This window comes from Triturus cristatus, chromosome 5_2 (assembly GCF_964204655.1).
Source record: "Triturus cristatus chromosome 5_2, aTriCri1.1, whole genome shotgun sequence".
NCBI lineage: Eukaryota > Metazoa > Chordata > Amphibia > Caudata > Salamandridae > Triturus > Triturus cristatus.
In genome coordinates this window covers 352,281,119-352,353,207 of record NC_140588.1, presented here as the reverse complement: position 1 = coordinate 352,353,207, position 72,089 = coordinate 352,281,119, and the positions used below count along the sequence as shown (strand labels likewise).

Sequence of the window (72,089 nt, the reverse complement as noted above, 5' to 3'; positions counted from 1 at the left end):
TTTTGTGTCTTGGGTATTGGCATGTTAGCTATTAACTGAATGCGGTCGGGTGTAAGCTGCCTTCCCTCCTTGGACAGCGAGTGTCCAAGGTAAACAACTCGCTGGACACAGAATTGCAGCTTAGAAGGGGACACCTTGTGCCCCTTTCCAGCCAGAAATTGTAAAACTGTCAGAGATGCTTTTTCACATTCAGGTTCGCTTCGGGCGGTGATCAGCAGATCATCGACATATTGAAGCAATGCAGTGTTAACTGGCATGTGTATACTGTCAAGTTCTCGTTTCAGTGCTTGGCTATAGATGCTGGGGCTTTCTGTAAATCCTTGAGGTGCGCGTGTGAATTTAAAACTTCGTCCATTTAAACTAAATCCGAACAGGTATTGGCTCTCCGGGTCTATTGGGACGCTGAAAAAGGCATTTTTGAGATCAATTACAGTAAAGAATGATGCGTGAGAATCAATGGCTGTCAATAATGACGAGATGTCTGGGACCACAGGAAATTGTGGCACAATGAATTTGTTTAATTCGCGTAAATCAATAACCAATCGATATACTGGCGGGGCCTTTGGATCAGTTCGTTTAAGAATCGGGATTATCGGGGAATTACATACATTGGAGTCGGTTTCCACAACCACTCCTTGGGCAATAAGCTCGTCAATGATTTGCAGTAAAGCCACTGCAGCATCTGGCGGTAACTTGTATTGTCGCATTCGTGGTAGCACCACTCCTGCCTTCAGTGTCACTCGATATGGTGTAATGTTCATGCAACCAACATCAGTAGGGCCTTGTGCCCATAAATGTGTGGGTAAAGTCTGCAGTCGGGGATCCATGTCTCGGGATACATAGTGACCTTTGAAATCTCGTAAAAACAACCTTACTCCTTCTGGAGAACAACATATTATCGCTCCTAGAGCTTTCAATGTTTTTATACCTAACAAGTTTTCTGGACATGATTTAGTAAGCAGTAAATCTGTAGTTCGTGTCAAGGGACCAATCGTAAGTGGAAGAGGCTGTGATACTTCATTAACAATAGGTTTTCCTGAAAAACCAAGGGAAACATTTTGTGAGCCTGAGAGGGGTGCCCCTGGAACTTCACTACGTTTTATTGTTGTTCGACTTGCCCCTGTATCAAGTAAAAATTTTCTGTCTTGACCTAATAATTCACTGTGCACATAAGGTCCTTCTTGATCTACAGGGATCTCAATAAGGGGTAAGTCAACTTCCCTCTCTAGGCTTGTTCATGCGTAACGTTGATACTCAGGATATTCATACTGTGCGGTCTGATACATTTGTCGTGTCGTGGTTTGTGTGGCAGCAACGGGCAGCGCTGGTGCAGCTGGCACAAACTGTATAGACTGTTGTGAGGCTGGCATGGACTGCTGCGGAGCTGGCATGGACTGTGCATGCTGCGGAGCTCCCTGTTCATTCTGATCCTGTCTGAGTGGCCGTGGTCTTTCCTTTGCAATACCTACAGCGATATTACGCTTCAGGACTGGACAATCGTGTACATAATGACCTGGCTGTTTACAATAATTGCATGTCCCTTTTACAGGAACTGCTGAATCTCCGGAATGTGTCACACCCTTTTTGTGACCGTCAGTTGGAACTGTCTGAGAGACTAACATTTTCATTTTCGTGTCCTTCATACGTCTTTGTTCGTGTTCTTGTTCATCTCTAATTCTATTGTGATGATACTGTAACATTTGTAACATTTGTGACGGAGTGTTACCTTGCCATGTACTCTCGAATTTCAATACTCTATTCTTCACTTGGGGCAAGGAATTTTCCACTAATTTTGTCACAAACAGATGTGGATATGACTCACTATTTGCTTTTATGCCGCTATTTATACCAAAACATTTTTCAAATCGGGCATAGAAATCACTGGTGTCTTCATCTTGTTTTTGTTTACAGGCTGAGATTGCACCCCAGTCTTCCTTTTTCGTAGTCAATAAACGTGGCAGTACCTGTACCAGTAAACCTGGTAGTGCTTTAACTTTATCCCCGAGCCCTGCTCCTGCAATTCGGTCCTTTTCTTCGGTTTCTAATGCTGTCCAGTCTATCTTTTGGTCTCCCACTTCCCACTCTTTTTCCTTAAGTTTTTCATAAATGCCAGCAGGCATTAATACCTTTAATATTGTCATAATGTCAGGATAGGTGTACTCCCCCATGAGTAACATGTCTTTAATTTCTCGGTGAAAACCCGCTGGGTCTTTGTCATGACTGGGTACCACTTTTTTCATTTCTAACAATTCCATTTTAGATATGGGCGTATATACAAATACTCGTTTAAACTCATTGTTCTCGTCTTTTATTGGGTGCACTTCTCGTAAAGGATTCTGTCTATCCATGTAATACGGCGTTCTTTCCTTGTTGGGCAGTGAGAAAGGGTCTGGGCTTACAAAAAGAATGTACTGCTTTCTGGATACTAGTATTTCTTTAATTAACTTATTACCTGAACCTCTCCATCTATTTGTGAGTAATTCAGTTAATATATCAGGTAAGGGACCAGGATCGGAATGTTGGTTCTTATATAATATAAGAAGTTGCTGAATCATATAAATTCCAGCTAAACGCTGTTCATCTGGGCTGAGGTTCAAAAACGTGTGTGCTACTGTGTCATCACCATATTTTCCGGGACTGTCAATCCAGTGAACGGCTGACCTAGCTAATTCTTGTTCATCCATAGAATCGAGTAGGTGGTAACCTCTTCGTTCTCGGAGTACTTTGTCAACGGCTTGGAACGAATGTTCGGGAGACCTTATATTTATTATAGGTGTTGGATAAGTTCTGTTATTATCTGGACATATCGGATGTATCAATTCAGAAAAACATCTAGTATTATTACAAGATCTTCCTCTACCTACATAGGCTATAGTTTCTGACTTTCTTGCGGGAAATTCTACTTCTCCCTCTTCGTTTTGTTCAAACTCGTCTACCTCCAATCTCTCTTCATGTATTCGTTCTATTTCCTTACGGATCTTTCGGCACATAGCTACTATACATGCTTGTTTATCATGTTTCCCGTCTGATATATTCTGACTCCATCTCGTAAGGGTTTGCATTACTTCCGGGTCCACCCCCGGTTGGTCTTGGTTTCTGATCACACAATTTACGAGGAAACGTAACAATTCCCCCTGTATTTCCACTTTCTGGTATTCCATAGCTCTGTTAATACATTCAGAATCTCGCCCTGTTTGGACAAAATGATAGATATTGTCTAGATGCATAGTCATTCCTGGTAGCTTCCCTAAAAACATCGCAGCTCGTCTGATACGTAATGATGCCAGGACCATTTCGTCCTCTTTGCCGGGCACAGGGTCATATCTACAATCTACTAGAAGTTCCTTAAGCGTGCGAGTATTTATAAGTTTGGGCGTACGTGAATGTGCTGATTCTTGAAAAGTAAGTTTATTTATTCTGGGTGGCGTAGAATACACGCTGGTAGCACCTCCGGCAGCCCCCTCTGGGGTACTGGGCGCGAAAGGATTTGTTGAACGTGATACAGCAACTATGGGTGTGGGCAAAGCTGTGGAAGCAGCTGTAAGAACAGGTGTGGAAACAGATGTGCTTGCCGGAACTTGTGTCGGGGTTTGTTGTTGCACAGGTACAGACACAAGGTCTTGATGTTGAACCCCCCCAGCGGACGGTCCATGCGGTGCGGGGTTAGCATACTCGGGAGCTGCGTCATCTAAATATGAGGAAAGAAAAACATCTTCTGCGGTTCTGGGATGCCCTTTGGGGTGTACCTTTATTGGGAACAAAGGGGGTGGCAAGTCTTTTGGTATCTCCGGAGCAGCCTTAGGTAATCCTTCGGCCAGAAGGGGATACATGCCTTTCATGAGGGCATTTCTTTGTCTATCTATTTGTTCTGATTTCACTCGTGTACCTTCTTCAATTAATAGATTTTCTCGGACTTTATTTTCCTTACTTTTTTCTTCCTGTCTTAGTGCTTTTTCTATACGTCTATGGGATTCTTTACGCCATAACTCAACGGCGTCTTTCTGTGACTGTCTAGCTTTCCTTTTCCATAACTCTTCTTCCACTTTCATGATGCACTCTGCATCCCAGGCCCCAGCTGCGGGCCACCTTTGACTTTCTGGTAATTCTTTGGTGTAGTCCACCCATAAATCAAGAAATAATATGGCGTCTAAGCCATGCTTGTGATACATGAAGTGCCCTGGAGTGTCCCTAGGAGGAATAGGAACAGCTTCTTCGAGTACCCCTTTTCTAGTTGTGATCTGTCTTAATTTCGAAAAGAGCGGCATACTGACAACTGATCTGATACTTAATCTTGAACACACTTAATACAAAAGCACAATAATGAACAGTCATTCATACCACAATATGCAAGACGTATTGACACATTTAACATTTAGCATTTAAATGAACAAAAAAATGACGATGATGATCTAAGAAAAACTAGTCACTAAGCAAAATACTCGGCAATAACTAGATACTTCTGAATACTTGATATACTGCTAAACAGTACAGATACACTGCTGTAACAGTGCAGACCGGATTTGTGTACCCAAACCCGTCTTGACCGGCACAAACTATGTGCACGTCAGAACGCCTCCCCAGCAATGGTACTCACCGGGTAGCTCGGAACGGAAGGCCTCGAAACGGAACTGAACTGAACTTGACTGGACTCGACTCGAAAACTTCGGCACTGCGGCACATCGGACCCTCTGAGCGTCGGGACTTCGGAACTTGGTGGGCCTCTATATACCTCGGATCTTGCTCTCTCAGCTAGGCTCTGGTCGGGATACTTCGCACTTCTCACCGCCTCGTCTGGGTTGATCGCAGCCTCAGTCGCCCCCGCTTGACCGGAGGGAGCTACAGGAAATCCTGTTGGTACGCGTTGTTGTCCGTCCAGCTGTGGCAGGAGACCGGGCCTGCAACGCACCACCGGCGCGTGAGATGAGAAAGTGTCCCTATTCGGGCGCCAATCATGTGGTAAATAATTTAATTACCGGAACTGAATTTGATACAGAATCTTAATAACATAGCTCAGTAAAATAAGAGGCAGAATCCGTGGTATAAGAGGTTCGGAATGGGCTTTATTCCAATGGACAATTCGAATTGTCGACCTCAAGTTCAATCACCACGAAGGTTCAGGAAGTGAAGTACCATACTTTGTTGATAAGTAATCATTTTTATAGAACATACATTACAATGGAATCAATGTAAGAGGCGTAACAATTGATAAGAAAGATGACATTATACATGCGTAATGAAAAGAGGCGTAATGGGGTGTAACAAAGAAACGTCATTGGTTGTGATGTCACATATGGGTGGATCTATGAAATAATTTCGCAATGTCAGCAGAAATACTTGGCAGAGATGCGCGCGCAGCAGCATGACGTGTAATTGACGTGCAACTAGGGGTTGAAGGGGACTTGACATTTAGCTCTACGTGTGGAGACAAGAAGTCTGGGGGGTCAAGTCAACCTAATCCCAAATCATATCTAACATCCTATGTTTAAAGAACTATGCTATCCACAAAGGAAGGACTCTTTGGACAAAATCTATTCTATACTGACTGTGTGTACGTGTACAAGCGTCTAAGTGTCTAGATGAGATGTAAGGGGCAGAATTCTTCCTTAGTGACAGGACTATGAATTACTTGCATGAAGACAGAGAAGCCGGGCCCTTTGCTCGGTAGCTGAAGGAAATGTTTACTTAAACTACTAGACAGGAATGCATCGGCTGAGGAGCGAAGCAGATAACTTGAAGGTGAAATACAGTTTTTGGCAGGCAGGCAGACCGGCCGAGGCAGGCACCGTTAGCCGCACAGGGAGTAGGACAAAGTTCAGGGATACAGATGCGAGCTCAAGCTGAAGCTGTCAGAGGTAGAGAGCATGGAAAGGCTTGATGGCAGAATCAGGGCCTACTCGCCTGAACTGCAAAATGGAGTAACTGAGCTAACTGAGCCATATAAAGTCGTTGGCCTTTCATACTTAGGAATCGAATATCCAGCCCATTCATGGCGGATCTGAAAGAGGACATGTTGACGGTGGACGCACATGTATTTGCGTCTTCATAACTGGAACTGGAGGGAACATACATGTACTTGTAACATGCACATAGAACCGTTGGGGTCCAAGATAGGGGACATAACTTGATCAGAAAAATCCATATTTCCACACCCCGGGTGTCTAGTTTTCAGAAATGTGTGGGTTTGGTAGGTTCCCCTAGGTGGCCGCCGAGCACCGGGCCAAAAACCCAGGTGACCCCCCTTGCAAAACCAGGTCGTTTTGAGGTAGGCAATTTTCTTATCGCCTCAATACGTTTTGGGGCCTTGCCTGTCGCGGGTACTTGGGCCTCCCACATGAGTGAGGCACCGTTTTTATCGGGAGACCCGGGGGAACGCTGGGTGGTAGGAAATTTGTGTCAGCCCGGTGATGCCTCAACTTTCCCACGCAAAAATGTGTGAAAAAGGTGATGTTTTCAGCTAAATTTGAGGTTTGCAGGGCATTCAGGGTAAGGAAACGTTGGGGGATCCACGCAAGCCATACATCCCTGGAATCCCCCGGGTGTCTAGTTTTCAGAAATGTGTGGGTTTGGTAAGTTCCCCTAGGTGGCCGCTGAGCACCGGGCCAAAAACCCAGGTGACCCCCTTGCAAAACCAGGTTGTTTTGAGGTAGGCAATTTTCATGTCGCCTCAATACGTTTTGGGGCCTTGCCTGTCGCGGGTACTTGGGCCTCCCACACGAGTGAGGCACAGTTTTTATCGGGAGACCCGGGGGGAACGCTGGGTGGTAGGAAATTTGTGTCAGCCCGGTGATGCCACAACTTTCCCACACAAAAATGTGTGAAAAAGGTGATTTTTTTCAGCTAAATTTGAGGGTTGCAGGGCATTCTGGGTAAGGAAACGTTGGGGGATCCATGCAAGCCATACCTCCCTGGAATCCCCCGGGTGTCTAGTTTTCAGAAATGTGTGGGTTTGGTAGGTTCCCCTAGGTGGCTGCCGAGCACGGGGCCAAAAACCCAGGTGACCCCCCTTGCAAAACCAGGTCGTTTTGAGGTAGGCAATTTTCATGTCGCCTCAATACGTTTTGGGGCCTTGCCTGTCGCGGGTACTTGGGCCTCCCACACGAGTGAGGCACCGCCTTTATCGGGAGACCCGGGGGAACGCTGGGTGGTAGGAAATTTGTGTCAGCCCGGTGATGCCACAACTTTCCCACACAAAAATGTGTGAAAAAGGTGATTTTTTTCAGCTAAATTTGAGGTTTGCAGGGCATTCTGGGTAAGGAAACGTTGGGGGATCCACGCAAGCCATACCTCCCTGGAATCCCCCGGGTGTCTAGTTTTCAGAAATGTGTGGGTTTGGTAGGTTCCCCAAGGTGGCCGCCGAGCACCGGGCCAAAAACCCAGGTGACCCCCTTGCAAAACCAGGTCGTTTTGAGGTAGGCAATTTTTATGTCGCCTCAATACGTTTTGGGGCCTTGCCTGTCGCGGGTACTTGGGCCTCCCACACGAGTGAGGCACCGTTTTTATCGGGAGACCCGGGGGAACGCTGGGTGGTAAGAAATTTGTGTCAGCCCGGTGATGCCTCAACTTTCCCACACAAAAATGTGTGAAAAAGGTGATGTTTTCAGCTAAATTTGAGGTTTGCAGGGCGTTCTGGGTAAGGAAACGTTGGGGGATCCACTCAAGCCATACCTCCCTGGAATCCCGCAGGTGTCTAGTTTTCAGAAATGTGTGGGTTTGGTAGGTTCCCCTAGGTGGCCGCTGAGCACCGGGCCAAAAACCCAGGTGACCCCCCTTGCAAAACCAGGTTGTTTTGAGGTAGGCAATTTTGATGTCTCCTCAATAGGTTTTGGGCCCTTGCCTGACGCGGGCACTATGCCTACCCACGCAAGTGAGGTACCATTTTTCTCTGAAGACTTTGGGGAACGCAGGTTGGGTGGAATTTTGTGGACCCACGCAGATTCCAGAACTTTCCGACAAAGAAATGTGAGGAAAAAGTGTTATTTTGAACACATTTTTAGGTTTGCAATGGATTCTGGGTAACAGAACCTGGTGAGAGCCAGTGAAGTCACCCCATCCCCTCGGTGTCTATTTTTAAAGAATGTACAGTTTTGCTAGGTTTGCCTACGTGCCAACTGCGCTAGGGCCCAAAATCCACAGGTATGCACATTGCTAAAAAAAATAATCGGAGCCCAGTGGGCTTTCTGCCGCCCTGGGGGGGAATCGGGGAAGGGGGTTTCATCCTGATATGCCCCTAAAGGGGCAGAAAGACTGTGGCTATTTTTTGTGGGGGTGGGGGCATTGGTATGACCATTTTGGGTAGCCCCCACCCCCACGCATAAAAATAGCCTGCATACTCGCTGGCGCCTACTGGGCTTTCTGCCCCCCCAGGGGGCAGATCAGGGGCCACTGCCACAATCTGCCCTCCCGGGGGGGGGGGGCAGAAAGACTGGAATTTCTCTGGGGGTGGGGTGGGGTATTGTCATGCCTATTTTAGGGAGCCCCTACCCCTACACTAATAAAACAAAAAAATCCATGGTTTCTAATCGGCATTCTGCGCCCCCAGGGGGGGCCAGATTGGGGGCTACAGCTCCCATCTGCCTCCTGGGGGGCAGAAAGACTGACATTTTTGTGGGGGGGAGAGTGGGGGGCATTGGCGTGCCCGTTTCGGGCAGCCCACACCCTAAAAACAATTGCGCCAAAAAAATCCCTGGTGGGGGCGTGGCCTGCAGCCAAGCAAGATGGCCGCAGCCTAGTTGGGCTCCGGGGGAACGATCGACTCCCCCCCTCATCCGTAACATATCCGGGCAGCGATCCGATCCCTAAGGTCTGGAATCGTGCAGCGGACACACAGCGTTGCACCCCGGTCCAACTCCGGGGTCCCTCGGACGCCCACGACGGAATCGGCGAGACCTAGACCTCTGCGGCCTGCCTCAGCGTGTGCGACCGGGGCCTCGAGTGACGGGGCGGCCCTCGGCGAGGCGTGCCCGAACAGATCTACACTGCGGCGGTGGCGGAGGCTGGACGCCTGCGGCAAACACTGGCGACGGCGACACCTGAAGTGGCTGATGCGGGAGTGAGGCGAGCGTTGGACGACCCCCATCGGCCCGGGACGAAGGGCCTGCGAGAGGCGCAAGGATCCGCTGTCCATCCGGTGGGCTTGCCCGCGCTCAAGCGAGCTGCTGCCGGCCCCTGGGCCTGCGCTGCACAGGAGACTACGCTCCGGACCTGCATCGGGCCCCGCCGAGACGTGAGGCCCTGCCGACCCGTTGCTCTGCGGGAGTAACATTTAGGAGGTATCGCTAACGCCATGAGCGGGAAAGGAACCAAGGGGCACCACCAAGGCAAGCTTGCTAAGTTCGCCTACACCAGGGACTCCGAAGTGTCGGACCGCGGCGGTCCCACCGGGAAGATGGCGACGACCACCGACTCGCCGAAGGTGACGCTTGAGGACATCATGATGGCCTTAACGCAGGTACAATCCACAGTGGGGTCAATCTCTACGGACGTATCCCTGCTCCGCGCAGACTTCCAGAAGATGTCCGCCAGGGTAGCAGAGGTGGAGCAGGCAACGGAGACTTTGGCGAAGGACTCCAAAGGCCTCCTACAGAGAGTGTCGCAATTGGAGTCGGAGAACAAACGCATGGCGGCCAGGCTGGACGACCAAGAAGGGCGCTCTCGCCGCAACAACGTGCGCATTATTGGGATTCCCGAAAGTGAGGGGCACCCGGCCATGGACCTCTATGTGGAAGAATTGATTAAGTCCAAGTTGCAACCCCGGGGCCTCTCGACATTCTTTTCAGTGGAGCGCGCACATAGGGTACCGGGAGGGCGCCCGAAGGTTGGGGCGCCTCCGAGGCCTGTCCTGGCCCGTCTGTTTAATTTTAGAGACAGGGATGCCATTCTACAGGCGGCGCGGGTGGCACCGCCGATTCGGCTTCAGAACTCCACAGTGTCCTTCTTTCCGGACTATACGGCTGCAGTGGCGGCGCAGCGGCGGAGCTTTGTGGAGGTCAAGAAGAAACTACGGGCTCGCGAACTTCCATATGCAATGCTCTTCCCGGCGCGTCTCCGGGTGGCGGCGGAGGGCAAAACTTTCTTCTTCGACACACCAGAGGAGGCTCATGACTGGTTGGAGGGGTGGCGCCGTGCTGGTGGCGCAGGGCGTTCGAGCCGAGGGACAAGGCGTCCCGGGAATGAGATCGATCCTATTGGACATGAACAGCGCCTTGAGGAGGTTGAGGAGGAACCCACGGGTTGATGCGGCGGCTCGCATCCTGACCGAACTGCAGTTCAAGACTACCCGCTGGGAACTGATGTTGATGTAGTGTCCGCATACTGATTTGGGGACATGAACGATGAGACCTGGGGACGGGGGATGTCCGGGTCCCCCTCGGACTCCACGCTCCCTAACAAGCGCAAGTACTGTTCGGGGTTCAAGGGACTGAGCACTCTGCTAAGTTGGGGTGGCGGGCAGTTCTGAGTCCGTGTGGCAGGGAGGCAGGGAGGGGGGTGGGGGGACGGGGTATGTTTCTTGGTTTTGTTTCGTTGTTTTGGTTTGATAGGACACAGCTCTTTGACTTACATCATACACATGCTCTGCACACAACCTGGGCCACACTATGCTCTACCCGCTTATGGCTTTATCTCCTCTCCCACCCGCCGTGAAGTCAGACTTGGCTACTCCAATAGCCTCTGACACTGACTTGACCCCGGTGCAGCCCCTCTCCTTACTGACCTGGAATGTACGGGGTTTAGGAGACAAAATCAAACGAGGTCTGGTCCTGCATAGTATTAAACGGTGCGCCCCGGCGCTGGTCTTGCTTCAGGAGACCCATCTCACCGGCACGGCTACTAAAGCGCTGGACAGATGGGGATATAAGATGGTGGTCCACTCTGAGTTTACTTCTGGGTCCCGAGGGGTTGGCATCTGGCTGCGCAAACAGTCCCAATTAATAGTGCTTGATGTACACACGGACGGAGCCGGGCGGTTTGCCGCGGCTCACATACAATGGGAAGGGCATCTTTATAATGTAGTGTCGGTCTATATCCCTCCTGGGTTGCATGCCACGGCGTTCCCGGCACTTAGTGAATTTCTCCTTACCCTACCGGAGGGAGAGGTGCTGCTTGGGGGTGACTTTAATGCGGTGATGAACGATCACATTGACCGGTCTCCGCCTCGGGCACAGGGTAGCGGCGCAACGCGACTAGCAGGCTTCGTGGCGGCGCTGGGGTTCACAGATCTTTGGCGCTGGCACCACCCAGAGACACGCTCCTATACATTCCATTCCGGGGTGCACAACAGTCTAACCCGCATTGATCACTTTCTGGGCTCCCCCGGATGCCTCCATAACGTTGAAAGTATTGACATTAGACCCAGAGGCATCTCTGACCATTCCCCGATCCTTCTGCACTACCACAGTTCCCACCTGATGCGCCGCCGCGTTTACCCGATACGCCCCAGCTATCTGCGTCTCCCGAAGATTGGTAAATCCATCACACAGGGGTCGAAACTCTACTTCCACGAGAACGCCGCTTCGGTTAACTCTCCCACAATTCTTTGGGAAGCGTACAAAACGGTGCTGCGAGGCCAGGCGATGGCGGCCATCACAGGACATAAGCGCATGCAAACGTCTGAGTTGCAGACGCTGGAGCTTGAGCTCCGGGCAGCGGAGGCTCGTCAGGCCGAAACCCCCTCCCGTGAAACCTCACATGTCCTACGAGTGGCTCAAGTAAAACACAGGGAGCACCTGGCAGACCGAGTTAAACAGCGACTTGAGGCCTCACGGCATACGGTCTACGATGTCGGCGATAAAACCGGCAGGCTACTGGCGTGGTTGGACAGGCGAGACAGCGGAGCCCGATGGATCGCGCAGTTGGCTACGGCCGAGGGGTCGACAACGTCAGACCCACGAGAAATAGTGCGCACCCTGGCGGGGCATTTTCGTGGTGTGTATTCCTCCAACTCCTCCATGTCGGAGGAGGTGGCGCTGACATACATTAGTGACCTGCAGATGCCTAAGCTCTCCACTGAAGCCAGGGAGTCCCTGGAGGCCGATCTTACGGTCGAGGAGCTGCAGGTGGCTATTGCGGCATTACAACCTGGCAAGGCACTGGGTCCTAATGGTATCCCGATTGAGCTGTATCAAAGGCTGCCCGAGATGCTGACCCCACACTTGCTGAATATGTACAAACATGGCCTGGAGATGGGGGAGCTCCCCGCGGACCAACGGACGGCCACCATCGTGGTACTGCCAAAGCCGGGTAAGCCGGCGGACCAATGTGCCTCCTATCGCCCCATCTCTCTGCTTAATGCAGAGGCCAAGATCCTCGCGAAACTGTTGGCCCTCCGCCTCACGCCACACTTGACTGACATAGTGCACCCGGACCAGTCGGGCTTTATGCCCGGGAGGAGTACCTCCCACAATCTGAGGCGCTTACATAGCGTGCTGGCCCGAGTGGACCGAATTCAAGAACCCGCTGTTATTCTCTCCCTTGATGCCCGTATGGCATTCGATATGGTGGAGTGGCCCTTTCTCTTCGCAGTACTGTCTCATCTGGGGTTTGGGCCGAAATTCTGTGCCTGGATCCGACTCCTGTATACCAAACCACTGGCCCATGTCGCGGCCAACGGGCACATGTCGGAGGATTTCCCCCTGGGGCGAGGTACACGACAGGGCTGCCCGCTCTCGCCGCTGCTTTTCGCCCTAGTACTCGAGCCCCTCGCGACATGGATACGGTGGGAACCTATGATGAGAGGCCTTCGATGGTTGGCGAACTGGGAAGACCGCGTCTCCCTATACGCGGATGACATACTGCTTTACTTGTCATCTCCGAGGCGATCCATCCTTACATTACTTAATATTTGCGAGGTGTTTGGCCGGGCATCCGGCTATACGATCAATTGGTCGAAGTCGGTCCTCATGGTGCTGAGGGGCCCCCCCCCTCGACTGTCGGAGGGCTGCCAGATACAGGAGGCGAAGGGGTCGTTCAAATACCTGGGGATACATGTTGCCTTGGATCAGATGGAATTTTTCAGGTGTAACTTAAGCCCTCAACTGGACCGCCTCAAGCAGGATGTGCGGCACTGGGGAACATTGCCCTTGACCCTGGTGGGGAGGGCGGCGCTCTTTAAAATGGTGGCCCTGCCGAGGTTTCTCTATGTGTTGGAAAATACTCCTTATCCGGTGCCACCGGCTTATTTTCGAGCGGTTGCAGCGCAAGTCTCTAATTTACTCTGGGGCAACAAACCAGCACGCATTGCACAGGCGAAACTGGTCTGTGGGTGGTACGATGGGGGAATTGCTCTCCCAGATATCCAGTTGTACTATTGGGCGGCGCAGCTCAAGGTGATCAACCAGTGGCTCCATGCGCCGCAGTCAGATCCAGCGTATAAGGCAGATAGGGATATACTGGGCGAAAGGGGTATGCTTGCCCCATTGTATGATGCCCATCTGGCCCCGCAGCTGATTGGCCCTCTGCGTCAGACTGTGTCTCTCTGGCACGTGGCACAGGCCAGGCTGGGGTGGCGCGGAGTCCTGACGCAGCTTACGCCTCTCTGGGACACGAAGCGACTGGGACGGCTCAGGGACAGCAAGGGCTTTGCCGCTTGGGACGCTATCGGGATCTCGGTGATAGGCGACGTGTGGCGCAAAGGGGAGGTTGTTCAATTCGCTCGTTTGCAACAACAGTATGAGCTGGCTCCCTCAGAATGGTTCCGATACCTGCAGATGAAACACGCCCTAACGACACAATTAACCCCAGGTGTGCAGGTTCCAGAGGCATCTCCACTGGAAGACAGGCTGCTGACCGAATACATGCCTAAGCGGGCCACATCTTTCACATACCGCAAACTGATCAACAATTTGCCGGACCCTATGGGGGTCCTGCGGGAGAAATGGGCTGACGAGGTCGGCGATTTCGATGACCCAGATTGGCGGGAGGCGCTGGCGTCACCGCGCGAGGCGGGTATACCCTCACGGCTGCGTCTTGTGCAACTTCGTATTCTACATCGCTCATATTTCACCAGAAGCCTATTGCACAAACTGGGCAGAGCAACACATCCCTTCTGCCTGCGGGGTTGCGGGGAGGAGGGGACCTTCTATCACCTGCTTTGGGACTGTCCGGTTCTTCAACTCTTCTGGAGGCGAGTGCTGCGAACGATGTCGCAGGTGTGCGGGGTATCCTTGCTGCCAGAACCCAGACGCTGTCTGTTGAATGTGTGGGAGCCCACAGATCTTAATCGCCAGGCGCAGGGCTGGGTGACGGTAGGGAACATGATGGCTAAACGGATCATAGCCCAAAAATGGGGAGCGGTGGAGACACCGCTACTGTCGATGTGGAAAAAGGACATGGATGGGGCTATGTTTGCTGAACGTTTTGTATTTATCAGGCGGGGTTGTCCTCGAAAATGGGTCAGAGTGTGGGGAGCATGGAACAAATATAGGGGCAACATATGTGATCCACCACCTCTTTCTGATGAGGAGTCTTCTGACTCAGATGACTAGAGAAACTGAAGGGAAGAAGGGGAGGGTGGCTGATGACGATGGCCTCAGGGGGTGCGATCTAGGTCTACTTGGAGAAATGATGATTATGTATGGTGTTTTGTCTACTTTAATGTGTATACGGTCTGATTTCGTGTCCTTTGTTATAACTTTTGTGAAAACAATAAAAATTTCTTTTAAAAAAAAAAAAAAAAAAAAAAAAAAATCCCTGGTGTTTAGTGGGCTTTCTGCCCCCCCCCCCGAAGGGGCAGATTAGGGGCCAATGCCCCATCTGCGGGGGGGGCAGAATGACTGTAATTATTGGGGGGTTGGGTGGGGTGGGGGTATGGGCTTGCCCGTTGCGGGCAGCCCCCACCCTAAAAATAAAAACTAATCCCTGGTGTTTAGTGGACTTTCTGCCCCGCCCAGAGGGGCAGATTAGGGGCCAATGCCCCATCTGCCCCCCGGGGGGGCAGAAAGACTGTAGTAATTGGGGGGGGCATGGGCCTGCCCGTTTTGGGCAGCCCCCACCCCTATTTATTTATTTACGTAACTTCCCTGGTGTCTAGTGGGCTTTTTACCCCCCCGGGGGGCAGATTGGGGGCTAATGCCCCCATCTGCCCCCCAGGGGGGGCAAAAAGACTAAAATGCCCAAAAATACACAGGGTGGAGCAAAGGCCCTTGCCCAAGGGGCCGCTCCCCCCTCCCTGGTGTCTAGTGGGTGGATCCCTGCTTGGGGATCGCCCTCCTGTGGCGATCCCCAAGCAGGGATCCACTGGGGAGGGGTACCATTGGAAAGGGGAGATTCTCCCCTTTCCAACGATACCTCTCCCGTCTTTGTACGTGCTCAGGGGGCTGAGATAGCCCCCTGAGCACGTACAAAGTGAAACCTAAAATGAGCCTCTTGGCTCATTTCAGTTTCACTTTCACTGTAATGACGTTGGCGCGACATGCGCGCAGATTGTCATTGCAGTGAAAGGGGGGGGGGGGGCCTCGGGTGCTGGGGAAGCTCTTCCCCAGCTCCCGAGGCTATTTGTGCAGAAAGGGAATCCAGAGGGATTCCCTAGGGTATGCCTCATGACGAGCTGGACTCGTCATGGGCACAGCGCGACTGTGCTCCATGACGAGTCCAGCTCGTCATGGGCATACAAGGGGTTAAGTTTAACCAACACTTGAAAGCCAGAGCTTATTTAACGCATGTTAATCTACATATACTACCGCTTTATGCATCTATAAACCTTCCATGCACTTATATATCTTTATTACTTTTGGATCTATATATTGATTACTTTTACTTATTACTTTTCTTCTAACTCAGCATATCCAATGTACTACCCTATTTTTCACCTTACACCGCTCTCAATATATCTTCTAGCCCTACTCTGGCTCATCTCAAACCTCTTTTTACTACTCTTTCCAATGCACTAGCCTATTTCTCACCTTATACCTCTATCAATATATCCATTACCTGCACACTCTCATTCATCCCAACCCCTATACCACTAACATGATCCCCCAAATATCCCTTTCGAGACTCTTCCCTACTCCAACCCTCCTTGCTTCATCTCATACCTCTTTTTACTATTAAAATCTGTCAAAACAAGCCTTTCTAAACTCTGGATCTGACTCTTCCCCCTCCACCTCCCTTTTACTCATCCCCCGCCACCTCCCTTTTACTCATCCCAGGCCTCCTCCTACTGTTATGAGCTACAAAAAAAACCTAAATCCTTCCCTTCTATCCCTCCACTATCCTTTTTAATCCAAATAACAGACTAACGTGTCCGCCACACAAATTAATGTCATGTTTCTCTATACTAACTCACCAGTAATCCTTTATGGGTTCCGGAGTAGCGTGCTACTTGCCGAAAAAGCACTTCAAATCCTTATCAGGTTTAGCAAGTGCTATACAAATGCAACCCTTTTTACCTCTTCTACCCTTTCGCTATCCTTCTCAATCCAAATAACTGACTAACATATCCACCACTCAAATTACTTTTATTTTTCACTATACTAATTCACCACTAACACTGTGTGGGTTCCAGAGTAGCGGGCTACTCGCCGAAAAAAAGCACTTCAACCCCCCATCAGGGCTAGCATGCGCTATATAAATGCAAACCCTTTTCCCTTCTCTATCCCTCCACAATCCAAATAACTGACTAACATAGCCACCACTCAAATTACTTTCCTATTTTCACTCTACTAATTCACCACTAATCCTTTCTGGGTTCCGAAGTAGCGTGCTACTCGCTGAAAAGGCACTTCAGCACCCCATCAAGGGTAGCAAGCGCTATATAAGTGCAATCCTTTTTCCCTCTTCTATCCCTCCGCTATCCTTCTCAAACCATATAACTAACATATCCACCCCTCGAATTACCTTCATATTTTCACTATACTAATTCACCACTAATCCTTTATGAGTTCCGGAGTAGCGTGCTACTCGCCAAAAAAGTGCTTTGACGCCTCATATGGGGTAGTAAGGGCTATATAAATACAATGTAGCCTTTTTCTCCTCCTCAGTCAGTGGCTTTCCTCTCTATTCAGATGTATGTTCCTACCAAAGAGCATTTCGGTCTCACAATATTTTAATTGGTTGACTTATATCTTTCCTCTGGAGTTTTTTTTTAATGTATAGCACGAACTTTACCAGAAGGTATCAGAGCGCTTTACATAAGCACCAGTTGCGTTACAGACCGACACATTCATTTTTTGTTAGGCACGGGGAGATTAAGTGCTTTGCCCGGAATCACAGGACGTTGAGCATCCCTGCGGAGGCTCGAACCTGGTTCCCCAGCTTTGAGGACGACCGCTCTAGCCGTTAGGCCGCATTCTCTCCCCTCTGCTAACCTTGCTTGCATTCAGGGAAATACTTTTTACTTGTTTCTGTAAGCTCTCCGTAGGAGTGCATGTGTTTTCGTCCCCTCTCTCCCTTGTGCTGCTTTTCCCTTCACCTTTCATCCACACCCTTTCACTGTCTGTGTTGCTTCCCTCCAATTCAATTCTCCCCATCCCACTAGTTTTTGCTCTCTCTTTTCATCCTCTCCATGCTATACGCCTGTCCTGCTTCCCACCCACTCCCAGTGTAAAGTTTTGTTTAAATATATATAATCTAACATGGATACCTACTGTGTTACATTGTTAAATAAAAAAAACAGTCGCCTATGCAACGACGCCTGCGGATACGTACATCACAACACGTGACCATCATTTAAAAAAAATCTTTTTATTAACATTGTCACGTGAAAAAGTCATAGCACCATAAAATGGCATATTGTTTTTTACCAGAGACAAACAACCATTCTAAATGTGACCATGTTGGCATTTTTTTAATTTATTAGAAAACTCATTCACATGCTTGTATATGCGTCTTCACACATTCATGTGCAGGTGATTACAAAAAAAACATTGGCAAGGCGAACAACTCGATAGTTAAAAACCTACACTTATTCGCTTAGCAAATGCTTGTTGTATTTCTAGACTGTTCATCACTGTTCAGTGGTTACATCAAAAATGGATAGATGCTCCTTACTGGCCACAGAAACTAATTATTACATGAAATATCAACCATCTTGCCGGAGTGACTTATCAATAAAGCTAATATTTATTAAACACGTTTGGGCTTATTTACAAGCTCCTTGCGCCGCCGGTATGTCACTTTTTTCCATATTAAAAGTGACGCACCAGCGGCGCAAGAGTCTTGTAAATAAGCCCCATTATTTTTAGATGAGTCAATTGGATGATGATACACAGGCAGACAATAGCAGATACCTGCTTTGGGCAGAAAAGAGCTGACTGTTGTTTTGCACCTATAATACATATGCAGCTTAAAAAGAATCAATGAATTGTTCCACAAGAATCACATACATTCTAACTGAACGTTTGTTTTACACCAGTCTAAGCCTAGTTATAAGTGTGTTATAATATTATAATTGTTTTCAATGTTGTAGCTGTTTTTCCATTTGTATTTTATGACACACATATTTTGACTACATGAAACCTAGATGAGCCAACATAGACTGAGATAACCAAAATTCACTATGGACTTGAATTTTTCTGATGGACAATTTTTCTGATGGACACTTCCAGGAGATTGCTAATTTTATTATAATCCTCCCGGCTGGATCTGGAAAACTTATCACCAAGTGGCGTCATGCAGGTTTAGCCACAGTTCCAGCCACCCCAGATATGTTGACATTATGGTATATATGGCAACAACTGATTCGATGAGCCAGTTCCTGTTTTTCCATGCTGTATCAATGCACGTCTGGAGCTCCCTTGATGTTTTACCAACAAAACGCCTCACCAACGGCAACTAAGTCAAATATATCCATTTAAGTTCTTGGGGTTCAAACCTTGTCAAAGATATTGTAAAAAGAGGTTTGTTGGGTCTACATCATATAAGCATATGCTGTCTTGGATCCATTTATAACCCCTGGGTGTGTGATGCCTGTTTTTTGATGCACCCAAGGCCATCAGGAAGACGGAGAACAATCTATTTGTGTTCAAGGCCTACAAGGACTGTCTTGTTTGGTCCCTTTCTCCTTTCCAAGGTAAGTCTGCAGAAAGAGAACAATTTGAAAGGATCTTCTAGCAAACAAGCATAAAAATGTGATCTGAATGAGGCATCCTCTTCCTAAAAGAAACGGTCCCTCTACTAGGACCATTTGGAGACTAGATGCCCCCGATCTATGCAGCAGACAACTGTGGTGCATTGCTTTTTAGTTCTGGCTAGATCAGTACTTTAAATGGAAATATAGAAGTGCGGGTACTCACTCTTTAGAGTACCTGCTTGCTCTTGAGAAGAGCAGGGACCCTCCCATTAAATGTATTTCAGCAGTGCTGAGAAGAGCAGGTACTCTACCTTTCAAATTAAAGAAGTGCAGGAACTCAGTACCTGACAATACCTGGCCAATTAAAGCACTGGTCTAGAGACAGCTTGTTCTGGGCCATGAGCAGATTGAGTCAGCAGGAGAAAGCCTCGGGAGATGGGTACAGCAGGTCAACTTGGTACATTGCTTTTTTTTTTTTTTTTTTAATCTGGCTACAGTCAGCTTTAAATGATGCCTTAGCTTATACGCTGAACAAAAATACTACACAAAGGGGCTCTGGATCAACCCCTTTTCGGCCATTGGTTTATTTGAGTCATCTCTCGTCTGCCGTTTCTTGAAGAAAGTGCTGTTTGTATTATTTCTCAGGTGTATTTCCTCTTCAACACAATTCATCTGCTTTGGGGTTTGGTGTGGGAGTCCACCTAAGGGGTGCTTGGGATTGCACTGTAAGGATGTTTAGGTGAGCATGCACTGCAATGGAAGCCATTGTTATTAGCATTTGTGCTCGTGGCATAGCATGTGAGCAGCTCCGCCTGCCTCAACTGTGCACCCGCACCTCCCCCACAGCAAGAGTACTTGTACTCTTGCCAGGTCTCTATCTTTCTGAGGGGCAGAATGCTGTTGTGTGTTTTGCCCTTTGATGGTTGTCATTTATGCTCATGGAAAAGCCTTCAAGCAGAGACCCCTGCTCCACACCTGGGCTAACTAATGCTCCACTTAGAGCCCTCTCGGAGCATCGGTGTCCCATGGATGGCTGCAATCTTTGTGAGGGCAAACTACATCTTGAAACTGTGATGAAGCTGAATATATTCACCTCTTAACCTACAAGGGTGGGTGTAGGAAGGTGGATATCTGACTATGGTTACCCCCAACTTTTTGCTTAGTGTCTAGCTGGTTTTTCGACTTAGTTGGCCTGAGATCCTGCCATTCAGGGTCTCAGGCTGTCTGCTCACTCTTTAAAATGGACTCCATGTACCCTAGGTACATACCCAATTGGTAAGGATCACCTTATTGGACCCTGTACAGTGTACCCTAGGTACCCAGGGCATAGGTGTACCCTAGGCCTCCCAGGGGCTGCAGCATGTATTATGCCACCCCTGGTCTGGCCTTCCAATCAGACACAACTGGCTGATCACTCAGCTGGGGCAGGGTCGTGTAATCACCCCTTGCTTAGATATAGTATACCTATATCTACCCTTATATATAGACACATGTGTACCTATCAGCCACTCCTATGGCAGGCCTTAACAATCCTGGAGGCAGAGTGCTTGGTAACATGTGAGATGGTGCTCTAGCATGAGCTGAGCCTGTCTGCAGCTTTCGGAAACATGTCCTTATAGCTGTTCTATGATATAGCCTACCATATACTCTTAAAGTGCCTTTTAATCTTAACCGGTTATGGTAACTATGGTTTGGCTTTATCAAAACATGTCGTGTAAGGTGTCTAACACTTTGGAATAATACTCCCATACCATTTCTGGTGATGAGGATATTATTCCTCCCTTCTAGAGGGAGAGACATGTTAAAATCCTACTTTGCTGTTTAACTCTCACCAAAGCCTCAGCATCACAAAATGGATGCTTCTGCCACAGACATGAGTCTGACCTCCTGCTGCTGGGAGCCCTCCCAGCCAGAGAGGCCTGGACAATAGGTTTCCTGCTTGGGGAGGTGCTAGCACCTCCCCAGACAGACTTTAGTGTATTGGGGCAGGGAGGGCTGAAAGGAATGAGACATGCCTGGGGCACACAAGGTGCTCCATGCATAGTCCAGTTCAAACCGGTGCAGGGGCACTCCAGCCCCAGCTCTGGCGCGAAACTGGACAAAGGAAAGGGGGTGTAGCCACTCCCCTTCCTGGTCCCACCCATAGGAGGGACCTTGCAGGTAGCCCAGCCCACTAGCCCAGTATATTAGTAGCTAGTTGGGCCCTGCTAAATTAGATTATCCTGAACCTGCAACTTGAACAGAAACTCTGGACCTTCGACATTCGACGAAAGAAGAAGACTGAAGAATCTCCCTTGTGGCCAAGGAGTGGTCACCCTGTGCGAACAGGCACCATCAAGAGACTTACCCTTTGCTGAAGTTCTACGAGGGACCGACTGTAGAGCCTGACCAGAGCCTTGACTTCCAGACTTCTCCAACCCTGATCCACATCCACAGCCGAGCTGAGATCCGTGGAGGCGACGAGAGACGTGGGACCGGCTACCTGGGAAAAGTGGCGAGTATCTTCCAGCACAGCTTCTGAGGCACCCTCGAGGTTGTGCACCGGGGATTGAGAAGCCCCAACCCCAAGCACCATCTGCACCGAAGATCAGCCCCCCACACTCCACGAGTCCTGCGTGGGGCCCTTCTGCATTTTCCTGCTTGCCGCGTCTGTCCGGTTGCTTGCCCGGTGGCTAGTAACCTTTGCGACGACACACCTTCAATTTTCCACTGCTGGTTTGGCTCCTCTAGACTGGCTCCTGCTCCTTTGCAAAAGAGAAGCACCCCAGACCTTCCTGGTCTGCACCAGAAGCAAGTTCTCCATTCTTCGTGGGTTCCGCTTGCCAAGGCTTGGTGAGTCCTAGTTCGACTTCGACGCCGCCAACAGCACGAGCCTTCGTGGGACAGTTCGCCTCCTGGTCCTGGTCATCCTCGACATCTCCTGGTACCCGTGGCTGCTGCGACAAGCTTCACCTCTTCACCTGCAATCTCCCGACATCACCTGGTTCCTTCCTGGTTCCACGTGGTCACTGGCTAGTGACCCAGACTCTGTCCCTTCTGCTTGCAGGTATCCTTCCTTCTTGATCCCGACCTTGGGATCCACCGGACACTCTTCACTGACTGCCTGTCAGCATCTTTCCTTCAGGCATCCATAGGAGTCGACGACGAAACCCGACGCAAGTTCACACCTATGCACCCACAGCCCGTGGGCTAGGTAACTTGGGTACTCCGGTGCTCATCAGGGTATTGACTATCCTAGTGTCTAGTTCTCAAGTCTCGACTTCCTAGCTACTCCAGAAGTGTCCTAAATCCTATTGATTCTAAACTGTACTATTTCTATCGATTATACACATTACGCGTGAGTGTTTCCACTCTGCACCTGAATCCCGTGGGCCTCCCACTTCCTAACCTTCCTTATACAACTTACTTAGTATATGGTTTGCGTGGCCCCTAGGGCCTAACTGTATTACTTACCTGTGTGACTTAATGTATGCGTGAATAAGACTGTGTTGTACTTACCTCGAATCTCCTAAAGAGTGCTGAGGGTTTGACTAGAATAAATACACTTTATTTTATATATATATATCTGTTGTGGTGTCCTTCCATTTGGTATTCAAGGGATTACATATGGTATAACAGCTGGCTTCACATGCCATTCAGAGTTTAGCCTAAGACTGCTCTTGTCCATGCTACCACTAGGATAGCTTGTCTATAAGGTTGACTTTACAACCAATCACCATAAGGGTTGTTTGGACTGATACAAGGTGTACACTAGAATTAGTGACATCATATATCAGGCCAACTTCTCACATTGGTGAGCAGCGGTTGGGATCTGAGCTTGCTGTTGTAATACCATTGTAATCTTGAGATACTAAATTGAAAGATCACATAAGATATTGTTTAGGTACATATAACATAGATTATAAATACTTAAGTCCTACTGGACTTAGTGGTTGTAGGTTGAAGGGCCTAGCACACCCTAACTACAACTACTAGAGAGATTTAGTAGATACAACTAGTGTAGGTAGGTGCACACACCACACCCTCACTAGAATCATGTCCCTGAATGGAGATCACACTGATACTCCCCCTCAGGAGAGGAGAATCCTAGACAGATTCCCTCTAGATATGATGCATTCACTTTCCAGGAGATGAGACAACTGTGTACCTCCAGGAGATTAAAACAGGGTTCCAACCCTACCCTTAGACAGCTAGTGGAGCTTCTGGAGGCCTATAATGCTGAAAGAGCTGCCAAGTATGGTGCCATAGCTGTAGATAAGGGCCTCCCCTCCACAGAGGGGACCCCTGACTTAACTGATACAGATGAGACAGAAGAAACTTCAGAAGAAGAGGGAGGTAGCAAGACCCCAGTCAGAAGACTTAGTCAGGCTAACTTAAGCTTGCATGGGAGCTTGCGTGGGAGCTTCCCTTACAGGCCCCCAAGTAATCTTAAAAAGAGAGATAGAAGGGGTAGATCTCCCTCAGGGGACTCTCTCCACTCCTATCACTCAAGAAGCTCCAATGCTTCATCCCACAGGGGGATGACTCCCCCCCCCCCCCCCCCAGAGGAGAGAGCATGAGGCCAGAATGAAGGAAGCCAAACTGAGGATTGAAAGGAAGGAACTTGCCCTTGCCAAAGAGAAGCTTGCTCTGGCCAGAGAGCAAAAATTGTGTGGGTCAGAACCCATTGGTGGCAGCAACATTCCTAGAGATAGGGATAGGTCTTATGACCATAGAAACCTAAGCAAGATAGTCCCCCCATATCAGAATGGGGATGACATCCACAAGTGGATGACTGCTTTGGAGAGGGCCTGCAAAGTACAGCAGGTACCCCAGAGTCAGTGGGCAGCTATCTTGTGGCTCTCCTTTTCTGACAAAGGTAGAGACAAGCTCCTCACAGTCAGTGATGAGGATGCTAACAATTACAAAGTCCTGAAGAGTGCTCTGATAGATGGGTTTGGCTTAACCACTGAGCAATATAGATTGTTGTTCAGAGACACACAGAAGACACAGACACAGGACTGGTCTGATTTTGTGGATTGTGCCACTAAGGCTTTGGAGGTTTGGTTAACTGGCAGCAAGGTGCAGGACTATACAGGATTGTACAACTTGATTATGAGGGAGCAGATCCTTAGTAATTGTCAGAACCAGCTTCTCCATCAACACCTGGTAGACTCAGATTTGACCTCTCCCCAAGAATTGGGAAAGAGGGCAGATAAATGGGTCAGGACCAGGATTAGACCTAAAAATCAGGGTGGTGACCAAAAGAAAGATACCACCAAGCCTCAAGAGAAGGGTGGGGATAAAACAAAAGAGAAATCTTCCTCAGGGCCCCAAAACTCCACACAGGGTGGTGGGTCCCAAGCTCCCTCCTCTACCACAGTTAAAAAGCGTTACTGCCATGAATGTAAAATTCCTGGGCATTGGAAAACTGACAGCAGTTGCCCAAAGGCTAAAAACAAAACTGTTCCTCCAATTACTCCTGTCACACCACCTATTACTGTCAGCAGTAATCCCCCAGGTGGTGGGAGTGCCCCCAAAAATTTGGTTGGGTTTTCTTGGGGAACACAGGGGGACCCTGGCTTAGCCAATTCCCCTACAGCAGCTACTCTTGTCTGTGATGGTGGCACGGGGTTTGCCAACTTCACTGCCTGTCCCAACACTTTGGGTAGGGAAAGACAGGAGCCCTACATCAATGGTAGAAAAGCTGAGGCCTACAGAGACACTGGAGCTAGCATCACTATGGTGGCCCATAGGCTAGTTCCCTCTGAGCAGCTTTTGCCTGGTTTCTCATACCAGGTAACTAACATTGATGGCAAACAGAACAGTCATCCCATGGCAGAAGTATGTCTCAGCTGGGGAGGTGTCACTGGCCCTAAAAGGGTGGCAGTGTCCCCAACCTTGCCTGTAGACTGCTTACTGGGGAATGACTTAGAACTCTCAGCTTGGGCTGGAGTTGAACAAGACACCCATTCTAAAATGGTAGGCCTTTCACAAAAGTGTAGTGGGGTTGTGCCAGCCACAACCCCTGTCCAAGTAGATTTCCTCCCTGAAAAGGTTGGAAGGGCAGTGGTAGCCACAGCCCAGGCAAAGACAGACTTCCCTGTAGAGATTGGCAGAGCTGTGACAGTCACAGCTCAAACCCAAACTGGGTGCCTCCCTGAAAAGGTTGGCAGGACTGTAATGGTCTCAGTCCATACTCAGACTGACATAGGTGTAGTGAAGCCTGAAACTATGGATCACTCCACACAAACAGAGAGTAGTGGGGAGGAAGAAAAGTCTCCCTCTCCCCAGACATTAGGAAAAGGTCAGCCTCCTTAGGGATCTGACCTCACCCCTTGTGAAGGAACTGCCCCAGAGGTAGCCAGGCCTAGCCTGGCAGAGCCTCTGATGTCAGTGGACCCCTCCAAGGTGGAACCCAGTCTGGTGCAGGTAGCCTGCCTCTCTCTACCCTGCCTCAGTCAGCCCAGGGCTGCAGAGGTCAGGGAGGCCAGTGGACCCCAAGAGGGCCCCTGTCCACAAGAACCCCCCCATCAAAAGAATGAGGAATGCCTGGCTAGTAGCCCTAGCCAGGTGATGGGTAAAAACATTCCTGAGGGATCTCCTTTACAGGTAGTTAGGGACCTCCCCCAGAGGGATTCTGTTGGTCACAGGCAAACATGGGACCTTAGAGCCCCAAACCTGACCTGTCCCTCCAGTAAGCCCACAAAAGGGACCCAGCCTCCAGCTTTAGGTAGCCAGAGGCTGACCCTGAGAGCACAGTGCAACTCAGTTAAAGAAAGAAAGGCATCCATGGTGGAGGATGATTGGAGGAAGCTGAGGCCTCACTTTGAGGACACTCACTTCAGTACTCCATCTCAACACCAGCCTTTTACTTTGCAAAGATACACCAAAGGTAGAGATTCCCTATAGTGGAGACCCTATGATACCTTTAGGGTGAGGGATTGCTTAGTGGACCACGAGACAGGGGGTAATCATGCCAGTGCGGGTTCTTCCTTATTTGGCCACTTAGGCAATATAGGCTGTTCTTCCTTATATGGCCACTTAGGCAATATAGGCTTACCTTGTCAAGGACAGCCTTATCTCCTTTCGTTTGGGGGGGGGGGGTTGTGTAGGAAGGTGGATATCTGACTATGGTTACCCCCAACTTTTTGCCTAGTGTCTAGCTGGTTTTTCGACTTAGTTGGCCTGAGATCCTGCCATTCAGGGTCTCAGGTGGTCTGCTCTCTCTTTAAAATGGACTCCATGTACCCTAGGTACATACCCAATTGGTAAGGATCACCTTATTGGACCCTGTACAGTGTACCCTAGGTACCCAGGGCATAGGTGTAACCTAGGCCTCCCAGGGGCTGCAGCATGTATTATGCCACCCCTGGTCTGGCCTTCCAATCTGACACAACTGGCTGATCACTCAGCTGGGGCAAGGTCGTGTAATCACCCCTTGCTTAGATATAGTATACCTATATCTACCCTTATATATAGACACATGTGTACCTATCAGCCACTCCTATGGCAGGCCTTAACAATCCTAGAGGCAGAGTGCTTGGTAACATGTGAAATGGTGCTCTAGCATGAGCTGAGCCTGTCTGCAGCTTTCAGAACCATGTCCTTATAGCTGTTCTATGATATAGCCTACCATATACTCTTAAAGTGCCTTATAATCTTAACCGGTTATGGTAACTATGGTTTGGCTTTATCAAAACATGTCGTGTAAGGTGTCTAACACTTTGGAATAATACCCCCATACCATTTCTGGTGATGAGGATATTATTCCTCCCTTCTAGAGGGAGAGACATGTTAAAATCCTACTTTGCTGTTTAACTCTCACCAAAGCCTCAGCATCACAAAATGGATGCTGCTGCTACAGACACGAGTCTGACCTCCTGCTGCTGGGAGCCCTCCCAGCCAGAGAGGGCTGGACAATAGGTTTCCTGCTTGGGGAGGTGCTAGCACCTCCCCAGACAGACTTTAGTGTATTGGGGCAGGGAGGGCTGAAAGGAATGAGACATGCCTGGGGCACACAAGGTGCTCCATGCATAGTCCAGTTCAAACCGGTGCAGGGGCACTCCAGCCCCAGCTCTGGCGCAGTGGCGTCACTAGGGGTGTGCGGGGGGTGCGGACCGCACTGGGTGACACCCTCACGGGGGGTGACACCAAAGGTCCGGTCGGTGTGTCACTCTGTCTGTGGTGCGTGCACTGCAACCGTCCGTGGCGTGCACAATGTTACTGGAACCACCAGCAGTCCAAACGCAACGACGACGCGCGCAACCTAACCTTGTTCTATTGATGCCTGTGCGCAGCGCGCACTGTCTCCTCCTCCGCCGCGTCTGCGCGGCTCGGCAGTGACGTCACGTCGTCACTAGAGGGGTTCCCGCATGCGCATTGCCCCCCCCCCCCCCCCCCCCCAAGTGCACGTGACTTGGCATCATCACGACGAGGGACGAGGAGGTGAGGAGGTCTCAGGTCGCCGTCGGCCCGTCGCCAGCCCCCACTGCCACTATAATTTAATTTTAAAGCAAGGCCGACCGAGGTAGTCCCCCCCCCCCCCCCCTGTCTGCAACTCAGCAGGTGAGTGGCCAGTACTACTATTGCCTGCAAGAGAAAACTGATGAGCCTGGTGCGATGCTTCTTCTGTCTGGTTTCTGGAAACATAGTGACAGGTAAGAAACTCTACTCCTGCCACCTGCAGTATTGAGGGTAAATATGGACTGACAATGGGGTAACTGTTAGGATCGCGCACAAATTACTTGGCGGGGGGCACCAGGGAAGGTGTCATCAAGGGCCAAAAAGATACCACAGATCGAGATTCATCGATGTCAGGGGTGTGTTAGCGCAGAGATCAAGGGTGTCAGCTGGCACGCGGGGCAAGAGATAGTGCAAGGATAGAAAATGCAATGAGTCCAGTGAAGTTAGTAGATAATGCTGCATTGACCTCCCTTGTACTGTAGGTGCTTTGGAAGTAGGTATTTGATTAATTGATGGTGAAAGAGGATGGGCGATGTGCTGCAGTTTTTGCACCATTTCTGTGTTTTCTACCTTACTGAATAGTGCTTTAGTCTTTCTGCACTATGAGGTCAGTTCCTCCAAGTGATTCCCTCAAAGAGTTCATTCCACACACACATTACCACACATTATTTGGGTTGTGTGAGGAAGGGGGCCTAATTTAACACTGATCCAGTTCATTTCTTGACAGAACAGCCATGCTTTGCTTTTTAAGTCTGTCCACCTGTCATTTCAATATTTAGCCTCAGAAAGTAAGACAGAGTGGTAGCAAACTGGCCAGATTGATTTTATTCACACCCAAACACATTAGCGCCACTTTTACAGTTTGCCAGTGAAGCGCTATTTTTGTTGTCTTGGCTTTGTTTTCCCTGGGCTTGGATCTAGTGCACCAATCCTGGAGGTACTGCAATGTGAGGATTAAAAAACAAAATTTGTACTGCTGCTCTGTATCTAGGGATGTTGTCTTTTTTTTACCATACTGCTTTCATTTTGTAAGGATATAAGCAATGGCCATTGAAATGGGTCCATTCAGGGCCCTGTTGTCATGTCCTTAACTCTTCAGGCAAAAGCACTCACTGATTACTGAACAGTGAGTGTAAAAGCGTTAAGGTAACCATGTTGTTCCTGCTTACATTTCACATGGTTTGCAAAATTTTGTATTCCATATGATTGTTTGCTTTTTACAGGATGCTGTCACTTTTTTTTGTAGGCCACATATTGCTCTTGCCCAGTGCGTAATTTAAATTGAGCCGCATCCAGGTGTTTATTGCTGGCAACAATTGGGTTGTAGTTGAAGGCAGTCTGAGTTTTTCTCAGTGGGGCAGTATGGTGTTCAGTGGGGGAGAGGATGTGGCACTATGGCCAGAGCTGCTGAATTTGGAACTGGGGACCCAGGTTCAGACTTAATAACCAGTCCACCAGACCACTCTCCTGAGAGAGCACTATCTCATGCTAGACCTTAGAAGGCTTCGCAAGACATTAGAATCCCTGGTGTCGTAGCACCAGCAGGTGGACCCTAGCATGACAAGTGTAGGTTAATCTACAAGGCTTGTCCACCACTATTCATACTGAAGTTCACCTCCAGTCTTGTGGGCAGGCCTATGAAGCAGTACACCCTAGAACAACAGTGACCTTGTCACTGAGATCACAGGACCCTTGAGAAGGGTCAGCTCTAAGGCGGTGCAACCGGTGTGACCACACCAGGTGCTGACTTTAGGTTGAGGCATCATTTTTGCAAGTATATTATGGTTTTAAAAGCGCTTGCTGCCTCCTTCCTGGCCTCCAGTAATTTACGGTAACAATAAAAATGTCATGATGACTGGTGATTAATGTTCTTCCTAGAGAGAGATCGGAATATTGTCTAATGGAAGATTTGACTCATGGAAAGGTAGCTCAGTGGGTTAATGTACCTGCTGCAAAGAACATGTACCATGCAGATCACAAAGTGCACATAATGTAAATAGGCCAGTGGGCTACTTCTTTTGTCAGAGAGACCCTATTGTTACTTGCAGTTTATAAGTTAAAATCCTAACATAGAACAGTGAGCTATTAACTGTCATCTACTCCGCAGCAACACAAGTCACATTTTTTATTAACTTTTGATACGTTTGAGCTACAAACAATGTATTAGTTTAAATGGTCAGATCATGCTGCAGATCTTGCATTATGAGGCAAATATGGCAGAGCCATTATTATTTAGAAAACATTTGCAAACTAGGATTTTTAGCCATTCATGTTTGAACTGCTGTTTTGGAAAAGGGAGAAGTGCTGATGACAGAAACTCCATGGCTCGGAGACAAATGGCTTGGGCTTCCACATTTTATCGTATTTGGGGACATTCTGTGATTAGAAGCATATCCCACTTTGTGAATACATTTTACTGTCAATAACTCATTATAACCTTAAATAATCATGTGTATCCATTGGTTGATAAAACTGGGCAGTGAAACCAAACAAATACAAAAAATTGGGATGTTTGCGCATTCTGACCACGCCTCTGGCTCTGCCCACTGATCCAATCCTTGGGTTATTCCCGCCCTCTGATTCTCCGCCCAAAGTTCCCCTACTTTTTTTCCCCACTTCGACCACTGATATATTGTGTTTCTGGATAGTGGGAACACCACACCAGTAAAACGTACCATACCTATGATATTATAAATTCCAATAAACTGTTGACCAGCAGGTAGCCCACTGTACAACCTGATTAATCAGTCATTATCACACTGTAGTTAACAGGCACATTTTGTAAATATAGGACCTACATTTACAAACGTTACTAAGGATTCTGTATGGTCCCGTTATTTGCCAACTGTGTCCACTGGCGGACTCGGAGCGGAGGAGGTCCATGCGGTAAGTCGTGAGGGGGTGACACCATGAGTTACCCGCACCGGGTGACACCAACCCTAGTGACGCCACTGCTCTGGCACGAAACTGGACAAAGGAAAGGGGGTGTAGCCACTCCCCTTCCTGGTCCCACCCATAGGAGGGACCTTGCAGGTAGCCCAGCCCACTAGCCCAGTATATTAGTAGCTAGTTGGGCCCTGCTAAATTAGATTATCCTGAACCTGCAACTTGAACAGAAACTCTGGACCTTCGACATTCGACGAAAGAAGAAGACTGAAGAATCTCCCTTGTGGCCAAGGAGTGGTCACCCTGTGCGAACAGGCACCATCAAGAGACTTACCCTTTGCTTTGCTGAAGTTCTACGAGGGACTGACTGTAGAGCCTGACCAGAGCCTTGACTTCCTGACTTCCAGACTTCTCCGACCCTGATCCACATCCACAGCCGAGCTGAGATCCGTGGAGGCGACGAGAGACGTGGGACCGGCTACCTGGGAAAAGTGGCGAGTATCTTCCAGCGCAGCTTCTGAGGCACCCTCGAGGTTGTTCACCGGGGATTGAGAAGCCCCAACCCCAAGCACCATCTGCACCGAAGATCAGCCTCCCACACTCCACGAGTCCTGCGTGGGGCCCTTCTGCATTTTCCTGCTTGCCGCGTCTGTCCGGTTGCTTGCCCGGTGGCTAGTAACCTTTGCGACGACACACCTTCAATTTTCCACTGCTGGTTTGGCTCCTCCAGACTGGCTCCTGCTCCTTTGCAAAAGAGAAGCACCCCAGACCTTCCTGGTCTGCACCAGAAGCAAGTCCTCCATTCTTCGTGGGTTCCGCTTTCCAAGGCTTGGTGAGTCCTAGTTTAACTTTGACGCCGCCGACAGCACGAGCCTTCGTGGGACAGTTCGCCTCCTGGTCCTGGTCATCCTCGACATCTCCTGGTACCCGTGGCTGCTGCGACAAGCTTCACCTCTTCACCTGCAATCTCCCGACATCGCCTGGTTCCTTCCTGGTTCCACGTGGTCACTGGCTAGTGACCCAGACTCTGTCCCTTCTGCATGCAGGTATCCTTCCTTCTTGATCCCGACCTTGGGATCCACCGGACACTCTTCACTGACTGCCTGTCAGCATCTTTCCTTCAGGCATCCATAGGAGTCGACGACGAAACCTGACGCACGTTCACACCTATGCACCCGTAGCCCGTGGGCTAGGTAACTTGGGTACTCCGGTGCTCATCAGGATATTGACTATCCTAGTGTCTAGTTCTCAAGTCTCGACTTCCTAGCTACTCCAGAAGTGTCCTAAATCTTATTGATTCTAAACTGTACTATTTCTATCGATTATACGCATTACGCGTGAGTGTTTCCACTCTGCACCTGAATCCTGTGGGCCTCCCACTTCCTAACCTTGGGTAGTATAGTGTAGCCCCAGCGATTCCCTAGGCCTAGGCCTATCCTATTTCCGTGACAGTGGTCCTTATACCACTTACTTAGTATATGGTTTGCGTGGCCCCTAGGGCCTAACTGTATTACTTACCGGTGTGACTTAATGTATGCTTGAATAAGACTGTGTTGTACTTACCTCGAATCTCATAAAGAGTGCTGAGGGTTTGACTAGAATAAATACACTTTATTTTATATATATTTCTGTTGTGGTGTCCTTTCATTTGGTATTCAAGGGATTACATATGGTATAACAGCTGGCTTCACATGCCATTCAGAGTTTAGCCTAAGACTGCTCTTGTCCATGCTACCACTAGGATAGCTGGTCTATAAGGTTGACTTTACAACCAATCACCATAAGGGTTGTTTGGACTGATACAAGGTGTACACTAGAATTAGTGACATCATATATCAGGCCAACTTCTCACAGTTGGTATACGTTTTGGGCCACCTAGAACCCATCTCCTATTACAACAGCACCTTTTTAGTTCTCCTTCCCACACTATTGTGGTTCAACGACCTGAGGATCTTTGTACTGCGCTCTAAAAAAAAATGTATAGTAAAATTGAGAAGCTCTGCGCCTCCTCACTGTTCCCCCTTCAAACTTCTTCTCTGTGTTACATCACTAGGCTCTTCGTTACGTCTGATACTTGTTACATACGTCACACACCCACCCACGGACCCGCCTCATTGCGGGTGGCGGCTCTTGCACAAGACTTCTGGAGATGACACCTAGATCTCCATCAGCAGTGATGTCTACACACGGCTCAATCTAAGTTTCGTAACTACCTATCCAAAGTTGCCTCCTGGATGAAACTAACTCCTTAAAATTAAACGCAGATAAAACGGAAGTGCTGGGGGTCCTGCCTCCATGTTGTCCTTTCTTTGACCTCAACTTTTCCCTTACTTCTACCAGTCATGTCAAAAATCTGGGTGGCTGTTTTGACCAATCTTGTAACCCCTCATCTTTTGACTTACTATTGTTAACCCATTGCTAAGTGTGCCATGTTCAACAGCAACAGCGTCTGCCTTTGCACCTTCTTCAGGGCGGATCCTGCCTCTCAACAGTCGGCTTGTTCCCTGCCTTTCATCTTGGGTCCTGTGCTTTTTCTACAGATGGCTTCCGATTGTCATTTGCGGTAAAAAAAAAGCTCTTCTGGGAACCAATATTTTTCTTATCTGGCGGCCAGGCATCGCAACTCTCTGCCTTCTCACCTAGGTCTTCTTTACAATCATCTTGGGGAAAAAACTCTTCCCATATAAAAGACTGTCTTGCAGACACTATTCTGCAGTACCAAGACACCGCTTAGGGGAAGAGTGTCCTTTAAAAATGATATTAAAGAGTGAGTGACTAGAAGAATGGATGGGTTAATAGTTGTGCTCCTCCTAGGTGAATGGGCAGCAATGGCCGGAGAATACCCTGCTGCCCCCAAAATGCCTGTAGCCACCCATGCACTCATTGAGTTATCCATTCATCCATACAGCCTTACACTCACGCATTCATCCATCCACCCATGGACTCATATTCTCATTCACTCACTCGAATATCTGAATTGCCAATTAAAACTATTGTACCAGAGCTGAGAAGGGCTATGACTCTTTCCTTCAAATTAACGTGCAGTACTGCAATCCATGCCCATTTCACGCAAAAAAAAAAGTGGAGAAAGTGATTTCTTGCGTTTTAAATTTATAATTCAAAAAGAGAGAAATACCGCGTCTGCTGATGCTTGCATCTTTTGTTACCGACACTCGATAACATCCTGGCAAGATGACGACCCCATTTCTCCCTCCCTCATTCCACCACCACCGGCACCACCCCTCTTGTCAGTTATGTCATTCAGCTAATCAAGAGCGCCTCGTGAGGTGCGGGGGGCGTTGGGGCGTGCTGCCCCGCCCCCCGCACGCTTGGCCACGCCCAGCCGCTCCCCTCTTTTTCTTCCTCTCCAGCTGCCGGCTCCACAGAGCAGCGCTTGGGTCCGAGCTGGTAAGACGCATCCCGACGCACCAAACCACACCAGAGCCATGCGGGAGATCGTGCACCTCCAGGCCGGTCAGTGCGGCAACCAGATTGGAGCCAAGGTAACGGGGAGCGGAGACCTCAGGAGGGACGGGTTGACAAATAAATGGATTATTTTAATGTATTTTTGCCTTTAGAGGCGGGTGTGCGCTGTTTGAGAGTAGCCTGGGGAGCAACGCAATCCCATGTGGGGCAGAGGGTTCCCGCTCCTTCAGGCGCCCCAATCCTCCACGAGGAGAGTCGTGGTCAATGAATGGGGTGAGAAATATGGAAGACGCGGGGGGCCCTCATTACCTTCTGACAGGTCCCACTCTTTTGCGTTAAGCTAGTGCAGGTGTTACAAGCCACGCCCATCAAACACACCTGTTCTTAGGGGTATACGTTCGACAACGCGGTCATCAGAGGTGGATATCAGACCACACTTTACACCATTTGAGATCACTGCCCATCAGTGTTTTAGTATCCCCACTCTTTTTTTTTAATTTTTTAATTTTTACTTTTCTATGAATCGTGTGTTCGCCCGCTTAGTGTCTGTGGGGTTATTCTTGTCACAGCAAAGAGCGCCCGCCCCTCGCCGACCCACCAGATTCGAAAGGTTTACAAAAGTGCAAGCTAGTAACGGGGAAGTTAGATGGTCCGGTTTTAAAAGCTTTATAAATAAACAAACGTCTGAGAAGTTAATGTAGATGACTGGGCATGGGTGCGGTGCTTTGGGGCGCCCACCCTCCACCTGCTGTGCACAGCTGATGGGTGAACTCTGGGTGCGGCCTCTCCGCATCTGTCTTAAGACGTTGTGTCCAGTGGTACAGTCGGCGTTTGTGACGCTTCTCAGTGAAAATAGGGAGACTGGCTGGCACCGAAGCCGGATTCGGCGCAGGTAGCGGCGAGGGCTCGCCGGGAGTCCGGGGACATAGCGCTCCACAGCGGAGAAAGCAGGTTTTCTGTGAAAGATGCTCATTGGCCGAGCCCAGAATTAGCCCTGCCTCCTTCACATCAGAATGGAACGTGCATTTTCAGCCTCTCATGCTAAGTGGGTGTTACACCTCCAAAACCAATACTGTTGGTGAATGTTAATTATAGAAGAAAGAAAGCCGGCTCCGAAATCCTAGGTCATGACTAAAATTCCAGTGCAGAGGCTACAGCAGAATGTTGTATATCCCTTACCTTCCCCCCCCCCCCACCCCCCCAAAAAAAATTGGGAAACCAAACGGGGGGGGGGCTGATTCAAACCAAGATGTGCTTAACAAAAGCTATATAATAAGATGGCAAAATACCATTTGTTCTTGCGCATTACTTTCACACACGTGTAACACTCCTTTGTGTGAGGAGGTGCTCGTGTGTAAACTGTGCGTGCGAGTAGTATGGATGGTCCTAATTCCAAATTGTGAATGTGGGATGAGAAATGTTATAATTCTTTTTATGCCGATAAAATTCGTCCCTGCTGCACTGTCTCCTCTGCCCCCCAGTCCCGCAGTTGTCCGATAGCGGGTGTTTCAGTGCCGCCAACGAACAACCACCCCAGCTCTGTGAGTTATGGAATTGGTTTGTTATAATTTAACACACTAGGCACCAATTACAAAGGAGAGACCAAGAATGTAGGGCGTGGAATGGATTAGTCGGTAACCATATGACACCCACCGAAGAGGACATTTGGGTGGGGTCCGTTCCGGAACTGCTTCGAAGACCCATGCTCTGTGTTCACTTTGCGGCTTCCGGGCGGCGTCAACCCTCTTTAGCACCTTTATGTGTCGTAGACACCCCCCCCCCCCCTGCAGCTTCAGTTGTTAAAATTCTCAATGTCGTCGTCTTAAGTGCAGAAGGCTGAATTGTGCCCTCTTGGAATCCAGTCTACTGCACAGGGAACAGCTGGGGCACTCAGACCGGGGTGGGGGTGAACAGGGGCGTGGCTTTTTGGGTGGGGAGGGGTGAACTACACCCCTAATAAATACTTTAAGGCTTTGGTAATTTTTACATGCAGACAAAAGCACATAAACACTCCTATTTTTTTTCTTTTTTTTTTTTTTTAAAGGTCTTTACAATTGTTTTACGAAATATTGAGTTCAAGTGCCCTTCACAACCCACGCTCCTCGCCCCTATTGCTCCTTAAACCAGTCTCCTGCTCTGCTTCTCAAATAATGCATTTTAACCAGCGTAAATGTTAAGAAATCTGAAGCCTCCCCACCAATTCTTTCGAGCCAAGCTGCGCCCCTGGGGGTTGATGGTGTGACCACATTGTAATATTTCCAAGATCAATAGTGCTTGGCCACGCCTTGGTCTTTGTGGGACGCGGGAGGGGGTGGATGAATGGGTGGTTACATTTCAGTAGCTCCGTGATCTGTACCGCATGGCCACGCCCGCGGGGTGGGGGAGAGGGGGGTTTGGATGGGTGGTCGCATAGTAGCAATTCCAGGCTCGGTGCTGCACGGCCACGCCCGGGTCTGGGGGGGAGCTGACACCGCCCAGCCCCGGCCGAGTCATCCGGTGGGTCCGCCGGCTGACGCTCGTCTCTGGGGAGGGTGACACATGCTGGCCTCGCGGGCTCTCTAATTGCCTTCTGTCTTTCTTCCAGTTCTGGGAAGTGATCAGTGATGAACACGGCATCGATCCGACCGGCAGCTATCACGGAGACAGCGACCTGCAGCTGGAGAGAATCAATGTCTATTACAACGAGGCCTCTGGTACGCGGCACTGATTGCCTTTCGATGAGTGATTGCTGCTGTCGCTGACACTCATATTCGCCCCCTTCTTCCCCCCCCCCCCCCCGCACATGTTTTATTTAAAGTGTAGATTGGCCAGTCAAGTTAAGAGGTTCAGCTGTTATTCCTCAGTGCAGCAAGGTCAACACAATGAGGACATCTGTTTCACGAATTATATTTAGATTTTTGTAAACATATTTCGTTTAACATTTTTACAAGATACTACTACCATGCTCTCATACCTAGAAGTCAATCAACCGCTAAACGTGCCTGCATAGCAAGACTCGCCTTCTAAAATGTATTTTTTGTGTTTTTTTCTGTAGCCTGCTGTACTAGTATGTTCTCTAGCTCAGGGGATTTGGTAGTGAGAAGCGCCACTCTCGCTTCTGTTACAGGGGGCCGATAATGCAGCACTGGTGCAAAACTGTCCCGCAGTAACAAGCCCGGGCCCCACCCTTCCGGCCCACCGGGGAAACGTTCTGTGTCCGCTACAGCCAGTCCGGATCAGAAATCCAGCCCAGGGCATCAACCCTACTCTTAATCTTAAAACGCTCTTTCCTGAGATGGGCCCAGGCCCATTCCTTGTGACCTCCCTCTGACTGGAAGAGCACTCTTTGATGTGTACAGGGGAAGCCTGCCTACCCAGTGTGTCTCACCCATCTCGGAGGAATGCAGTAAAACGCTAATCTGTCTGGATGGATGCCTATACCCCCTCATCTTTCACCGTGCAGGTGCTTGGAATGTGTGTCCTTCTGTATCTTGTGCACTTTTGAGCACTTCGTTGTGCATCTGGGGCACCCCCTGGGGGAGTGGGGGGGGAGGGGGGGTTGCAAAGGACATCGAGGAACAGACCAGGGGTAGCAGTGCTGTGAAATGCCCCGTCATCTAAAGGCATATGAATACTCATGAGATTCCTGTTGTGACGTCACTTCCGGTGACAGCGTCCCCCCACTTCTTTTCATGAGATTCCTGTTGTGACGTCACTTCCGGTGACAGCGTCCCCCCCCCACTTCTTTTCATGAGATTCCTGTTGTGACGTCACTTCCGGCGACAGCGTCCCCCCCCCCACTTCTTTTCATGAGATTCCTGTTGTGACGTCACTTCCGGTGACAGCGTCCCCCCCACTTCTTTTCATGAGATTCCTGTTGTGACGTCACTTCCGGTGACAGCGTCCCCCCACTTCTTTTTTTAGGACTTGTGCCCTGCACGGTACATGCATTTAACATTACACTCGTTGCACAGGACTGATTCTTCATGTGCTGTATCACGCCCCGGCTTACATACAACCAGCAGCTACATTTGGCATGTACCGCTTTACCCCTGTATCGTACCACGCACATCCACTCTTACGCCCAGCCCAGGTACACCACCCATGCCCTGCGCACCACTACACACCAAACCGATGTAGGTGAAGGGCGAGTGAGCCTGTAGGCCTCACTCCAGTGACAGGTAAAAAGGACACGTGCAGTCACACTGATCACTACGTAGTACGCTGCCACCACCACATTCGTGCTGCTTAACTCCAGGGAAAGGAAGTATCTTCACCACTACGAGGGTAGCATTTTCAGTCTCCCTTCCGGTCAGTGCTTTAAATGGGAAATAAGTGTAGGTACTCATTAAAATGAGCTAGAGGTGTGGCACGTGGGAGGGGCTATGGGCGGGGCTAAGGGCAAGATATGATGATACATAATGACTTCTATACCAGTTGCAGCACATATCAAAACACAACAGAAATGCATTTATGTTAACAAAACAGGTTAAATCATTACACAATGAAAGGCAAACAAGATAATGTTAATGTCCTTGTTTTGTAATATTTACAATGTAATACCATTATTTGTTGTTCTTTGGGACAATGCTATATATCCTCAAGCGTGCACACAAAGAAATAAGCAGACGTACACAAGCGGCTGAGCAAAGGACTACAGAAGCGCCTTGGCTGTCCAAGACAGCTTCTTCTCAGACAGCCTAGTGCTCCCCACAACTAGCAGCCGATGGGCTTACCTTTCATGAGTCCTGGTACTCTCCTCGGTAGTGGTGAAGGGCCGGTATGAACAGTGATAAAAATAAGAAGTGCCGGTACTCAGTACCTGTGACTACCGGCCCATTTAAGCACTGCCTCAGCCCTCTTCCCCACGGCCAGGCTCTTCCTGGTCCTTTCTGGTTCAGTGTCTTTACATCCACTTCAACTCTCCATTCACAATGAACCTCTCATTTCTACCCAGCCTCTGACCTTCTCTCCCTGGTTCTGCCCCTCTTACTGCCACCTCTCACTTACTTTCTCCACAAGTCTCTTAAATGTTGTCACTTTTTTGTTCCACTTGCCTCCTTCTCTCCTCCATGATGTACCCATACCCTAAATTTGCCACCTGGACTGTAACTTGTTGTCCTATATTTCATTGTTTGTGTTGATAGAGCATGCTTACTGTTGAGGCCTGTATATTTAAATATTTTTTTCAGTAAATAAAAGCAGTACAAAACTATTTCCAAGTGGTGAAAGTGTGCGCTTGTGTGCGTGTGTCTGTGCGTGCGCATGCTCTGCCGCGCTCTGTAAAAATGCTGCCCTGCAGAATTTAAACTGCATGTGGTTAATCAATAGCTAAACCAATTACTTCAAGAAATACAGCAGATTTGAATTTGTATTAAAATATAATTCCCGAGCACCCCTTTCAAAACTAAACGAATATCTGGTATCTGAAAAAAGTGGCAAGTCTAACTTAAGCTGTCACCTCACTTTTTATTTTTTACAATCCTCCCTCCCCCTTCAATGTTCATCTGGGGTTGTCACGGGAGCTCACTTCTGCAGTGCTGCAGCGTTCCCTGCTATTCATTGCTCTTCGGGCAGGGCTACTTTCACACCCAAGGATCCGTCACTGTTATCATGTAAATGCAGCCACACAAAGGAAGGCAGCTTCTGTGCTGAAAAAAACAAACCTAAGTGGACTGGATTACTGACCAGCAGCCAAGGGCCAGGCTTTTTCACACACTGACAGGGGGGATTCGGGGGGGGGGGGCTAAAGCACTTTCAGCATAATGGTTGTTGAACGCCTAATCAACAGTGCAGGGTCTGCCTAGCCCTGTAATGTTAATCACAGTGTAAGCAAGCCCTCCCAACCCCTGCAGTGTGGGGAAATTCCAATGGGCACTACTGAACGTTGGCAGCTTCTCTGCAAAAGGCTCCTTGTGACTGCGAGATCCAAACTCAGAGCGGCATTTGTCCCGCATTGGAGGACGATACCAAACCTGAGCCTGGCATGCCATAAATCGGGGTACCGATACTCTCCCTGACTAAAAAAAAAAAAGTGCCGATACTGACTACTAGAAAATTTGGAATTGCCGGTACTCAGTACCTGTGAGTACTGGCCCAGATAAAGCACGGCTTCTGGTCTAACAAGACTGCACTCTGAGACAGGCCTATGTCATGGTGCGCACACATGATTCCTGTTTGCCTGTGATAAAAAATGAGTATTAGACACCTTTGGGGCAGGGGTGCATGTCCATTACCATGCAGATGACTTTTCTGTCCCACTCTGCACTGTTCTCCTTGGCCTCTAAGTTGGGTCATGTGCTCTGCGGAACAGATATGCCCGTTTTGTGCTATCTTAAATTCTCTGCTGCCAGGCAGTGGCTGACCTTTAGAGCCTGCTTTATCTAACTCACTGACCAACCGCCTTCACACTTATTTTCCTTAATACTCCAAGATAGGGTGGCACAGCTGAGCCATCCTGCTACCTAGTAAAACAGCAGTGGAAAATCCTGGTGTAGAGAAATAAGTGCGCCTCCTCATAGGGAAACCTACATCATGCAGTACGTGATACCCACTAAACTAACTGCAGTGTATGAACCCTAAAGCAGCATACTGTCAATCAAGTCCTGTAGACAAGTATGGTGAAAACTCAGCGATATTACTGCACTTGTGGGACAACCAAATGTATCTCAACACCGACTGCTCGTAAGAATCTCAAGGTAGAGCGCTGCACTGTCTTCAGTTCTAATTTAATGACAATAAAAATGGTCTAGACATTACAGAACGTAGTCTGCTCTATGTACCATTCTACATGGAGATCCGGGTTCATCCCTTGAGTGTCACCCTTTGTGGCACCCTATCCGGACCCTCCCCGTGTGAGGTACTCTATAACGGAGAGTTAAACTGCGTACTGTGCTGTGTGGGCATCTTCTGAGTAAAGTTTATCCCAGTGCGTGAACATTGATACAACCCTTGAAAGGAATTGTTCCAAAATTGCTTATTATTTTTGGGGGCGTCCTCCACCCACTTTGAATTTGGTGCTTGCGTCACACCTGCGACCTTTGAGTGCACCATTTTCTACCAACTTTCTGAAATCAAAGCATAACCTAAATTGTTTTGAGTATTTCCAATAAGGATTTGTCTAATATAAACCTGTCTGGGTATTTCTAATCCAGGCATGACTTTCTACAAACTAGTCCTGTGGTCATCAAGGGATGAAGCTGTGACCGGAGTGTTTTACTAAAGGAAGCGGCGTTGCATCAGGGATAGCCTTCAGAAGTTGCCAAGATTCTCAAATGGCTTATGGGAGCCAACACTGTTACTAGCACCTTTCATTCTTGCCACGCCCATATTGGTCCGGACCAATGTCATATAATACTGCACTGATACTATGTAGACCGTAATACTGTTTAGCTTCCTATTTTCATGCTACACTTAGTTAAATTTTGCTATTTATTAATATCAGAAGGTTGATTGGGTTTTATTGGAATAAAACTTGGCCTGCAGCAAGTGCCTAATTCCTGGCTCCATTTTCCCACAAAGGGTACCGGGCCAGAAAAAAACTGGGCAAAGGAAATCCATAGAATTTCAAAGCAGGAGGGGGGGGGGGTCCCTGCATACAGCTGGTCTTCGTACGAGTTGGCACCCCTTACTTGCACAAAGTCTCTTTTTTTTATTTAGCAACTTGTTTGTGTGCTTTTTTTTTCAACCCCCTTTCTGCTTTTCTTAAATATTTCTCCTTGATAAATACTCGCATTTTGCCAGTTTCTGAAAATCCCCTCCTTTTAGGTCTACGTACAAAGTTTGGCAAATAAGCACTTTCTCAACATAGCTATTTTTTTCAATTTGCCTGCATTCTTCCTCATTAGGTGGATCCTGAAATAAGTCACTCGTCTTCAATGCCACATGTGGTAGACTTCAGTTCACTCTAAAACTCTCCACCCCCATCAGAGCTGCTCATGTCCAGTGACTTCTCCTGGTTCACTGGCCACAGTCCCCTGAGATTGCTCCCTTTGAAGGCTCACACAGGGAGAGGTTTTCAGACCAGCTCTTCTTTTTTTGGCCACTTCTGCCCTGCACACGCATACTCCAACCCCCGTGTGGCCCTCTTCAGTGCTCCTCACTTCTCTCCTTGGGAGAGCTGTGCTGCCTGCTCCCTCAGCTGTGCTGCGGCGGGAATCCCGCCTGTGTTCTGGCCCTTGTTGCATTCCACCATGAGGAAGAGTTGGATGGTGGCCACCGTGCCCAGGGGCCACAAGACAAGCTCCGGAAATCCGCCGGCCTCTTAAGCACTCCTGACGTTCAGTCCTGCAGAGCCCAGGGTTGATGACACTGGAGGATGACGTAATACAGCTTGTGAAGAATTCATTTCACCTCCAAACCCACCTCCACTTGCTGGTGACAACGAAGCCTGGTGCTGCTGTTGCCCCGTGCAGCGAGAAAAAATCCATCCCATGATATGACTTTTTAATCATCAGTGTGTGTGTTTTATTTTATTTTTTTTATTGGAATTTGGCCTCTTTGCCATTTTTAAAAAGTATTTGACAATACATACCCGTTCCCTGTAGCCCGACATTTTTTCTTGTCAAAGTCTGTGCCCACATGCCCATCCAGGGTTTGAGTGTGTCTCAGAGGCTAGCTAGCAGGTGTGAACTATGGACTGTGGTGCCTTATTTTAACGGGCATGTTTTTTTAGCAGGAGGATTTATATACGTTCATCCCATAATGGGGTTTTAATATTTCAAAGCCATGTTAAGCGGCTCTGTTCGTAGCACCCGCGTGTGTGGACAATTGGTGTTAAATTGTCTGTTTTTGTTACTTTTGTAGCTATTTTTATTTTACTGCTTGGTCGCTACCTTTTCCACTGAGGTTTGTAACAGTGTCACGTTGTGCTAAACCAGAATGACCTTCGAGCATAATGAAATGTAGCTACAAACAGACGTGGTAAATTTAAGAACTGCCAGACGGACCTGAAGTGTTTCTTCATAATAATGCATGCGGCTTCGATGCGCTAGGCGATCTAGTTGGTACATTCCAGAGCTTTGCCCTTACTGGCTGAGCGCAGTGCAGGTGCGTCAATGTCCCGCCTCCATCCCTTCTCACCCTTGCTCTCTGTTCCACCCGCAGGTAACAAGTACGTGCCCCGAGCCGTTCTGGTCGACCTGGAGCCCGGCACCATGGATTCTGTCAGATCGGGACCCTTTGGCCAGATTTTTAGACCCGACAACTTTGTCTTTGGTATGTTTTGCATTTATTGCTGAGCTGGTTTCTGGTGTTTGAACCCTTCTAATGGGGGGGGGGGGGGGGGGGGGAGGGGGGAGTGCTGCCTGTCATGTGGGTACTGAGAAACACATTAGCATGTAAAAAATGTAGACTGCTGAAGTGAGCTTGTCACGTTTTCCTTGCAAACGGGATTCGTTGCGGCTGACGCCTGTCCAGAGCTGTGCACGTCTGTCCAGAGGTGTTCAGGTTTACGCGTTGGCCTCGGAGTCCTAGTGCGTGGCTGTGCTCTTCAAATGGTTAGACTTGGCCTCAACCTGTTTACAGATTAATACTTTACTTCCTTATTTTTTATTTATATATATATTTTTTTTATTAAAGCGCAAACAATTGCCCAGGAGTGCCTTGGTGCTGCCCAAGAAATGATAGAGAACAAAAGATCAGAAATACTAGTGTTGCCTACACAGCCAGGTTTGAGGCCCTCCTGAGCCTACTTGGGCAGGTTGCCATTTTTTATTCCTAGGACATACGATCCCAGTTTTGAGCTGATCAGAGGATGGTTCTCCTACCGCCCCAGGTGGTCAGTCTGTGCTTGGCAAGACTAGAATGTAGAGACCTGTCCGGTGAATACCATCTTAACTTGTCTATGAATGACCCTGAGCCGAGGCCATGCAGTGCCTTATAGGCGGCACAGAGTCCCTTACAGATGCTGCGCTTTATAAAAGTTTGTGATGGCTTTGTGTTTACCCGAGGTCATGCACAGCTGTAAGCTCCCAGGCTTCCCCCCCCCCCCCCCCCCAGTTTCTTAGGTTCCAGGCTCAGCTGGGACAACCACTGGGGAGATGGGGTATCTGCCCCAACCAAGGTCACATTCCGAGTTCTTGCTGCCACCCATCGCGTGGCCCATTGCATCTGAGCCACCAGGTAATATGCCTCAAAATACGGGGCTGCAAGGCCACCATCAGACTAGGAAATTGAGTTTCACAAGTGCCACTCTGTTCTAATATTCCATAGTAGGTCAGTTAATGGGGTATGCAGTTCTCTGAATTTACTCCTGGGTACAACTATGGGGAGAGTGGCAAAGTTATAGAAGAGCCTAGGTGAAGCCACCTCCTTCGCCACTGTCACCCTACACATCACGAAGAAAGGGAGCGGCCTTCAGAACCCCACACTGGTCCAGAGTGCTGTAATCACTTTTCCGATCTTTCTTTCCAGGATATCATTTTCGTTCCTATATATTTGGACTCATAGATGGTGAAACGAGGTCTCTTCCCATCTGGGTTCCCTGGGGTCTGCGTAGCCCTTTCCTTGGGATGTAAGGAACAAAGCTGGTTTTGTGGCAGTTCACGTGCTGCCCCGAAATTGGGAGGCTCCGTCAACATCTTGTTGATCATTGAGAAAAAGTAACATGTCGGCATATAAAAAATAGTGCAATTCGATGCGTCTCCCAAGGTGGTAATGCCAGTATGTGTTCCCTGTGTGGCCTTGCACGCTAGGGGTTTTACTGTGATGACAGAGGGTACAAAGGTCACCCTTGTCCCATACCTTGTTCCACACAGTCTCAGTCAGAGGTCACTCATTCACCAGTGCTACAACGGGGGCATATAAAGCTTCTGCATGGACACATCCTCCCTATCGCAGCATACAGATCTAGATTGTCTAAGCCTTTCTCCAAGTCTACTGACATTGCTACTGCTTCTGGGTTCAAGTGCCGAGCTACCCGTAAAAGTGCTGTGACCCTTCAGATATTTAGGGCCGTCTAATCTGCATGAATAAGATGATGCATATAGAGGAGAAGCTGGCCAGGATTTTATAGTCTATATTTAACAGCGACCAGGGTCTATATGCTCTGACATCAGGGGACAGGCATCCTGGTCTGAGTAATGGAACAACCAATGCCTCCCTGGTAATAGAGGAACAAACCTCCTCTGCTGGTTTATAGACTTCATGAAGTCTGGTGCTAATAATTCACTGTACATAGCGTAGAACTCCACCTGGAGACTGTTGGATGCTTTACCCCATGCCATAGCCGCGGTAGTGGCGGTTATTTCTTTGATAGTTATGTTTCCCCTAATTGTACTGCTGCCTCCTGAGCAAGGGAGGATAGAGGGAGCTTGCACAAAGTATGAGTGTGGTCATGGGTGCAGCCTGCTCACAACTGGCATAGAGCATGGTATTTCTGAAATGGCTCATTTGGTTTCTGTACCAGCCTGCTTATCGTCCAATTTTAGAATCGTGGATCCCCTTTAGGACTGGTTTGCCAGCCAGGTCAGCAGGGTCCACGATTTATCCTGTTCTGCATGTACCCTGGCCGTGTATGCCTTCTAACCAAAGCAGCACAGCCTCTCTACTAGTTCTGCCAGTTTTTCACATACAGCTAGTAGCAGCTGATGTGGGAAAGGGTCATCCTATCTATTCCACTACAATTGTCTATGGTGGTGTTCATATGTTCGGTCCTCCTGGACGAGGGACCTACAAACCCCACCCGCATGTGCTATATATTGGTACCGGAGCACTACCTTAAAGGCGTCCCGCTATGTCACAGCAGAGGTGTTTTGTTCGTTCTCCACCAAGTATTGTCGAATCCCCTCCCCAATAGAGGGTTAGAAAATCAGATCTTCCAAGTTTTTAGGACTTAAGTTGCCAGGTCAGAGTGATAAACAGGGTCAGAACGCAGGCCAGTGTCTGGAGCAGTGGGTTAGTTAGATAAGGTTCTGGCTAAATATTCGGTATGAGATGAGTGTGGACAGGCGGCGTGCATAGGAAGGTGTCTAATCAGACATGTAGGTCATGTAAAGGATAGTGAAAGGAGTAGTCCCTGTAATTTGGGATAACTTGTCCATTTTCTTTTGAGGCCTGGAAGGGTACACCATGTCACACCCATATGAGGACCCCTGGCAAAGGCAGAATAGGTGATGTAGTGAAGTTGTCCCCACCACCTCTTGTGGAGAGCAGCGCCTTCCAGTGCGATGAGTTTCCTGGAACAGAGCAATATGAACTCTCCTCCAGGTATGCCTGGACCTTGTACCTATTCACCATGCTCTTATTTCCTGGGCATTCCACATTAGGATCTTGTATCCTGCGCCATCCCAAGACCTTTGAGCAATAGGTTAAGATCATGCTAGGGCTGGTCTGGCATCGAGAGCCCCAACTTCAGGAAGAAGGCAGTGTTCCATAGTTTGGCAACGTGTACTTGGATTGCAGCAAAAGCTTCCCACGTTCCACCCCAGAATAGAGGCGCAATGGCCCCTCCATACTTAATAATAGAGCAACAAACAGTCACACAAGGAACTCCGGCTGTTTATAGGGCCCACTCTGTGGAGCAGGGATCCCAAGGGCCCATTGCGGCACACACATATATGAGAAGAATAGAGATGCACCTTGTGTGTTTCCTCCCCCCCAACAGCCTTTCAGTATTCAGCGATAACAGGTAGCTACCAGATACCCCACATTGTTTTCCAATCACCAGGGATCAGTGGGATATTCAGGCAGGGGTGTTCTCAGCTCAGTTCATCCATTGACCTTGTGTGATCTGTGGCATCTTGGTTTTGGAGGATGTATGCAGGGTTGGTACCCTGTGGGCACGTTCCAGCACAAAGAAGGGTAATATACTGTCGGATGCGAGTCTCTCAAACAGGTGTCTAGGAAGGCGACCATATCCTTTTCCCTCGGGCATCCTAACCGCACAGATGTTGTTCCTTCGTTCTCTACCTTCTGCGTCCTCTGCTCTTTATTGCAGAATTAGAAGTCTGTCTCAACTGCTATGGATTACTTAAGGGACCCTACCGCTTTCTGTCTATCTCACCCAATAATCCCAACCGCGTGTCCCGCGTTGGTGAGTCTCACCGTCGTCTTCATTGGTCATCGCGGAGGATGCTCTGTCACTGAGGCTTCCATTTTGTGCTCCAATCCCTCCCTGGTTTCAGTGATGGTGTGGCGGCTTTCCCAGAGTGGCTCCAGGGATGGGAGTAAGCAGCAGAAACATGGATGGTCCAGTCCTCCGGGTCACTGGTAGGGTGGGATAGTGGTGTTGGCCCCCCCCCCCTTCTGCGCTGTAAAGATTTGTATAGTCATCACTAGGCAGGCATGAGAGCGGTGTTCAAGCAGTCTGAAGGGTATCCCTGGCTAGTTTCATGTGGTAGGCAGAGCAGTGAAGGACCCCCTGGTTCTCCACGTGGCAGTGACGCTTAAGGGTAGAGCGCCACCAGCGGGCAGAACTTGTTCCCAAGCCAATATGATTGGCCCCTCAAAAGGTGATCTGACTCTATGGTCGGTCGGACCCCCAAATTGTCGATTAGGGCCAGCCACTTGTAATGCATAATTATCGGAGGTGCTGGATAAGCGCCTGCTCTTATTGGGCTGCAGCAGTTCAGGTTGAGTGCCGGAGACCGTTGCTCAATATGTAGATGCAGGGGATCCAGAGCAGCACGTAGTCTAGGGCTGGGCTTGAATGGATCTTCTATCGCTTTCTGCCTAGTAACTTCTCATATGTGCGGCCTAAACTAGTTTGTTAGCCATCTCCCATCACTAGGGGCCCGCGTCACCATATTTTGTTTATCCAGCTCAGTCCCTTTCTCCAGAGACTTTGGCAGATGCAGGCATTAACCAGTGGCCGGAGGGAACAGGAATGCAGTCACCTACTTTTTGTCAGATATTTTGCAGTGCATAGGGTAGGTTGATCTGTCCCTTTGCATGATAAAGTGCACACTATATTTGAAGCACTTTTTTGGGGGTTTTGATTTAAAAGATCTTATCAGGTGGCCATATTGGTGACCGACCCGTAGCATAGAGCACACTGAAGCGGAAAAGATCCTACAAATGTATGATTGGCACAGGATCTACAGATCCTCTTCATAATTAAGTGTACATTAAAATACATAACAGGCATGTGTTAATTTTGTTACAAATGTAACCGTTGCCCAATGATTTACACTTGGGACACTTTTTGGAAAGTATAAATTCAGTTTAGAAATAAACTTATCAAAGTTGCCCATTTCAAACTAAAAGATTTGATGTTTGTGAGGTACATTCAGGGAAAATGTTATCAAATATTGTAGTTTTCAGTAATTGATGCATAAATATCGTAGATTTGAAGTTTTTTATTTTTTTTTATTTTGTGGCTTATTCGCATGTCAATACTTAGCAATATAACACATTTTTTTTTCTTCTTTTAGGTCAGAGCGGTGCTGGAAATAATTGGGCCAAAGGTCACTACACAGAAGGGGCTGAGCTAGTGGACTCTGTTTTGGACGTGGTAAGAAAAGAATCGGAAAGCTGTGACTGCCTGCAGGGTTTCCAGTTGACCCATTCTCTTGGTGGTGGCACAGGCTCTGGCATGGGAACCCTATTGATCAGCAAAATCAGGGAGGAATACCCAGACCGCATCATGAACACTTTTAGCGTGATGCCTTCTCCTAAAGTATCTGACACTGTGGTGGAACCATACAATGCCACACTGTCGGTCCACCAGTTGGTTGAGAACACCGATGAGACCTATTGCATAGACAACGAGGCCTTGTATGACATATGCTTTCGCACACTGAAGCTCACAACTCCTACCTATGGGGACCTCAATCATTTGGTCTCGGCCACTATGAGTGGAGTAACAACTTGCCTTCGCTTCCCAGGCCAGCTCAACGCTGATCTGAGAAAGTTGGCGGTTAATATGGTGCCTTTCCCTCGTCTACACTTTTTCATGCCAGGGTTTGCCCCGCTAACTAGTCGTGGTAGCCAACAGTACCGTGCCCTTACTGTGCCTGAATTGACACAGCAAATGTTTGACGCCAAAAACATGATGGCTGCCTGTGACCCGCGCCATGGCCGCTACCTTACTGTGGCAGCCATATTCCGTGGGAGGATGTCCATGAAAGAGGTTGACGAGCAAATGCTTAACGTGCAAAACAAAAACAGTAGCTACTTTGTCGAGTGGATCCCAAATAATGTGAAAACGGCAGTCTGCGATATTCCGCCGCGAGGCCTCAAAATGGCTGCCACCTTTATCGGCAACAGCACAGCCATCCAAGAGCTCTTCAAGAGAATCTCTGAGCAGTTCACAGCTATGTTCAGGCGAAAGGCTTTCTTGCACTGGTACACCGGTGAAGGAATGGATGAAATGGAGTTTACTGAAGCGGAGAGCAACATGAACGACCTGGTTTCAGAATACCAGCAGTACCAAGATGCCACTGCTGACGAGCAAGGAGAGTTTGAAGATGATGGAGATGACGATGCTTCATGCCAATGACCAAAAATAAGCCTCCATTTACTGGCACATTTCTTACACTCCGGATAACTTTTTGGCAGTCTGCTTTATTTATCATGTTTTCATTGCCTAGTGAAGGTATGATGGTGGTCCTAGACTGCCTCTTAACAATTGCCGTTCTGGTCCTGACAACACAAAATGTGACACCGAAAAACTATGTTTACGTCTCTATTGATATAATTGTTTTTCCAGCATCAAAATGATTATTAAAATTATTTAAGAACATTCATTCGAAAAGTAGCTTTTTTTTTTTTTGCCTGTATGCATTTGACTTTTGCGATTAGTAGAAGAGACCACGGGAAACCAATCCATTGTTGAAACACTCCATTAAAAAGTAGTTCGGTTTTTTTTTTCCCCATACCTTGCAAATCCTTATATCGAGTGCAGTATAAACCCGATTTGTTAAACACATGCGTCGTGGATATGTCCAATAGCTATCCAAACATGCACAGAGAAACTTATGCCACACAATTGTATCCAACATCTACTTTTAATAGTTTAAATTGCACACGTTCCATTGAAGTAGGCAACACTTTTCTTTGGTTGGCACAATACTGCAGGTGGGTTCTAGTGAGTGGAATACACAATCGGTACCTTGTGGAAAGTTGTTAAATACACAAACGAATTACATATAAGCTAACAAAGGATTAAAACGTGAACAGTTCCAACTAAATTCTAACGCTTTATGGGAGTAGAAAAAGGGGTAAAAAACGTTAGATTTATACTTGAGTGCAGTAATTGTTCATAGCAGCAAATAAAGGGAGATCAATGTGCACACAAACATGGTAAAAAAAAAAAAAAAAAAAACACCAGAAGAAGTAATACCTGGAAAAGCTGATGCCATACCTCAGTATGACATCACTATTGTAATAGTTATGTGCCAGTGCGCTAAGTATACCAGCCATCCCGGTGGTGGTTATATTTTAAATTACAGTGAGATGGACGAGGCCATAACTGTGTGGAAGTCACTTCCAGGCGGGTGAGGTTACAGAGGCTATTTATGAGCGCAGACTTGAAGGCTTCCAGATAGAACTAACCAACACTGTAATCGGCGATTACATTTTGTTTAAAAAATAAAAGTGCTGACGCTCTCTGCATGAGGCAGCTTGCACCAACCCATGTCTTCTGCTGGTGCCACCTAAAACTGAATCGACTACTAGTGTGTAGATGGTCTGGTGTGAATAGCTGAATAATGTTCGTTGGTGGAAGCAGTTTTTCTTGCTCCATAGGTAAAGAGAACTGCAAATCAGTCATTGGCATCTCTGGTCAGACTGACTGTCTATATGCCAATATGGGCTGATGGGGAATTTGCCACATGTCTACCCACTGGGAATAACCATGAGACCAACTGGTTTAAAGTAGTTTGCCAAGAAATTCATTGTTGGGCTGTGTCTGTGGTTAAACTAAAAGCCCAACTCTGAACTTTTGGTTAACCAGGTGAGGTTCCTGGTTGAGCGACGCCACATGGCGATTTCCAGGAATTGAAGGTGCGCCTTTTATATTCCAGACCATGCAACTTTGGCCATAAAGAGTGAACATAATAACTTTTGCAAACCATTTCTTTGAATGGTCTGCAGCAGTGTCAGAGGGATATCCTACTACAAATCCAGTGCATTAGCAAACCCATGGAAAACATGTTCTAAATTCGGGTAAAACTAACATGTAGCCAGTGAAATGGTTATCACAATAATTCCAGGATGTAAGAACTCTGTCCTAAAAATCACAATCCACTCTGCTGTTAAAATACCACTTGTGGTAACCGAAATATGTATAGTGTCAGCCAATTATGCTAAATGCAAAACGACAAATTGTAACGACCTCAAAATGCAAGAATGTCTTTTGAGGTTGCCTTCTTCCCGATGAGGCCAGCAGGTTTGAGGGACCAAATACGTAACACAGAGATCTATATATTAATTTTGTGAATGTGAAACCACAAATGATTTAGTTTTAGGAAGCATATACATACTCGCTATATTGATTACTTTCATAATCTAGCCATAATTTTAGTTTTGGGTTCCAATGTGTCTTCTTCCACCACCACGGGCTTACAGGAGATGATGTGAACTCTGGAATTTGTGCTTCTGCACAAACATTCTGGGGGAGGTGGACCAATCCCTGTTGTGGTACAGCCCCCACACTAGAGAACATCAGTTTTGTAGCAAAAAACAAATATCTGAGTATGCAGGATAAAATTGATCTTCACTAGTTGGGGGGGGGGGGGGGGGGGGTGGAGTATAGGATAGGTTTATTACCATGTAAGCATCTGTTTGTTGCATGTAGTGATGATTAACATGGTCTGCATACTCCGGACTTTTGGTGCTGGGCTTGGACTGTTGCAACTTTCTTTGCCGAAATTGTTGGAGTCACAAGATATCTGACTCCTAGTTGTGAATACGCATGAGCTCGGACCCCATTATTTGTTTTCCGTACAGTGGGTGAGTAGGTATAGAGTAGGATAGTATAGGGCCCATGCATGGTATGTAGATATGGTGAAATATTTTATAGGTTGAAGTTATATGTAGAAGGTACTGGCTTCCGGGGAGGCAGATGGCCACATGTGAATCTACAGCACTACATGCAATGAACAGTTGCTTACATGGTAAGTAACTTAATCTATTAGTAGCATGTAAGCTTGCTGATGCACATGCCCCTGGGGGGGGGGTCAGAGGTGTGAAAGTACAGGGAGTAGACTCTTCTCTGGTGCTGTGGGGGGCACTCTGGCTCTATGGCCCCTTTACTCCAGGAGAAGGACTGGGTGCCTCTTTTCAAAGTGAAGTGTTCTGAGCTGTGTGCGCGCGGGGGGTGTTTGGTGGGGCTGAGATGAAATTGAGGCAGTAGCCAGCTCAATAATAGATGAAACCAACTGTTCTGCAATGATTTCATCCTAGGGGGGAAGAAACCCTTGGAGCCTTCCCCAATAGATGTGATTTGAGGGGCATCAAAGTAAGTCCGTGTCTAGAGGTTCCCTTGTAAGCAGTGCCTCTGCCTGGCGCTTAGTTATTACCCTAGGAAAGGGCCCAGTGTATTTCCCATACCTGCCTGTTGCTATCATGAGACTGAATCAAGGGATGTGGCTTTTGACCCGCCCCTTGCCTGCTGTTTCTGAAGGAACCCCTGATTGCTGGCACTTGAAGCGCACCTTGGCCTTGTCTGTGTCCTTCTTTATTTTCCCCCAGCAGGTCTTCAACATGTTGGCTCAAGAGGTGCTCGCTATCAAAGGGTAGGCTGACTAGGTGTTGCTGGACTCCTAGCTTAAAGGTAGCTGAAGCTCTAGCTGAAAGTTGGATATGGCAACACCACCCATTGCTGCTGCCATTCTCACTACCAACACAACTGTTGCTCTGCTCCAAGTGTGACCAGTCACGCTATTGCAGTTCCCAAAGCTAGAAGAATGGCGTCGTAGGCAGATATTAGTCATTTTTTAGATGTACTGAACAACTGTTGTGCAAGTCACTAAATTCGTCATACAGTGCCACCATGTGGAAGAATGTCAATAGTGCTGGGGTTGACAATTAAGTAAGAAGAAAAACTACTGAATGAGAAGGGTCTAAGGGAGAAATTTATAGACCTGGCGTGGATATATTCCCCGAAATATATATGAATAAACAGTATCCACGTGTCTAATGAAAAACCTCAAAGGAAATGTCAACTGAACTTGTCTAGTTTCATCAGATCAAAGAAGGAAAAAAAATCCTTTAATAGGACTGAATTCCATCACTCGCTGATGAGGACATGCTTCATCATCTGGGTCTCCTCCTAATGCTACACCGGTGGCACTAAGGGCTTCAACCCTTGCTTAAGGAAAGGGGAGCTCATTGATGTTTTAGACTATACTGTATAGGACCTACAGATGTGAGTACTCAATTAGTGTGGAAATGAGTGCGTGCAGTGATATTGGTGAAAAGTGATGTTAAAAGTGACCGATGAGAGAGAATTGTTTTTTATTGATACCTCTCAGGGATCAAAGGTAAAAACAGTGCAAACGACAGTTTGAAATCAATAACTGTCTCGGTGTACACGGCCAACATGTTTCAGCAATGAATGGATATATTATCCTTGCCTTCTTCAGGACCTAAACTTATTGCTACTGCAAATAAGTATTATATATACAAAGTGTAACGTGTATAGAGAGTTGGAACTAATACAACCTCTTCACCTGTAACCAGGGATAACAATTCCTCTGTAAAGGACGGATGGTGATTATCTGTCTTTTGAGGACGAGACTTCACCTGGATGCGGCTCAGGTCAATGGAGGCACCGCTCCTGGCTCTTGGAACCGCCAGAGGTACCGACGGATAGAGCGATGTCTCCTTTGACCAGAGCCGTGGCCAGGTGAGGTCTTGTCCTCATAAAAGACAGATAATCACCAACCTTCCTTTACAGAGGAATTGTTATCCCTGGTTTCAGGTGAAGAGGTTGTATTCGTTCCAACTCTATATACATGTTACACTTTGTGTATATATAACACTTATTTGCAGTAGCAATATTTTTAGGTCCTGAAGAAGGTAGGGATAGTATATCCATTAATTGCTGAAACATGTTAGCCTTGTACACCTAGACAGTTATTTGTTCCAAACTGTTTGCACTATTTTTATCTTTGCTCTCTGAGAGGTATCTATAAAAAATTCTCTCATCGGTCAATTTTAACATCACTTTTCACCAATATCATTGCACTGCGCTCATTATTCTCACACTAATTGAGTACTCACATCTGTAGGACCTATACAGTATAGTCTAAAACCTCCGTGAGCTCCACATTCCTTAAGCAAGGGTTGTAGCCCTTAGTGGGATTAGGAGGAGACCCAGATGATGAAGCATGTCATCATCTGTGAGTGATGGGAATCCGTCCTATTAACCCCTTCCGAGCGCATGACGGAACCACGCCGTCATGAGCCACGGGCGGCGTGTGCTCATGGCAGCATGGTTCCGTCATGCTGAGGCCGCTCTGCCCATGCGGCACTAATTCCCTGCCTGCGCGGGTGAAATGAGTGGGCGGAGTCGTGATGGAACAACGCCGTCATGAGCACAGCTTGCCCGTGACTCATGACGGCATGGATCCGTCACGAGCATGGTGGTGCCGCGCTCACCCCGCATACCCCCGCCCCCCCCCCCCAAGCGCTGCGGTGAAGGGGTAAAGGATTTTTTCTTCATTGATCTGATGAAACTACTAGACCAGTTCAGTTGACATTTCCTTTGAGGTTTTTCATTGTCATTAGACCCGTGGATACTGTTTATTCATGTTGACAATTAAGTGCCGGTGCAGAGCACCCAAAACCACCGGCTCAAATTAAGCACTGCCAGACGGCCCTGCGCTTTCCTCACCAACTCTGGAGAACGAAGAGGGCGATGGAATAGATGCCGTTCAGGAGATACTGCCAGTGCCACAGAAAAAAATCACCCTCAAGTGACAAGCTGTTCTGACTAGCAAAAACAGTATTTGCCAAGCGTTGCCAGTCAGTTAACAGATCATTGGCAAGATTGGTATGATTTCATAGATGTTGGAATTCAAAGCGTAGAGATTTTGTCCCCAAAAATTAATATACTCTTAGCTAAAGCTATTCCAAAATGTGAATCGATTATTGCTGAAATAAACTGCCAGTTTAGCATGGGAATGGTGGCCAAATACTAAATTACACTTTCACATTCTGATCAACTACACTGGTTGACACAACCACAAACTGAAGCGCTGTTTAGAGAAGCTAGAGCACATATATGTTCTACTGCATTTCTAAAAAACCTAGCTATGGTTGTCGCGACCGATTTCCACTTTCTGAGAGGAAACTGATAGATTTACATATGGCAGGAGTTCGAGCTATTTGGATTAGCAGAGAGCTTGTCCTGGCAGACCAGCGGACTAGTGACTTAAGTTTGACTTGTATAAAAATAGAGAGACTTCTGTATAAGAGGCTCCATCTTATTTTGGAACGGATTTTCCACTCTGGTGTGTCACTGGATATATGGGAGCGAGCTTCAGTTCAGAAGTAATTGGAGGATCTGAGCCATTGGACTGGGTCTCGGGCACGTCACTGGCCTTATTATAAAGGAAAATGCATTCCTTGCTTGTGCAGAGTGCCCATAGCATACTCTACTTGGCAACATGCCATACATCTCAGTAACAGACTAAAGAGCGTTGGTATAGTTCCAGTCCCTTAAAATGATTGGTTAGGCCACTACACAATCCTACTGCAGACCCCAAACTTAGAGAGGCCCTTCATTAGGGTGGCCCAAGGAATGGAGTCCTACCTACACACTGGGGGGATTTGTTTGTGAGCATCGGTGGTGCCCATAGATGGCGTGTGAGGTGCTGTGTGATTGTTAGCAGGCAGAACTGCAGAGCTTGGGCCATGCTGGGAGAACTACAGTTAGGTTTGGTAGGTCTCTCCTGTGCCCTAATCTGAGTGAGCTGACAACAATGATTGCATAAGTGTCTGGCAACTGGACACTGGCTTTGCTGTGAGACGAATGCCTGGGTGGCATAGAAGGCAACTGCAAGATGTGCATAACTAGGCCTGATTCAAAACAATGACTCTGGGTGCACAGGGCCTGTGTACCCATTTTCTGTCCCTCCGAAGCACTGTAGATTTACAGCGCCCACTTCTGTAATACAGAGAGCGGCAGTACAAGTGGAGCGCCGGTGCCCGTCTTTAGGGCCATTCCCCCATTAGCATGGGGTAACATAGGGCTGTCCTGTGGCCAGCGTATTAATTGTAATAGGCCCCACTGTTACTGCCACTATTGCTGTGTCTGGTGCAGGCGTGCAACACCCATTGGACTCAAAGGGCTTCAGCCTCCCCCCGTCGTGTGTGGCAGCCCGGGATGAGACACCTTCCCTGGCAAAAAAGCAGCCGCACCCGAGCACTTCACAGATCTTTAAAATACCATTTGCATGTTAATGAGGCCTTGCTGTTGTTTCACCCCTTCTAAGAGCCCCTGCAGCTCCACTCTGCCTATTGCTTAAAGTTCAGCCCCCCCCCCCCGAAATTTTTGCTCAGCCCCCCCGAAATTTGGCTCTAGTTGCGCCTCTGGTCTGGTGCACCTGTCAAGGTGTGCCATGGTGCAAACTGGGACAGTGGCACTATCTATACAATGGGCCCTGATGCATGAGTGGTGCACTTTGTGGCCTGGTTTGAACCTCCGGTCACTGGAACAATCCTGGACTGATGTACTCCAGTTAGTGTTGTACGGTCATCCTCGCAATGACTTGTGTTTTATCCCCCACAATCATCTTGCCAGATCTGGCTTCAGCTCCTTTTGCTTTCAGGTGGCACGCCACTGGAAAAACTTCTTTGGCTAAGTATAAAACTTGTTATCTTAAAAATAAAAAAAATGCTGAAAAGCTGGCTATTTTGACCCACCCACCAGAGAGCCATGTATAACTCAGCTCTGTTGCTCTTTTGTAGCTTGGGCTCTTCTGCAAGAATTCCACCTTCTTTAGTGCCAGGATACCCCAAGGTAGTGGGCAAAAGAACAATGGATTCAACCCAGATCTTTTGACTGGGGAGAATGTTTGAATCCTTCAGCAGTCCGTCCTTCAGCAGTCCGTCCATTTTTTTTGCAGTTATACTTTTCACCCTAAGTGGGATGGGTATTCCCAGACGTGGGTCCCTTGCTCACTGTGTCATTGGATTCAAGCTAGCCTGGCTGATGAAGGGTGACATACCCCGAAACCGTTCCCAGTATGCTTGCTTCTGGTCCAGGGAGGACCTGGCTTGGCAGTTCGATCTGGACTGTTCCCATGAGGTACAGGGTCAAGACTGATTTGCATATGGCTGGGTCCAAACTGGGGAGGCGTAGTGGGCAAAAGATCTCCTGATTGGTGGATAATGTTTGAATCATTCAGCATTCCGTCCGTTTGTTGCAGTTATAGGATACCCCAAGCGGCTTGACAACTCTATACAAAGAACAGAACATGAAGATATGGAGACATTGGGGGCTGTTCACAAAGGTAACTTACCCGTGTAATTTACTATTACACTTTTGAGGTAACTTTACTACTTTGAGGTATTCACAAAATCAGAGTTGAAAGTTACTACAATGTGTAGATTTAAGCATCCTCACCTCCTGAGAAAGGGGGGAGTAGCCAAACTTGAGTGTAATGTTACTATTACCAAAAAGGAACAGTAGTTGCGCCCAGCACCACACACAGACTACCACTGATACAACATCCTCCCATAGAACTTAATGGAGGCAGGAGCTTATGCCCGCCCCCCCACCCCCCCGAAATAATGTTAAATTATTAATATTTAAAAAGTTAACTATTTTAATGTTTAACATTTCTCAAGATGAAATTTAGTTTAACTTTTTTAAATATTAAGTTAAATTATTTTTTAGCAAAATAAAATTAATTTACTTTAACTTCATTATGTACATCACTTTTAATATATAATAAAACTAAACTTACTATATAAAAGATGATTCTATTTTAGTTTTATTTTACATTTAAATTAAATGTATATAAATTAAATTTACATTAATTACCATAAATATTTTTACTATTTTTTATTTCTCCAAACGTAATAGTTTTACTTTTCCCCCCCCATATTTTACCATAGAGATATCTACACTGCTATGATGGATGTCTCCACACTGTGAAGTATAGGGAGAATTTTAAATAGTTTCCCCTATACTTTACCACATAGGAGAACACCACGTAACAAAATACAGCAATATTAACTTAGTTTTTCATTAAATATTTAATGTGAACTAAATTAAATAAAAGTTTTCAGAAGTTTAATTATGAAAATTCACAGCTAAATTAAGAATTACGTTTATTATGTATTGATAATTAAAAGGAAGGCTTAGAATGAAAACTAATTTATAGATTAATTCTTCCTTTTTTTTTTTTTTACATTTCAAATAGAATTATTAAAATGTTAGCATAAAATGCTTTATTTTTTTGTCTGTTTTTTTAAACAAATTCTATTTATTATATTTAACTGATCTAATTGAACATGGTTTCCTCTGGGATTTTATTTTGAAGTCCCTGCTACTATTATTTTCTATGGGAGGGTGTTGCAGTACCTGCGATTGGCTGTTTATGGTGCTGGATTTACATTTACTAGTTTTTGGGGCCCTTTTTTGCAGTAAAAGTGAAGTTTGTTATTCGGAGTCGGCTTACTCTTTTGCGAGTGAGTAGGTGCATGTTCATCTCTAACCCTCACTTAACCCCTCCTCTTCAGTAGTGAGTATTCTCCATTTGGAATCACTCCTCCCTGTCCCACCCACATTTAATGCTAAAGCGTATACTTGCATGTGCGGAGACGCCACAGTTAGGCAGGAGAGCTCTGCACTGAAATAGGTAAGAGAGAAGATGGAACCTCTGATTGTAGGCTTGTGAATACCATTTGATAGTATGTTAGTCCTACTAAAATACTACAAGCAGCAGTTTGTGGATATGCCCCACTGCCTCTTTGCCACAATAGCCAATGAAACGCTAAATACTGGTAAAGCACTATTACCCAGAATACTGCACTTCTATGGATGCTGAAACGGGAGCAGTAGAGGCGCAGCAGCTTCAGATGGGAATGTAGGGTGGATGTCTTTGGATCAGGTTAAAAGGGATCATATCTCCCAGAAGGATAAAAGCCACTTCTGTTAGCTGCCCCAATCACTCTTGCTTTCCTACGACCTTCCCGTGCATGGGAAGGACCTAACTGTACCTTCAGATGTTACACCTCACCAGAGCCGGGATGGATGGGGTCCTCTTTACTGACCTACACTGAGCTGCCCCATGAGACCTACCCTTACACACCGTTGACAAGATGTCTGAGATCCGTGTCTTGATTATATCACAGAAGTAAAGCTATCTGAATATACAAAACATTGCTTTCTCTGTAAAAGACCTTTTAAAGGAAGGTTTAACGTATTAGGACATGTTAACTATCTTTTCACGCAATGCAGGGCAACCAGCAAAGTTGCTGCATTGTGTGAAAAAGTGAGAGAAATGTGCAAAATCTACTAGGATATGGTGCATTTTTGCTCTCTCCTTGTGCTGGGGCACTGTGTGCTGCCTAGCTTCAATGCAGGCATCCATGCACCATGGTGAAAGAGTTGCCTGCATTACAGGAAAATTTGTTTTCGTGCAGGAACCATCCTTAAAGGCATTTTCCTCTTTCTATGTGTGCAGCATGCATAGAAAGAGGCGGTAATGAGCAGAAATGAATATATTTCTCTGTTACACCTGGTTCAAGGAGACGTAGCATTTTGGCGCAATCCCAGGTTTACTAATTTTAGTAAATCTAGGATTGTGTCACAAATCCATGGATGGTTCCATGGTAATATCCATGCTCCACCCCTGAAACGCCTCCCTGATGCAGGGTAATGCGAGGCAACGCTATGTGCTCCCTTTTCCTACTTTTCAGGAAAAATCTCACGCAAATCTGATTTGTGTGGCTTTGTAAATCTAAATGTTGAGTCGAAGGTGCATAAAAAAAAGTGGTGCAACCATGTTGCAAAATGCTAGTAAATCTGGGTCCTTAAGTCTTTTTTTTTTTTTCCTCATATGCCAATAGATGAAAAAGGGCATTCTAGATGGGGAGCCCCTTCCCCTCTCCCCCCAATATGTATGTTCCGGTTCCGATGTTTAAAGCCCCAGGGGAGAAAGAGAAGGGTCTAACCCCACTAGCATTTTACTGTTTGCTCCGTCCAATCCAACCCAGTCTCACTGAGAGGCCCCTTAGCGATATTGGAGATTGAGCCCCAACAGTGCCCAGGTGAAATCATCGGAATACCTTCATCTGTTCCGCCAAGCCACCAGAGCTGCCTAGGTCTTTACGCCACTTGAGGGATCACAAGCAATATCGGACTCACTTACAAAGATAATATGTTTCAAGCATTCTGGGAAAGTAGGTGCTTTCTCGTTTTTCCAAGCTCTGCATATTTCTCGCCTGGCCAATATCATTACATAAAAAATAAATTTAGACGCCATGTCACCAAGCCGATATTCCTTAACTAGCCCAAACAAGATTATACAATTTACAATCACTCCAAGGATATTCAATACTGCCGCGATAAATTCACCTATTCTAGCCCAATAATTCACAAGCAGTGGACAATCTACAAACGTGTAGATCGTCAGCGGCGAGGAACCTACAACGGGGGCATCGATGTTCTAATTTTGTGATTATTGCTAATTTCTTAGGTGAAATGTATACTCTATACAGGGTAAACAAATGATTCCTTTTAAGTGGAGCTGATTTAACCACAGTGTGCAACATTGAAAAGGAATCCACCCATAATTCCTGAAGATTATTATGATCTAAATCAACCTCCTCACCCCATATTTTTGTAAGTTCGGCCTCTGCCACTCCTTCTACCTCCATCATGGCCCAATACCAAAAGGCTAACTCTTTTCCATGTCCCCTTCCTAGTGACTAAATCAAACTTTGAATTAGGTGAACAGGGTGTCCATACTACAGAACAGGGTGTCCATACTACAGATGCCCACCAACCCGATAATTGATAATACTTAAACCTAGTAAGTGTTCCCCCTGTCAATCTAAAAAGAGAATCCCAATCTATAAGCTGTGTATTCTTTAGTTGGTCTCTCCAGTATGTTATACCGGCCAGCCTCAAAGGGCGAGCTAATTGGTCCTTTAGACACTCAGGAGTCCCTGGGGAGTCCCAGATCGGGGCCTGGGGAGCATAGTAGGAAATTCCCAATTCTTTCCTGAAAAATACCCAATTTTTTTGAGCTGCCGTTAGAATCTTTAGTCTCACCTTTTTTTATAAAACCTGGGATCCCCGAATTTAAACAGAAAATATTCCTGACCTTGGGGTATCAACCTAAAACAGAAGTATCTGTCTTATCAGCCATTAGTCTAAAGTTTTTTAATTGGAACGAGTGGCAATAAACGAGTATATCTGGCAGGGCGAGACCCCCTAGTTTTAATTTCGTCCTCAGTTTCTTCCACGATATCCTTGATAACTTGCTGTTCCATATAAATGAACCTATTTTCCCCTGTATTTTAGCCATGTCCTTCGGGTTGAAAGTTAACGGAATAGAATTAAATAAGTAAGTGATTTTTGCTAGGATGACCATCTTTATAAGATTCACTCTGCCGAATATATTAAGCGGAAGACCAGACCAGCGTTGTAGGAGGTGACAGACCTCCTTATAGACTCTATCCAGATTTATTTTAGATAACTGATTAATATCTTGAACTAAGTGAATTCCCAGGTATCTCCTCTTTGGTTTAACACCCGAATACTCCTTAACCTGGTTCCACTGCATAATCTCGGTCTTTTCTCTATTTATTTTGTAGCCAGAGATCGCCCCAAAGTCTTCTGCCCGATCAGAAAGTCTAGGGATAGCCTCTTCAGGTTTTAAAGTAAACAATACAAGATCATCAGCATAGAGAGCAAATTTCAGCTGTAAGTTCGCAATATTAAAGGGTTTAAAAGCAGGGTCCGCTCTCAGCTGAATAACAAAAGGTTCAATATATAAATTAAACAAAAGGGGAGAGAGAGGACATCCCTGTCTAGTACCGCGAGATATTTGTATCCAATCTGTAAGGTGGCCATTTACAAGGATTTTAGCTTTGGAACAAGTATATAAAGATCGAATCGAGGCTATAAAGTTCATTGGCATACCAAATGCAGATAATGCTGCCCACAGATAATACCAATTAACTTGATCGAAAGCCTTTGCGGCATCGATAGCCACAATGGTCAGAGGAGATTTCTCATTAGTAGCGACGTCTATAGCAGCAATAGCCTGAAACGTAAGTTCATTCGGCTGCCTACCTGGGATAAAGCCCCTCTGATCGCCGTGTACCACTGATTTAATGACTTTAGCCAATCTCGCTGCCAACACTCCCGCAAAGATCTTATAGTCAGTATTCAGTAGCGAGATTGGCCGATAGGACTCAACGACCTGAGGGTCTTTATTGGGTTTTAATATTAAAGCTACTGTAGCTTCCGTCCAAGATTGTGGGACAGCCTCACCTGAAAGATGTATTTTGTTAAATAAGGTTGAAAGGACCAGTACAATTAATTCTGGACTAATTTGATACAAATCTACAGGAAGCCCATCCGGTCCTGCTGCTTTACCTTTTGCCATTCTCTTTAGTTGATTATAGACTTCTCCTTCTTTAATTTCCGAGCTCAAGAAGACCCTATCTGCTTCTGTGAGATGTGGTAAGTCTAGTTGATTTAGCCACATTTCAGCTCTATCGGGGGAGAAGTCACCGCGTTCTGCATACATCTTTGACATATATTTTTTGACTTCCTCCAATATCTGACCGTTATCGTAAGTCAAATCCCTGTATCTCGTATAATTAAACTTGCGATTTGGTTTTTAGCTCTATCGATTCTGGCCTTCCAGGCCAGGAGACGCCCGCATTTCTCCCCATAAGAAAAGTTTTGTAGTCTACTCGCATCCCACCTCTCTTTGATAATTTTATCAAGATGGGCCTGATACTATGCCTTTAGAGAATTCAACTTGTTCAATATTACTTCAGAATTAGAATATTGCTTTAGGGATGCAAGTTCAAATTGTTCTTTCAGCTTTATCTTACTGAGAGAGTCAGCTTCTACTTTTCTTTTATCGCTATTTCTCTTAATCGTGAAAGTAGTTAATATCCCCCTCAAAAAGGACTTAAAAGCCTCCCACACAGTCTGAGAGCCAGCGGACCCACAGTTGAACCTAAAGTATTCTTCAATCTGTATTATTAATCGTGTTTTTACTTCTTCTATTTGTATTATTGACCTATCAAGAGTCCACCTTCTCATTTGTATCTGGGCCCTTAAGTCTTGATTCCATCAGGAGAATGACACCTCACCTCGGCATAAGCACCCAATCTGAAAGTGAACCAAGCCAAAAATCTGTTTATTTTGATTACATTTCTGTAGGAACTAAACTGCCAATACTGTACTCCTCTGCTTATAAATGTAAGAAAAAGTGAAATCCTATGGTTCTAACTACTGATATTGTAAAGCCAGTTCTCAAAGACCATTCTTGTAGCACACATGGACCCAGATTCTTGCCGGGTTAGCCTTACTTTTGTTAAAGCTAACCAGACGTTACTAATTTTGGGATTCACAAACGACAAATGTTTACGCTGGTCTGTATGGTAAAGAGATGCAAAGAAGAGCGAAAGGCTACTTTACGTTAAGGGGATGGTACATGATTGATGGTACATGATTATTCCCATGCAACCACCTATACTTTTTGACACCAAACCCTATTCGCTAAAATGAGTAGAAAGGGTTTAGCACCAAAAATGAATGCTACTTAAAAGCAGGCGTTAAAAGGAGAAATGTTGACATTTCTCCATGCTTTTCTGACTTTGCATGCGTTCTGTACTCTGCAGCATACAAATAAAGTATGACATTCTTTTGGAAATGGCTAGGCATAGTATTTTATACAGGAAGGCAACCCTTCCTGTACAAAAACTATGCTAGACTCAGGCATGCACCCTAGTGCTAATGCACTACGGTATGTGCCAGGCGCGTGGCTGCTGGAATTGGCGCTGTTGCTAGGGAGAGGGGAGGAGAGTGGCATTTCTTTCTGAATATGGCAATCTCCTGCTCTTGCTCTGTCACGCAACGCTGCGTCTTAGGAAACTGTGCTGTGTGACAGTGTTCAGAATCTGGGCCATAGACTTGTGTCCCAGCCAGATACTACTACAGGTTGAAGAGCTATGAACGTCATCTTTGGAGAATGCTTAGTGAGGGTGAGCAGTCAAGGCTTACTCGTCACGGATAGTGAGGAGAATGTACGGATAACACTTGGATGGCAAATAAACCATGTATAGGTACTTCTGACAGGTAAAGGTTTAGTAATTTAGTAAAGTATTTATTCATACTGAGACCATGTGCGACAATACACACCTGGGATGTTAGGGAGATGTGTGCAGAAGGCTGCAGTGGAGTGTCTGGACCACTGAGGTTCCCGTGTGGCCATCGTTCTTGGTGGCCAGTGAATTAGCAATGATGGGGTTGGGGTGCTTGTGTGTAGCTAATCTGAAGGGAGAAGGAAGTGCATCAATGGAAAGTAGCATGGTAACTGCTGTTCACCCCCCAAGTACAGAGCCTGTCTCTGAACAGAGGTTTACAACTTGACTCTTAAACTTGTCATTCTTTCTCTCAATCCGAGCAAAGGTAGCAGGTTTGGAGCCTTGGGTATGTCTTACTCTGTCAGGTGTCCTCATCGCAGCACTTGGGTAGTTGGGCCTTATGTTCTGTGTTGCTTCAGATGGGGTCTCACCATGCCAAACCTCTTGCTCCTAGTTCAGTCCTACCTCTGCATGGGCTGAGTTCAAAGATAAGCGTGTGCATCAGGCTTACAGGCCCGCTTTGATACCAAACTCTGTCAGTTAGGATCAGCTACTCTGAAATAGTTCAGAACTTATTTTGGGGCACGGAAGGGTACCTCGGGACCATTGCATACCTGGAAAACTGCAGGTCTAGAAATACCCTTAATGCTCTCAGTGCCTCTGCTTTCATGGAATCCAAATTGTGGTTTTCACTCCAGATCCTCCACTCTTGTGTTTACTGTTGCTCGGCTCTCTCCTGCCAGGGTGGACCACAGGGGTCAGCACATCTCTCAGGCTGATCTGGCTTGATGCAGTGAGGTGAGTAAACCGAGCCTGTCATTGCTGCGTTGACGTGTTTGTTGATGTAAAACAGATACAGAGCAACCTAGCTATTGTGTCCTGGGGGAGAAATGAGGAACATACAGAAGGGACAGTCTATGCCACCTGGGGTGTCATAAATCTGCATGTACACCACAACAGGCTGAAGACCTGGGGATGCACACAGGATGGAGGCTGGACTGCAGAAAATCCTGAGAATTCCGCTGGCCAGAGAATTGTGCCTTCTGCCCTAGAAACCTAATAATAAAATTAAATGGCTACTTATAGTAGCTGGAAAGTGGAACTGTGACACATTACTATGATATCTGTTTTGGGAGATATCTCACTGACTTTTATTTTCAAAGGCGATGCACCGTCTGGCATTGGACATCTGTTAGATGGCACCTCAAAGGCATTGATCAGAACCACTGAGTGCAGACAGGAGACAGAAAGATGCATGAGGTGCAATCCCCTTAATTTCACCTCATGTGGGGATAGAGTGAAAAGCCCTGTGGGAGCCGTGTCCATGACTGAGATCTCCCACATGGATTGGCGAGCCGCAGTTTGGACAGCAGCGTTGAGGTTCTCTTATAACAAAGCATACAACAGGCCCTTCCCTGTTGTGGCAGAGAAGAGCAGTGAGGCGTGTTCCGGACTCTGACAGATCATAGCGTGAACTAAGGAACTCTTGGTGGAGGAGACCGAGAAGTCTGATCTGTGCAAGTTCCACAGATGGCACCAGCGCGGGTGGGGGGGGGGGGGGTGTACTAACTGTCCTGAGTCATATGGGGATCCTTTCACAGCTGAGAAACTGATGGATGAGGGTCCCTGATTATAGTAACTTTGGTGGGTGGTGATAAGGGCATTATTCATAAGAGAAACACAACTGACTAAGGCCCAGATTGAGGAAGCCTTTGCATTGTCATTGCATCGCTCAAGGTGACGCATGGACAATGCAAATGCTTCAGTAATATTTATGAAGCCAAGCAAGGGGCGATTTGCAGCGCCTTGCATAGCTTTGTAAAGAACTATAATGCGATGCAGTTGCTTGCGTTGCATTACATTACATTTCGAGCTGGGAGGCATTTCATGGGTTGAGCATGGACGTTCCCAGCCATCTACCCATGGATTCTGGAGCATTCCCAGATTTACTAAAGCTAGTAAACTTGGCAATGTGTCAAAATGCTACACCTTCCCCAGTGAGGAGTAACAAAGGAAAGCATCTTTATTCCTTTAATTCTTCCTTCCATTCAGCAGCATCCATAGAAAGAGGAAAATGCCTCTCCTCTAAGGAGTGCCGTCATTGGTGCTCGGCTGCACAAACTGCGCCAGTGCAAAGAGAGAGCAGAAATGCTCAATCTTTGTAAATATGGATCATTTCTGCTCTCTCCCTTTCACAAAGTGCAGCAACTTTGCTTGCTGCCCTGCTTGAAAGATCAGTAAGTGTGGACCCTCATTTTCACCAAAGTGGAATAGAGGACAAATATACATAATATTGTGATAGCCCGAATCAAGGGCCTTTATGCAGAGCAGGGAAGGCCATAGCATCCCTTTCTTGGAGAACACTAAACATTCATCGTTAAAGAAGGTTCAGAATATCAATCTACATCACGAAGCTCGTACTCTTTAAAGGCGTATAATTGAAATAGAACTAGAATAAAGCAACCTCAGACAGCAACAATTCTCCTACATGTGGTGTTATTAAGGGGGATATTTACTAACATTTAACGTAGCACGGCAAAGGATGCTGCTGAGCTGCTTTGGGTGAAAGGGAGAGAGCTGAACAGCAGCATATTTACAAAGATATGGCGCAGTTGAGCTCTGTCCTTGATCTGGAGTCCTTTGGGCTGCCTTGCGCTATCGCACAAGGGTGTCTGCAATGAGGTCAGGACAGTTCTTATGCAGGAAGGGGAACCTTCTTGCACAGAAACTATCCCTTGTGGCTTATTCCTCTTTCCTTTTATGCAGCACACATGCAGTGTGGAAGTAACGAGGAGAAATTAAGATATTACTCCAGCCTTGATAGATGCACGGTTTTGGAAAAAACCCCTGCTTTACAGACTTTGATAAATATAGGTTTGCGTCACATACAAGTTCACTGCAAACTTCACGTACGTCACAACAGGAATTCTATAGTGTTGTTTTTTTGGGAGTTTTATATAGTGCGAACGTGACCCGAAGGTATCAGAGCGATTTACATGAGCACCAGTTACACAAGGACATATTCATTTTTGTTAGGCATGTGTAAATGAAGTGATTTGCCTAGAATCACAGGATGTTTAGCATCATTGCCGAGGCTCGAACCCGGTTCCCCAGATTTGAGATCGACTGCCCTCGCCATTAGGCCACATCCTCTCTGTTCTTGCCAGTTCTAAGGGAGTTTTGTGGGAGTGGGGAGGGTTTAGTAGGAAGCATCTTCAGTACCTTGCTTAATTGTCTAAAAGACCAATCTAACACCAGGCGACTTATGAGCACAAACCACAGTATGTGAATGCAGCCTTTCTGAACTTCTGGAGAGCCCATAATGAAGGTAATAGGCTATACACATTCTTTCTTATATGTACACAAGCCATTTCACATTCCCTAATTTGCAGCGAGTCCATGGGGCATATTGGCAAGTAAGGGCGATAATTATTGCCCACGCCAAGTATTGGGAGTTTTCTTATCGCCACCTTTTCCCGATAATTTTTGTCTTCTTACCGACATATAATCAACACGTCGGTAAGATGCGATAGTGGCAGGGTAAGAGCGCAATAACTCCCGCTAACTGGCAATAAGTATTCAGGCGATACCTTGCCTTTGGTGGCCTTGGGCGCGTTAGCAGGACTGAAATTGCAGTTAAAGCAGCTTATGCCCCATGGAGTGCCTGCAACCCCGGGTGGCTGCGTGACAAAATCATCACATACTGCTGTCTCAATTCCGAGGACAGTGCCTGCTACCTACAGTACAAGTTGAGAACATGACCGCAATATATTTCCACAAGTTTCATCATAATGTATTGATACATCGGTGCATCATATCTTGTCCCGTAGCCATGTGAAGATCTCCAATATTGTGTGTGTCACTCAGTGCCCCCCAGTGAGTTGGAAAGTCTGACTTTGTGCTAAGGGGCTAATAATGCAGCATACCCATTACCTCTTTCTGTGGGTCTTCTGATGGAGATCTGGGCTTTAGTCAGGTTTTTATCAGGTGTTCAATTCTTGCAATGATCGGGGTTTAGTGCGACTTTTGTTATTGAGGGACATCTTTGCTAATAGAGTGAAGTTGTTTTAGCGACCTTTTCCGTGTGTTTTTTGTAAGGAACGCCTACCTTGCATGTCATTAGTGATAATAATCGCTGGCATGCAAGGAGATAGAAAAACCGCAGATAACGCCGCAAAGCTGGTGCTAACGTATGTCAGCACTGGCTTGCTAATAGGGCGATAAAAATATAGCCGCTTTATCGGCAAAAAGGGCCACTAAAGCGGCGATAATGCCCTTGCTAACATGCCCCCATATTAGTAAAAAATATTGACCTCTATTATCAAAATCACACCCCTCTGAGACCATATCTTTGTCAATGTACATATTGACATCTCAATGAATGTGACTTCCGTGACAGTATAAAAAACACAATCTCGCTAATTTGATTGAAATACACCAGAAAGTGTGAATTGGGAAGTCATATGGTAAAGGTACATCCCTTAGCACCAACGTTACGTAAAGCAAACCTAAAAAATAAAGCAGGGTTTACAGACTGCTAACAAAATAAAGGTGGAAATTGGATGACAACACACCTATACATATTAAACCATCCGAGCTACAAACCAAACCTCTATATTTTTTGTAAAGAATAATGAAGCAAGTCGATTACTAGCTTGTAAATTAAAACCGGAATATGGTATGAAGCCTTCGATGAATCGACAGAGACAAAGTAAATACACCCTAGCAAAAACTTAGGAATTTGAGAATTTTATTTCAAGACTGGAATCTCTTATTATTCAGTCTCTTTTCCTGCTTTATTTAACACAGTATTTCAATACACTACATTACCTATAATCCTTCATGCTCCCCCAGGAAATGACATAAAACATCAACCAATGAGACACAGTATAAATAGACCCAATGAAACTGGCACATCCACTTTCCTTGCTGCTGTAGCCTGGTGCGGTGTGCGAGAGGAGATTCCAATCTATGGGTGCTAGTACTGAGAGCCTGTGTTGTTGGGAGCCAGTTGTGCTTTCAGGGTGAAAGTGCTTCTCTGTTGGAGGGTGGAGGCGCGAGGGCGCAGCTGCTCTTTTCTCTTCCTGAGAAAGCCTTCAGCTGTTGGTAACGGTTGTCACTTTGGTCAGAGGCGTGAAGGCTCGGGGCTGTTCCCCCTGGTTTCTCTCGTATGTTCACCTCAGCTGGACGCACACTCAGAGGACACAACAGACCAGTCCCACAGGCCAAGTTCAATGCTACATTGTGGCATAGAGCGAAGACCCGTCTATTTCCTGAAATGTATGTTTTTTACCAGCTGGGTGGATGTTGTCTGATCTGTGCCCCGGCAGCCTTTTCTGTTACATTGTATCTCTTGGGCTTTGTTCGTTTTAGTACAGTCGCACAGCCCAGAAAATTCTGTGGGGGGAAAAAACGATTTACTTTGAAAGGTTTTTTGTGCATATGAGTACGTAATTAAGTGGAAGAACTTTGTTTTAATGTTTTGGACCACTCACTTATGTTGGGACATTTTCCCTCTGGGAATTTATTTAAAAGTGGTCAAACTATTTGTGGGCGCTGTATAGCTATAATAGTGGGGTTCAATTCCCCGGGGTCCTTAGACTTCAAGTCATGTTGGAGATCAACAACAGTGACGAATATGCAGAATGTGTTGAGGAGTCAGAAGAGGAGGTTTTCAAAAGAAGTTTATGTGAGGCCTTGGATACCTCCGTGTCCAGCTCCATAACCAAGGCGGTGTCCTTCTCTATGAAGAACGGTGTCTCAGACATTGGTAACTCAGTTGCACCTGCCATAAATAAATCATTAATTGTGTCCGTGGAGGGGAGGAGGCCAAGCTAGTGACTTAAACAAAGCACCTGGTGGTGCAGAATACTGAGGCTATTGCTGGCGGTTCAAATCCAGGAGGAATATGGGCTCTGGACCCGGGTGGTCTGACCCGTTCAGGGGTTCTGAGGGTGGCCAACATAAAAGGCCACATGTCGACATTGATGAATTATGTTTGGATGATTTGTGTGATGATGACATGGGGTATGGTGATGCTGATGTTCCTAGTGGCAATAAGAGTCCCAGAGTGGATATTCTGAAGGGAATCCTAGGTTTGATCCTACTTTGCTGCAACATCCACTCTGTGGAGTGGTTTCTGCCATCTTTTGTTGTAAGTTATATTAAATCTAGAATAAAGTGTCAGATGGATCGGGCTACTGGAGCAACAATGAGGACCGAATACTCTAGGCCTACAATCACTGAAAAAATTGCACTGACTTCCTCGATAGATGCAAAGATTGTTACATTCCTCAGTAAAAATGGGAAGGGCCCAGGAAAGGAGTGGACAAGGCCTGAGCCTCCTGTCAGGATGATGTCCTGATATTTTGGGCCAGTTGACCAGAATTTTATGTTTGGCAGAACAAGCAAAAACCCCAGGAAAGTCTCTGGATCTGGAGATGGTGTCCAGGTGGGCCCACAGGGCTATTTGCTTTCTGGAGAGCCCTAATGCCGGTCTAGCTTTTGAGAAGAGGAAAGAGTTACTTTTGTGGATTGACCAAAAATTGGGGAATCTGGCTAGTTCTGAAGCCTCAGCCGATATGCATGGTGCCCTATTTGTGTCTTGATTTCCCAAAAAGATAGGGCACTATGTACAAGCTTTTTTATCTTTAGTCAAGTCAAGAGATTTTTTTTTCGGGCTGACAAGGCCATAAAAGCACAGATAAAAAACATATAAATTACAATACAGGCAATACAAATTATCCGGCACTGAAGGGCATACACATTAAAATATTAATCAAAAATTCATGGGAGTTATATAGTATAATAAATATTTTTAAAAAGCACGTCAGAAGATCATAAAATGTAAAATCAGATTTTTAAAAAACGATTCACAATGAGGGAGCAGGATGAGTTGATTGGGCTAGCCCTATCTTTAGAATTGCTCGGCGTGCACACCACATTGAAAACAGATAGCGTTAAACTGAATACGCAATGGGCATACCAGTATCATATTTTAAAATCCTGAAAGCCTGGGAGCAGTGGGATGTTCCGAGGTTTCTGCACACCTGCCATAACCAACGGTTTCTCGCTTTCTTATATGCCGGGAAGGAAAATAATACGTGTAGGTCTATCTCCGGTATAGTGTTACATGTCGGACAGCCCTTAGTAGAACTGCCCCCCCCCACTTATATGTAAAAACGCTAGGGGAAGTGTACCATACCTAAACTGCAAATATAGCTTTTTGGCAAGGGATGGCTGTATATCGTTGATGATCGATTCTAACCTGTATTGCAGTTTTACTTCAAAGTAAGATGTTGTCAGTGTGCCGGTCCCGGAACTCCCCTGCAATAAGGTAAGATTATATTCCTTGTAGATCTTTGACAGAGCTTTCCTAGGAGTTGACGGACAACTGTCTTCGGCACAAGCCCATACGTCACCCATTCCCATGGAAATTAGAGAGTTCTTAATGTGGGCCAGCCATGGGATTTTGCTTGCTCCACTGAGGTTTGCCACTTCCCTCAGTTCCTCTCTATACACAGATAGTTTAGGGGTGCTCCATAGACGACACCAATATAACAAGGGTCTAATGGCAACCTCTACTGCAATCGGGCGAACTCCAAGATCCATTCGAAGCGATGTGCGCAGTGTACTTTTGGGAAGTCCCAGAAGTGGTCTAGCAAATTAATTCTCAATCTTGTAAAGTTGGTCAGGTGGCCAATGGCCCCAATTTTCCACCCCATACAAGGCAGCTTCTCTGGCTTGTGCCTTGTATATTTCCAACACCGGCCCCATCGTTTTATGTGTGCACTTCCTCTGCATCTTCGCTAGCCCCCCCCCCCCGTTGTCTGGCTCAATTTTAAACATGCCTTCTTGATTTGTACACCCCATTCCATTTTCTCATTAAGGGACAATCCGAGGTATTCCCAGACAGAGACTTTCTCTAAAAATTTCCCATCTAGTTGAGGATTAGGTCGTATTGAGTGTCCTGCGTTGAAAGCCATACATTTGGTTTTCTGGGTGTTGATCTCCAGGCCCCTACTCTTGCAGAATGAGTGGATGATTTCTGAAGCCCTCTGAATTCCCATAGTGGACTTTGACAGCAGGAGGGTATCCTCGGCGAACATCAAGGCCG

At 47.0% G+C, this 72,089-nt stretch overlaps 1 protein-coding gene across 1 annotated transcript; it reads left to right on the top strand.

Annotated features, from left to right (window-relative positions):
- Positions 1-33,350: 33,350 nt before the first annotated feature.
- On the top strand, positions 33,351-49,421 carry LOC146822988 (tubulin beta-2 chain). The gene is made up of 4 exons (XM_085607160.1): positions 33,351-33,837; positions 36,345-36,453; positions 42,845-42,955; positions 48,112-49,421. Exons 1-4 carry the CDS (start codon positions 33,781-33,783, stop codon positions 49,176-49,178), a joined length of 1,344 nt encoding a protein of 447 aa, XP_085463286.1. The 5' UTR covers positions 33,351-33,780; the 3' UTR covers positions 49,179-49,421.
- The last annotated feature ends 22,668 nt before the right edge of the window (positions 49,422-72,089 follow it).

Coding starts and splice junctions, on each gene's coding strand:
- LOC146822988 (XM_085607160.1), top strand. CDS start 33,781: ATGCGGGAGATCGTGCACCTCCAGGCCGGTCAGTGCGGCAACCAGATT. Junction 33,838..36,344: donor GCAACCAGATTGGAGCCAAG/GTAACGGGGAGC, acceptor TCTTTCTTCCAG/TTCTGGGAAGTGATCAGTGA. Junction 42,956..48,111: donor ACCCGACAACTTTGTCTTTG/GTATGTTTTGCA, acceptor TTCTTCTTTTAG/GTCAGAGCGGTGCTGGAAAT.